Source organism: Poecilia reticulata, chromosome 9 (genome assembly GCF_904066995.2).
Source record: "Poecilia reticulata chromosome 9, P_reticulata-male-v2, whole genome shotgun sequence".
Taxonomy (NCBI): Eukaryota; Metazoa; Chordata; class Actinopteri; order Cyprinodontiformes; family Poeciliidae; genus Poecilia; species Poecilia reticulata.
In genome coordinates this window covers 28,540,738-28,612,826 of record NC_088838.1, presented here as the reverse complement: position 1 = coordinate 28,612,826, position 72,089 = coordinate 28,540,738, and the positions used below count along the sequence as shown (strand labels likewise).

At 38.6% G+C, this 72,089-nt stretch overlaps 2 long non-coding RNA genes across 3 annotated transcripts; both read right to left on the bottom strand.

The window, feature by feature from the left end:
- Positions 1-42,791: 42,791 nt before the first annotated feature.
- Positions 42,792-45,232, bottom strand: LOC145552962 (uncharacterized). Of its 2 annotated transcripts, XR_014089108.1 has the most exons (4): positions 44,188-45,232; positions 43,743-43,887; positions 43,070-43,572; positions 42,792-42,985 (listed from the first exon to the last, which is right to left on the bottom strand). It is a non-coding gene; the product is annotated as an uncharacterized LOC145552962 (long non-coding RNA). The 2 variants fall into 2 exon arrangements; XR_014089107.1 differs by having other exon boundaries at positions 43,743-45,232.
- A 10,425-nt stretch (positions 45,233-55,657) lies between these two features.
- Positions 55,658-70,836, bottom strand: LOC145552849 (uncharacterized). Its single transcript, XR_014088971.1, has 3 exons — positions 65,436-70,836; positions 63,884-63,963; positions 55,658-59,263 (listed from the first exon to the last, which is right to left on the bottom strand). It is a non-coding gene; the product is annotated as an uncharacterized LOC145552849 (long non-coding RNA).
- Between the last annotated feature and the right edge of the window lie 1,253 nt (positions 70,837-72,089).

Here is a 72,089-nt window from a genome sequence, read left to right as displayed (position 1 = left end):
CATAATATTTGGATCCTGGTGTCTCCATTTTGGAAAGTGTCTGTTAAAATAGCAAACAATTGCCAAACTTTTTTTTTTTCCACTTTTCTGCCAACCAAGTTAAGATGTAAACTGTAAATCAGCAAAGACAAATGTAGCTTTAATACACCATACAGTTTCACTGACTGCAAACTGGTCACGGAAAGTTCTGATCTCAGATGCATATTTTGCAGACTTTTGAGTAAAGAGATATAAAAACTGAATACCTGCATGACCCTGGGAACAAAAAAATAGGAGAGCGGTTTATTATATAGCACCTCTGGTTAGATCTGTGTGGAAAAACAAGGTAGTGAGGTGGAATGAGCTACACAAAGGCCAGAGTGTAGCACGGCTGGTTGATGGGTTATAGAGCGAAGTAAAAGGCCTCGAGACTTAGGCTGAATGACCAAAGCTGACAGGTGATGGGAGCAAAGTTAGTAAGACCAGCTACACAAGGAATAACTGTCAGCAAAGTGAGCCCTAATGCAGTAAAAGATAGGACGATCTGCCACAGAATGTCTTGAGAGCTGGAGCAGACATCCAGCAGGAAAGAAGCAGATGAACCACAGGTGCTTGCCTGACTGAAGTGGAGCCAGTGGGGAGATGGGAGTGCCAGGCCTCCAAACATATGCAGCCAAGACAGATAGGGGACCAAAGAAGGAGCATGAAAAACAGAAAATATGAAACACTGTGACAACAAGAAGTTACAGCCGTGGCCAAGACACTAGGCCAGATTTCATTTCATTTTATTATTTCATTCAGGTTTCAAGGATTGGGAGCGACCAAAGGAAGCCTTTAATGATTCAAGTCTAACAAAAACATAGCTAAGTGATTGGATTTTGTGACTTGTTTTTAAGTTTGAAGGAAACGTTCTTGATTTGTTGCTCTTTTGTTTTGACAGAGTAGAGCAATTATAGGTGTTGTCGTGCTGGTCGAGGACGAGCGGTTATGTAAGCCCTCACAAATATCCACCACTTAGAAATGGTATTTTTGGCGGCATTTCTTAAAAGAAGAACAGTGAAAGACAAATAATTTGTATAAACAGTGAGAATAGTGCAACTAAGCAACAATTAAAAATACTGGATTAATTAAATGGTGACAGTAGGTTTAATTTGTTCCAACATATTTTCCAAAATATGATGCTTTGCAAAAATATTGTTCAGCTGTAATTAGCTAACAAAAACAATTTCCATATACATCCAAGAACACAAAACTTTCAAGCCAGACCCTTTTTGACCGATGGCTGTTTTTATCCTTTGACTTCTCACTATATCAGATTTTAGCCAGCAACAAGCAAACTGTTTGTGTGGTAACCCCTTAATAAGGTTAAACGTAAAATCTTGCATAGAAGTAAAAGCTGAGAGATTTCTCCCCCCCTGGCTTTCTCTATTTCTATGCCCTGTATGAGTTGAGAAAGTTGCACCTTTTATTTCAAATAAACCTTTCATTTTGAAAGGAATGAATTGCAAGTGACACAAGTAATATCACCTCTGACTCCTGCTTAGATGAATAGGGACATGGTGTGCAGTTGTTGTTTCCTTTGCCCTCAACTCAGAAGCTTGTTTTTCTTTGCAAAGCTTTTTAGTGTAAAAACATGATTCTTTTGATCAAATATCGAGCTGGCCACACAACTTAAACTCATATAGAATGTGCCCTGATCGCACTAAGATGTATGTCTTTAAGACTGGAAAAAACAACAAAATGCCTTCATCTGTAGCTTAGGTATTTCAGTTTGTATGGAACCTTGTTATGTCCAGAGCCAATACAGTCATATCATGGTTTAATATCATAGTTTATATCTCAAAAATGTTGCTTCAGTCACAGATTACCCTTGCGATTGATATAGTTAAAACTATTGCAGAACTTAACAAGTAACTACAAGGAATTAGACCAATAAAACTTTTACATATTGAAAATATAAAATGACATAGTCAATCTTCCCATTGGTCTTGATGGAATATAACCGATTTTAAAATATCTATTTTTTAAAACAAGACCTTTTTAAAAGAAACATAAAAATTCTGGCTCTTCCGTGTCTGAGTAATTATAGCGTCACACAATGTGTTCAATAAATACTCTTTAACAGGAGCGTGTTGGATAAATATCTACTGGCAAGACAGATCAATTATAGAGTGAGTCAAAGAATCAGTTCAGGCAAAGTAAACAGATGTTGAGGCAGATTTCGTCTCACTGAAACAGTTTAAAGGACACTTCATCAAACTTACCCCAGTCCTCTGCAGTCCAGCCCCGTTGCTTTCTGCAGAATCTAGATCTGTCACTGGTGTTTTTTTCTTGTTTTGTCATTTCTCTTGTCACCAGGTCACCACAGAGATTCCTACCAACTCACAATGCATCAAGGAACACTCACAGCTGTCTGGTGCAATTCCTGAGCCAACTCTGCACCAGTGGAAACCCAGTCCCATCACCGATTCCTTATTAGGACAGAGTCCTGGCAGTAGTTGGACAACATCAAGCAAGCTGAAAATGTCTTCATAGCAGTTAGATTGTTCTCCTTTAAATAGATCATTTCAGTGCAATCTTACTGCCAAAGCAAATATGACATCTCAGTCATTTAGTTTTCATGGACTGTTTACTGTTTACCAGTAAAATAACTGGGATTAACTAAAATTCAAGAACAGATGAAAAGCAAAATCAGTCACTTCTTTGAGCTTGAAACCCATTTCGAAACCTGGGTCAAGCCAGAGGGAGAGCTGTCCACAGTGGTGGACAGTGCAAATGTGGTTTTTTTGTGGAATTGAAATACTTTTTGTAATTTTCAATTAGCACCTGTTAATTTTAATCAGAAGAGGAAGAATTAAAATCTTTTGACTCGTTTTATTCTCTCTTCTGCCCGGATTCCTTGATGCCATCATTGTATCAACTGAGCCATAAAGACAAGACAAAGGTTTTCCGTCCAAACATAACATTTATTAGACAAACAACTAATGAAACTGACAAAACTCAATAAAATCACAAACCAGCATCCAATTCAATATTTACCTCACTCCACAGACATCTGCACACCAAGACAAACTTACGGGGAACCATTTCACGGACGCACCGTTCCCCAGAGACAGCATCACGGGTAACCCCGGAGCGATCTGAAGTTAAGGTTCCGGGTCCTATACTTTTAAAGAGAGGGTGTGTTTCCCTTCTCTGCTGTATTCAAATTAGGGGAGTGTCCTTAGCTAAGTTCATTTAAATCTAGTTGACTATGTTCCAGTAAAAACATGTTTTTAATATCAAAGAAGTGTTATTTTCTTTTGAATGGAGACAGATGTTTTTTATGACCCTGTTCCGAGAAGAAACTCCACTCTGTTGGCAGGACCAGATTGTTTTACACCAGCTGTTAAATCTTATCAAAGTGGTCAAAAGGTTAAACTCACAGAGTCACGACCCCCTGTGAATGCCTGCTCAGTCCACAGAGAGACTAGATGTGTTCTAAATTATAGAGAACTACAAGCTAAGTTATTTTAATTCAGCTTAGTGTATTATGTTTCAAAAGAACTATCCTACATAAGAGATTACACTAATTAAACCATGGATATAATTTGGAATGAATTTTCTTATTTAAAACAGTATTAATTTGATCTAATATTGAACATATGATTGCGACAGCCTGGCGACCTGTCCAGGGTGTATGTACCCCGCCTCTCGCCCGGAACGTTAGCTGGAGATAGGCACCAGCACCTCCCGACCCCACTGAGGGACAAGGGTGTAAGAAAATGGATGGATGAACATATGATTAAGTTTTTACAACTAGCACATTTTTAATTTATTTTCTTAACACACCCTAGACTGATTAAAAGATACCACTGTCTAAAGCTGAAGCAGTAATAGCGTTTGCAAAAGTAAGATTTCTGTCGGTCAGTCTTAAAACGTTTGGCCATGGCAGCAGATCAGATACAATGACTAGTGGGAGCAGCAGTGCATCTTTCCCCACTAATAGGAAATAAGTAAGATTCACTATTCAGAAAAGTGACACATCTGTACTGTGTATAGAAATACAAAAAAACATGTTGCAGCCCTTTTAGGCAAACAGTTCTGATGAGTAAACTCTGTCCTTCAGTGTTTTGACCAACCAAAATTAGCTCATGTTAGTTTTGTACAAATATTGATGGACCCTGGGCTGTTCAAAGAATGCTCTGCGTCCATGTAAATCCTGTTTAAATGCCAGTGATGACAAATCAATGTACTTTTTGCAGAAGCTTTTTAGTGTAAAAAAAAGCTTCAGTGTCTTGAACAAACAAGCTTCAACCGATTTGATAATGTAAACCTTCAGTACGTCATTCTCATCATTCACTTTGCCTCTGTTAGTATTTTTACTGATGCGCCACTAAGGCATTGTGTTGCTTCTCTTCTTAATGGGCACATTCTGGTGAATCACAGTTCCAGGGATGGGACTGTACGTTGTTAAGACTAATAAGTCTACACTGGCGGACCAAGAATGTGCTAACACACGGAGCAGAAAATCAGCCAACACAAAACAATCAGACTTTACTTTTTTATTCTTTTTTAGCGCTAAAAAGGGAGATGCTTACCCTCACAGACTAGAAGTGAATGTGACCGAGTCTATACAGCATCTGATCAAAAACGGGAAGATTCGTTGCTTATGATCTGAAACCACGCCCAGTGGTCATCCGATGTTTTGCGTCACCTAAGTTTCTATTTCCTTGGAGATGGGAGTGAGAAGATGGTTCAGTTTCTGTATCTGTTACAAATATAAAGGCCTTTGTGTGTAATGTGTGTAAAAGCATGTAGGTGTATTTGACCTTGATAAGCGTCTCAACAATGTCTCCCAAGTTAAAGTTTCTTATCATGACTGAAACATTAAAATTCCGTTTTAATACAATAAATGATTCAACAACTGCAAGCTGTTGTAGGTGAGCCAACAAGTGAAGAAGAATACCAACAGAGAAGATACAGTGTAGAAAGTATAAAACACAGACATAGGAATCGGGGTTCTTTTATTTATTTTTAATTGAAATGTAATACACAGTGCCTTGCAATAGTTCTCATACTGCTTGAACAATATACCACTTGTTTTTTCACATCACAGGTAAAATCTTCAACTTATTTTATACAACATGAAGTAGTGTGTGAGTGTGAAGTAGAAGGAAGATATCAGGTTGAATCTTTTACTGATACAAACAAAAATCTCAGAACGTTTATCCATTTTACTCAGTTCTTTTTAAATATGATACATCCAGATGAAACCATTTGCCTTCAGAAGTCCTTTATTTGGTAACAGAGTCCATCTGCAATACTGTGAAGTAAAAACAAACATCATGCTGAAGCAAAGAAGAGGCCCATGGTAGCTCTAGAGGAGCTGCACAGATCCACAGCTCAGGTGGGAGAATCTGTTGACAGGACAATTATGAGACGTCCTCCTTACAGTTCTGGCCTTTATGTGGGAGTAGTGAGAAGAACACCATCTGTTGAAAGAAAGCCACATGAATCTTTAGAGCGCCATAAGCCATGTAAGAGAGACAAAACAGAGACAGTGCTTTTGTCAGATGACACACGAATACATTTTTCAACAACTTTGTTGTTGTTGTTTGTGACAGAACTGTTCTCATCACACTGAACCCACCACCCCACAGAGAAACTTGGTGATAGTAACATTATGTGAGGATGTTTATTGTTTTTTTTGTTGTTGTTTTTTTAACATGAGCAGAGAATCTGGTCAGAGCTGGGGCTTCACCATCCAGAATGACAACAGAATGGTTTACATCTGAGCAGATGAATAAGTAAAGTCCAGATCCAAATCCAACTAGGATACTGCTGCATGGCTTGAAACTTGCCTCATTGTTCTTATATTCTCTTTGCATAATCTAAACTTGAGTTATTTTACACCAAAGAATTGGAAGAAATGTCAGTGTCCAGATGTCAAAGCAGATAAATAAAGCAAATAACTTGTAGTTATGATTTCAGTAAAAGGTAGTTCTACAAAGTTATTTGTAGGCACCACACAATCTTCATGCTTTTCATCATGCAGCTCATAACTGCTGTTGGTTTATCACATACATTTATAATGAAGTAATTCAGATTTTGTGCTTGCTCAGTGGGTGCCAATATTTTTAGAACACACTGTTGATTATTTTTCTAGGAAGCACTGTTTGGAGTCATCATCTACAGCAGTGGTCCCCAACCCCCGGTCCGTGGACCGGTACCGGTCCGTGGACCAATTGGTACCGGGCCGCGCAATAAATAATGAATTATTTCCGTTTTATGTATTATTTGAGTCTGGAGGATCTTTTATTTTGAAAATCCTTTAACCAGATTCTCTCGGTTACTTGTGCGCCAACACTGAGGCCACAAGCAGCAAAATGAGTAAGAAACAGATCAGATGTCTTTGGAAAGTTTCTTTGCAAAGCGGAAAAGGCCCAGAGAAGAGACAGGAGAATGGATTTATCCCGGATTGGGAGGTGAGTCCCACGTTACAAGTCGCTCTGCATAACATGCGGCGACCGGCTGCTAATGAGGCAATGAAGCTGACAAATAATGACAAATATCACTTTTTATTATGTTTTGTTCAGAGGGAGATAAGCAAAGGGTCAACAACGGACACCTTGTTTCCCTTTGCGTCTTCTCTATCATGCATATGTAACCCTTCACGCCCTGGGAATTGTTTATAGGGCTTACAGTTCAAAATGTGACACTGAAAACTGTTACTCTTCCCTTTACTCCCTTTTACCTCTGTTTCCTGCCGGGAACAGCAGTAGTTTCAGAAAATGCTTCAGTAGCAAGAAGAAAAAACCCACACAACTTCATGCAGCTGCACTCTTTTAACACTAACTCCCCTTCTGTGGAATGTCAAAGTCTGAGGCAGAGAATACAAAGCTGCATGTCAGCCGCTCTGAAAACACAAAATTATGCATTTGATCCGTTTTTGTCATGAGATCCATGGAAAGATTTGTATCAGAACAACACAAGGCACAAATGCATTTTTTTTTTTTTTTATAATTCTTTGGTGACTGGTTAAATATTTATCAACTACACACACAGTCTCTGTTTGCTTTCCTGACCAAGACGTTTGGAGATGAAGACAAACAGAAGACAAATGAGAACAAGAAAGCATTTTATTTGTGGTTTCTTTTCACTTTATTTCCCCCATAAATTAGCTTAATACTTTGCAAGAAAAATTTGTACCACAGACTAAAACCCCTTTCTGATGTTTCCAACAGCATCAGAATAATGTTGAGATTATTTTTCTTAGCGGCAAATTAAGTAATCAGGAGCTAATTTCTATCCTCAATCAGAGGTCACTTCTCTGAGTGGGTGAATAGACAGCAGCTTCCACCAGTGGAATCCAAATGATTAGTAGACAAATTAATCATTGTTAAAGTAGGCAGCGATAAACAAAGCAAGTGATCACAAGTCTTAACAGCTCTTCTCTGGAGGTCATTTCTCTTGTGTGATCTGGGAAAAAACACAGCAAATGCACCATCTATTTATTTAAGCTTTTATTAGAGGCATTTTAAGGAATTTTATGTTATCAGTGATCATTTGTGGGAGACAAAGGCTATATTAGTATATTCTATTGTATGAATAGGGTCTGTATATGCGATGCTTTAACAGTGGATATTAAATGTTTTGCACTTTTTCAGGCAGTGTTTACTGAGTGTCACAGTTTCTGTCATCCAAACAATATCTGTATTTCTACTACAGGTTAAGTGTGTTTCTACTACCACAAGCTAAGTTGATTTCTGCTTTTGACTGTACAGTGTTGTGAAAAAATATTTACCTCCTTAAAATATTATTCCTCTATTTCTGCATGTTTGTCATGTCTTAAAGGTCAGATCAAAACCCCTTTCAATGTCAGACTAACAGGTAAGAGAAAAAGTATTTCCTTTGTCAGCGACGGTACAATATTTTTTCCCAAATGGAGTTAACCTTGTGTTGGAGTAACTTATCAAAGCTGTCCTCTCTGTTTCCACTGTGCTTCTCCTGCCTTGCCTTGTGTTCGTCTTACACATATCAAACTTCTGGTCTCTGGACATCAACCTTGCTTCCCCATTTGTTTTATAGTAGCTTTATTACTGACAGATTTTCTTAAGTCTTACTAAGGAATTAAACGAAATAAATGGTGGAAATGGAAAAAAGATGCCACAAATAATCATATGTTTGAATATCATATAAGTTGTCAAGCAGAAGAAGTTTGGCTAGAAAATAGCAACAAATGTCATGTATATTGTCATTAGATCATTAGAATGATCTAATGACAATATACATGTCTGCTACTATGTCACTATATTACACAGATAAAAAAATATATATATATATTTGAGATGTTCGATCAAAATAAGTTTAGGTTTTAACCACTGTGAGGTTTTTTATCTCACTTTTGCAAACTTACTGTGACATTACATGTCATATTTGCCCCACATATTATCTATAATAAATTCAAACAGCCCCATAAAGAAACTCAGAGGTAAACACTTCAACTAAAGGTCTTTAAATTCTAAAGAGTGAGATGAGAAGCGAGATTTATATTTCTTAGTTTAATTCAAACAACATTCCAACTCACAGAATACTAAGAATCCAGGTCAAATTTACAAGCACAGCTAATTATGTTATCACCACCCCGTGTAACTGCTTTGGTTTCTCTGCCGCGCTTTACCGGGTCGATGTTATCATCAGTCAGAAAACAACCAGGGTAAGTCTTGTAGTTCTGTCGTTGTGCTGCCTTTGATAAACACTTCTCTTGCTGCAGACCCGCTCCACTGCTCACCCAACTCTGCTACAGACATCCTGTCTGCCTTTCCTCCTGGTTGCCTGTCACAGTTCACAAAGTCTTCTGGAGAATCGCTGCCTGGATTTTCCTCAAAGTCAAAGCTGGAATTCTGCCTTTGACAAGTCTGTGAATAAATCCTCATTAACCTTCTCCCCTGTCCAGTTGTCTGCTTTCGGGTTGACTTTTGGGTGACTTTGTGACAGCGTTATGCTTGTCAGTTGAGTCAGCTTTGTTGCAAGAAAGTTGTGTGTGTTTCGCAGTTTGGGATTTTGCAAGCATTTTCTAAACTCTCAAAATTGTGGAGCTCAGATGTAGGCCACCCGGAATACATTCCCTCCTTCAAACTTTTCAAAATGATTTGTTTTTGTTAGACATGGAATCACTTAAAGAGGGTTTAGAGCTTTATATTATGTTTTCTCATCAAAGTCATATTTGGAGTTTTGCTTTGATTCTTCCATGCATTCATATTATTTTTCTAATAAGTTGCAAACGTAACACTAGCAAATAATCAAACAGCATCTAAGCATGGCTCTCACCAATACCTTTCCTTCTGAGAGGACAGAAAAGAGAGTCAACAACTTAAGCACTTGATTTTTACATTCAACAAAGTCCCACTACCACAAGATTACTCCATTATATTGATGCATTTGGTTGTATTAGGTTAGTGTCTGACTTGTTCAGCTTTATTTACCTTTATCATACCTAGTGCGCTAATCTTTGGTTTGTTAGATTAATAGAATTCCTCCTGTTAAAAGTCATTTAAATAAACAGACTGCTGTATGTGTGGAAATGTCACACAGAGAGGAACAAATTAACCTGCTGAGCAAACTTGATCCTGGCTTTGTTTAACTTCTCCTCTCAAAGGCAGTGCAAGCACATTTGAACACATTTCATTTTTACACGTTTCACAACTACGAATTTGAAAATGTTGGATAAAAAAAGTGTGACAGTCACACATCTTTATTTTATGCATTATTCCTAAGACTGGTTAAGAATTGTCCTGTTTTCTCCTTCCTAATGACAGAAAATGAAATGCATGAATAAACAAGCATCTCCTGAGGATCCAGCACCTGCAGACGGATCCATTAAAGACTCTCCTGTACTTTGGTCAAAGCTGAGCAGACATTCATTTGCACACACACCTTTCACACATACTGCAAACCACCTGGGAAAAACCCTCATACCTTTATTCATTAATTCATCAATCAGTCAATCAGTTGAGTTTATTTTATAGCACATTTCAGCAACAAGACAGTTCAAAGTGCTTTAAGTTGTAGAAGCACAAAAATATAAAGTCATAAAAGACCAACACAATCAATAATTGAGAAGTAAAGTAACCGTATAAAGTAATGAAATGGTCACAGAGTGAATGCTACACTTTTCTACAGAGAGTCTCCTGTGAGGAGAATGGCTTTATAATTTCCACAAAGGCATGTTCTAACAATGTGACAATCTTTGCAGATATTTTGTGAAATCATACTAATTTTCACAATTCTGCATTTTGTCTGATAGACAAAAATTAGATAATAGAAACTGACTAGGTGAAGCGAAATATCAACATTTAGTGCATTTGTTTTCAGAAAACACGCTCAAAACCTTCGGGCCAAACGCACAACACATCAGAAAGAGTTCTGTACAAAACAGCTCAACCAGGGCCAGGTGTCGAAACAGGGAGGAGGACGCCACCCTGCAAACAAATCAGTAAATCAAGACATATTCTAAATCTTTTACTGAATGAGACTTTAAAGTACCTTGTCTTGTACAAACTGCATTTAATCAGCACAACCATTTGCCAATAAAACTAGGAAATTCCTCTGAATTACCCCTTTAGATCAAGTGGAATTTAATGACAGTTGTCGATGAGAGCCTGTGGCTTACAACACAGCGTGCGTTTTTAAAGATATATAATGGTGTCTTACTCTCAATGAGAGAGAACAGCAAAAGAAAACAATGCCAGGCATTTACCCAAGGTTAGTTAAAACAGAACAACACTCCGGTTAGTCAACAGACCGGAAAAAGTCAAGCACCCCTAACCAAGCTGAATGTCTTTATCACAAACTCCCAGCAGCTCAGGATGCAAACGTAGCACAGTAATAGCATACACTAGAGAGAGAGTCTTAATAAAGGAACACAAATTATATAGAGAGATTGCAGACTGAGAAACCAATCATTTATACTGACATGCAAAATGCAAACATACAGCGCCCTCCTATCCTACTCCTGCTGTGTTCCTTCAACCTGAAAACAAATGAACTTGTTTGTCACTCAGGCTGTTTTTAATATCACAGTGAAATAATTATAAGGCAATTATGAAACTCCAGTTTGTTGCCAGAACATTTATCAGTCAGTCAAGGTGTGATCTGTGATCTGTAAATTTTGTTTTGCTTCAAAAGAAATAATATTTTTTTAAACACATTTTAAAAGGGCTAATGACTTATGATAGGTATTTTCCTAGAACCTACATAAAAGAACCACAGACAACGTATATGAATTTTTGACTAAGCTTTTGCAAAAGGAGAAAAACTCTGTGAACGGCTCGGAGGAGCCGTTCACAGAGCATTCTGAATTTCTTTGGGTACAGCTTGTCTTTTATTATCAAACTTCAAAGAGGAAGGATAGGCAAGATAGACAGCAGAGGAAAAACAACAGAGGTCGTAAAACATTTTACCCAAACACAGCAAAGGTCGTAAAACAATTTAACATCTTACCTACGATCTGAGCCCGGTTCAAATCTCGGTCAAACTGTTTCACATGTAGATGAACAGGCAGCTGTGACCTCCAGGTCAGTTCATACAGACTAAAGAAGAGAACACTTTAAACTGACTAACGTTAGACTGAATATGAACTAAAGTAACAACAAAATGATAATATCAAAAAATCTCTATCAACTTAAATACATTTCTAAATAACAGGAATTTTGCAGATTAGTCATACATAACTACATGAAGGGTGAATACTTTAAACTAAATAGGTTATCAATTAATACATTAAATTAAAAATAATTATGAAACACCCATTTTGATCATTTTTTTAAAATACTAATAATTTTTGGATGAGTATCAGCAACCAACAATTTTCTGCCTTGTATTCAAAATAAATCTTTAGTAAATATTTGTGGACTTTGTCACGTTTGGACACTGCTGTCAGGCTGAGGAGATGTTACTTTAAACTTTTCCTTTAGATCTCATTGGTGGTGCTCTGAGGTTCACCAGCTGGAAAAGACTGAATGTCCTGACCCTCTCGCCAAGAGCTGAATATGCAGTGAAATCTTGTTTTTTCTTATGAATAAAAATCATATTCTTATGCTAACATGCATTTCGTAGGTCAGTAAGTTGTTATGTTTTGCCCGAGAGCCATTGAAAGACACTTTTTTTTTTTTTTTGCTTGTTGCATCTTGTGAATTATTTAAGTCTGATTCAGTAGACATGCTTAGAAATGGGGTCTAAGTTAACAGAAATGTTTTTAGAAATATTTTCTTTGCACTTTCTTTTCTAAAGCATGCACTGACATGTCAAAAAAAAATTTTTTTATTATTATTATTATTTGCATTTGCACAAATGTTGTGCATACTGAAGGTTTGAATCACATTCCTTGCAGCTTTTAGACACATTCTACAGATAATGAACTTTGTGTCCTTTAATGACCGTGATTGGAGTCAGTGTGAATGAGTAAAATATTGGTATCCCATTGTCTTTTAAGTTTTCATTGCACAAAATGCTGGAGAGAGTTAAAGAGTAATAACGTCTTGTGTATCACAAACACCTGAACATTAATTATATATTTGTGATCTCCAGCGATGTGTTTGTTTATTGCTCAGTGTTTGTCAAAAACAAGCATATGAACAAGAGTCATTAACTTGCTTGTTGTTATGGTAGTAATCTGACCCCACAACTCCATGCTTTGATGCAGTTCTGTAATGATAATGTCCTTTTCCAGCCTTGTCAGTCACAGTTCTAAATGTTTTTAAATTATTATTGTCAAGACTGTAAATATGGGAAAACTTAGACGAGACAATATTTTCCTTTGATGTCTAGTTAAGTGACAAGTTTGAATCTTTCAATGACAAAATAGCAACATTTTAGTGTCTCTAATGAACAAATTAAGTATATGTATAATTAGCTTATACACATAAAATTGTTATGAGTTTCTATTTAAGAAAATTGAAAGTTTTATTTTTCAAATCTAGATAGATTTCTAGGACACTAACCTGCCTCCAAAGGCTCACAGCTTCATGATTTTCTTCTTCTTTGTCTGCACTATGCAGACAGAGACTGATGTCATGCATTAAACAACATAGAAGCAAGCATGGGTGTTCAATAATTTGGATTTTTCTGACTTTTCTTAAAGAAATATTTATTATGTCATATGAAATCCAATTTATAGTGAAATTCAATAACTGGAGTTTTGATCCGTGTCCAAACTTTTCACTTCTGTCGATGACTTTTCTTATTAATACAGTTTGAACACAAAGATACAATCCATATATTCATCCATCCACAAAGTCAAAAAATGTTTGTGCACACATAGTCGTGGTAAGAAGAAAGTACACTTTCAGTCAGTTCTTGGTTTTTAATATCTACACAGTTTAGAGCCTTATTTTGAAAGGTTTTCATCTGACAATCTGTGATTGTTGTTTGGGTAATATCAAGTGTTGGGTTACATCTCTTCATCCTTTAAAGTATCTATGTACCGCTTTTTAAAGTTCTGCTGCTTTTGGTATGTTTTTTTTTAAGTCTTTCCAAACTGGGCTTGAAATAGTCACATGGAAATAATAAGAACTGACTTGTTTCTGCAGATGGCAGCTCAGTCGCCTTCCTAATTGAAGATTGGTAAAGGTTTCTTATAATGTGATCTGAGGAGGAACAACTGAGCTGGAAAGAAAGCAACACAGCTGATGATAGAGCGGGAATCAACAAGGCCCGGAGACTAAGAAAACATTTATTTAAGCAATCGTAGGCACTCAATTACACTTGATCAATAGCCAGGTACAAACACTCCTCCTGCTTCAGACTTCACAGAGCCATCAAACCTAAGATTGCAAAGAGAACCAAACTTGTTTGGACTTTATCATTGAATGACCCCTGCCAGCCCCTGTTTGTCGACGTGAAATAAACTGTTGAATGCCAGTTAGTGAACCACTGGAGAAGAAAACGTGTGTACATGTGTGAACACAAGGTAGAAAATGTGATCTTGTCCTGATAATAAAAAATCTGACTCATGACACCACCATTCATTTGTGAGCTTGGCGTTTGATGGGCTTTGAGTTGATGTGACTCATCTTGCTGGAGACGGGGGTTCAGCACGGTGGAAATAAAAAGTCAATAAGCCAAGTTGTTAAGACCAGAGACAGGATTCAGTGAAGGTTGTGTGTCTGTGGGTGAAAAACCGCTTATTTGTGTTGCAGTATGATAAACATTTGCATCATCTGAAACAATAAATCCGGACTTGTGGGAGATCATCACCTTCCTAAAGTAATGGCTTAAAATATTTTTTTTACAAAAAATAATTTATTTTTATTTTTTATTTTGCCTCTATCAACATTTGGTTTAAAAAAAAAAGAAGTAGTGATTTTTTTAGCCAAAATCATACATTTTGGCAAAAACAATTACTCAGTTCAAGAAGGTGATAATATGCAAAAGAGATACATAACTCTAATGTAAGAGTTAAAACAGCTTCATAGCAAAATGTGAATGATTAAATATGTCATGCATTTAGCTGCTATTTTTTTCTGTTTTCAGTGAAAAAAAAATCAAACCCATTACCCAATATTAGCCTTTTATAATAATCCTCTTATTCACCAGTGATTTAGTAACAAAGAACTTATAATTATGTTAAAAACAGCACAAGATAAGCTTAAGAGAGTAACCAATGTAGTACACAGGAAATTATGGATAATGATGGTCATGCGTGACTTTTTTCAAGATGCCTGCTGAGCTTTGATGAATTCAAAATAATTATTCCCTCCTGGAAATAGCAGATTACATCATTTGAGTGATTTTTTCCTATGGTGAAACTGTCATTATTTTATTATGTGTATCAACATAGACAACACTAAAATCGGTTCATGTTGTTTGTGCGTATATGTTGAAATAAAGAAAAATCATAACAAAAAAAGAAAAAAAAATGTATGGACACATTACTGAATCGATCACCTGAGAAATGACATGAAGAAAAAAACAAATTTCCTTTAAAAATGTTCATGTTTTAAACTTTAAACTCTTAAAGATAAAGACTCCTCTTCCAATTTGATGATTTGGAGGTTTTAGCTACTTTATGTCAGTCATTCATTGTGAAACCAGGATATACAGTGGTGGTATATTTGGACTGGTGGTTCTTTTATTAATATTCTAGGAGATGTGTGCTGTGCTATGTAGTTGTTGTTCAGTGTGTGTTCCGTCTCTTTTCTGCTCATTTCTGGGCTCAGCTCCAGCCTCTCCATAATCCTGAATAGGATTAAACGGGTACAGAATATGGATGGATGGTTGAATTAAATCTTGTGTGCTGTGCTGAATATGCAAATCTATACATACAATGGAAGTACACCCATTGTGTTTTGACAATGGGATGTGTTTTAATATCACAATGTCAGAAAATAGGCAATTTAAATCAAGCCCACTCTTCTTCCTCCTACAGTATCTGAAGGATCTTCTACATTTTGAATTAGAGTGGCCATGATATCGATGTTGGTTCTAACTTGGGTTTCCGAGTCCATTAGTTTAGTCATAGCTTCTCTTATTGCCTTGAAACATTTGCATAAGTAAATTTGTTTTCTCGGTTTATTTAATGGAAATGTCACAGGTAATCTTATGCATGTTGGGTTTTGTAGCAGTCTGTCTTATAAAGGGGAATTTAACAGAAATAAAAAAAACGTAACAGCAGGACTGGCTGCATAATTTATGTTTTTACTCAATAAGAATATGTATATTGAATCACTGAATTTTACTGATTACTGAAGTTTAACTTAAAACATGAAAAGTTGTTCAAAGAACTACATCGAGAAAGTGTCTCACTGTCTGGACCCGCATTCAGCTAAGATGCTGTGTCCCAACTTCAGATGTGCTTCATGCTCAAAAACCTTCCAATTTCTGATGTAGCATTTTTTTTATCATCTCTGTTCTAAGAGTGACAAAATAACAATAGCGGAAGAAATCTGTAAGGAGTGAAACACTTTTTCCACAATCTACTATGTAGAAGAATCCATCCATCCATCCATCCATCCATCCATCCATCCATCCATCCATCCATCCATCCATCCATCCATCCATCCATCCATCCATCCATCCATCCATCCATCCATCCATCCATCCATCCATCCATCCATCCATCCATCCATCCATCCATCCATCCATCCATTTTCTTTACACCCTTGTCCCTTAGTGGGGTCAGGAGGGTTGCTGGTGCCCATCTCCAGCTAACGTTCCGGGCGAGAGGCGGGGTCACCCTGGACAGGTCGCCAGTCTGTTGCAGGGCAACACAGAGACAGACAGGACACACAACCATGCACACACACACACACTTAGGGGCAATTTGGAGAGACCAATTAACCTGACAGTCATGTTTTTGGACTGTGGGAGGAAACCGGAGAACCCGGAGAAAACCCACGCATGCACAGGGAGAACATGCAAACTCCATGCAGAAAGAAAGGGGCCGGGAATCGAACCTAGAACCTTCTTGCTGCAAGGCATGTAGAAGAATTATTTTATTTTATTTTTTTATGTAAAAATGAAACCGACCGGTTTCTCAGATTGACCTTTTTCTTATTACTTGTTTACTATTTAAGAACATTCACATGGGGCACAGTAGAATATAGAAAAAACTAATGACAAATGGTTAAGGACATGTCATCCTCACAAAATTACAAAATACTTTCATTTTGTCCAAGAGTAGTTGTTCTCTGAACATGTAAACATAAGTTGTTATGTTTTAGTCCAAGAGCAACTGAGATGGAAGCCATTTTCACATTCACTGCATTCTGAGAACCACTTCACTCTGGTTCAGTGGACATCGTTGGAAGAAGGGTCGAGGTTAACTGAAATGTTTTGTGAAGTGTTTTCTTTGGTCAATGTTTATTTTTTAAAGCATTAATGCCACTTATTGCATTCGGGCATTATTGTTAGAGTTCCAGAACGTTGATTCCAATTTTCTCAAGGTATTAGAAACATGCTTTAAAAAAACAACAACACCACATTCTGTGTTTTAATAACAGTGTTGGGAGTCTTTACATAAGTAAAATCTTTGAATCCTATTTTGCTCTCATAACAAAATAAGACTGTGGATAAAACACAGTAGCTTTGTGCTGAACTCACTGTTTTGCTGTGGAACCACAGACATTACTCAACTTTTTGAAGAAAGCAATGCTTCATGTAAAATTGCTTCTCACATTTCTTACCAAGAATACATCTCTAATAGTCAGGATCATTTTCCACATTAGATAATGACTGATTGTATGATGATTGGTCAAAAACAAAAGAGTACGACAACTTCCAAGGGTCGATGTCGGAGGGATGAGACTTTGTATGACACTGCATGACCTGAAACTTTACTAATCACAATAAATCTTCTCATGTTCATTTTTCAAGCAAACCGTAGGTGACTCTACTATAGTAGATCGCACAAATGTAATAATGCCAGGCTGCTCTCTCTGCCAGAAACAAAAAACATGATGAATTATTTCCTAACTTTTAACACTTAGGACATTTTTCTTCTCATTTCCCAAAAAAGCGAAACTGTTGGAAGGGAAAAATGTGTCTCATCTTGACATGTCCCCATAGTTTTTATGTCAAATCTCGTTCTTCACACTAGCTGGGCCATGTCAACGAAGCATTTTTCTTCTCAACGAGTCGTTTTTCTTTATCCCTGGATTCCCTGATACTGAACACGTTTTTATCTTCAGCTTTCTGACAATTGAGGTTTTGAGTCAAACCTGAAAGGTATCTAAAAATGTTCTAAATGTCATCCACCTCAATACAAACTCGAGTTCCATCTGAAAAAAGTCATTTATGATGGTCTCATCTGATTTAACTGACTAAAGTCTAGCATTTTGAGATGAATTCACTTTTCAGACAGTGTAGGTGTGATTTTTAGCATCTCCCTGGAAAATACCAGACACTTTAACTGCCCAAAGAAAAGCAGCTGTTTGAATTGAATTGTTGTTGTTTTAGAAATGTTTTAGCCTCCATTTGTAGTCAGACAAGTTCAAATTTGTCTGAAGAAATACAAATGTCAAAGTTCGCTCATTACTTTATCTGAAACTTTTAAAAATATATATATGTGGCTGTAGTTCCCTTAAAGATGGTGCTGACAGACACGCCATATTACATGTTTTGGTGAAATTTTATTTAATTTTGGAAGTTATTCTAAAAATTGTTGCATTCCTGAGAATTCATTTTACATGTAAACACTACATGTAAAATGTAGTGTTTTACATTTTAAATGTAGTATATGTGTTTATGTGACATATTGTGTTTATGTCACTTAAACACAATATGGGTTGAATAATTACTAGGAACTAAGACATGCACACAATATTTGATTTGAGCCAAGTTCATCTCATCACTAAGTCAGCAGACATCATTCCTCCTCAATCATCATGTAGGGACAGTGAACCCTCAGAAACACAGAGAAACATTTAACCTCTGAGCTAGTATAAAATCTATGGGGTGAAGAAAACTATACATATTAGTAGAGAATGTAATAGGAGAGAGACAGGGTTTAACCCAGAACCACTGCACCACCTGTATCATGTGGGAGATTGGAGAGTAGTAAGAGAAAGTAGCAGAACCATGGAAAAAATAGATAGTGTGTCCTCCAGCAAATTAAGCCTATAGTAGGATAACTAAAGGACAGACTTGGAATAACTTCAGCAAATCAAATTCTAATCTTCATCAGAAAAGTGCACTCTTATGTACTGAACACAAAAAGATAAGTTTTCCAACTCAAATAGCTGATATAAAAATATCATGTTTTTTATAAATAGAATTATTTTGTAAACAGCTTACCCAATATGATTTTTTCCATCCATCAACCTATTAGGTACATGCTAAGTTTTAACAGAGGAGACTATCAAGACATAATTAACTACAGGTTTTAACCACTGATCTTAAATTATGTTGTGCTTAAGTGTTTTTTTCAGTGGAACATGTGTTTTGTAGTTATTTTGTCACTACCCTGCTGGGTTGAGAGCAGCTGTTTGTGTGTGTGTGTGGGCGTGTGTGTGCGTGTGTGTGTGTGTGTGCGTGTGTGTGTGTGCGTGAGTGTGTGTGTGTGTTTGTGTGTCAGGCTCTGCTGCAGGGTGTGGCCAACAAGTGCAGTACTCTCCAGCTGTTTCCCATCAAGTTCAATCAGAAAGAGTTTATGAGGAGGAGAAGTGGAGAAAGAGCCAATCAGTCCATTTTGTTTCTCCAGTGCCTGCTCAAGATTGTGGGCACCACATTTATCTCAGTTGTTTTGAAGGAACTCTTGAAACCAAATCAATAAATGAACATAAACAATATGTACTATGATGATGTGGAGCAATTTCTACTATGGCTTACTGGAAACTGGAGAATTGTGCCTTTCCTTGCATGCTGTGATTGATTCAACCATTAAGGTGTAGATGCAAGTTTACTCAATTAAAGCAGCTTCAGAAAAATGGTGAAAAAAATCTAATACTTCTGTAAATTACAGAATAGTGTTCATGGTTAGTGTAGTAATTTATTTAGAAGTTCTTAACCACATAGCTTTGCTCTTTCATTGTGACAGAGAATGAGTGATACACACTTAGCACAGTTGTTACAGCTACTGCACTTTAACTTCTGCACATGAAACATATTTTTCTCATTACTTCCATCACCCGCATAAGTTCTTCATGTATAATCGATACTTAAGGAAAATTAAAAATAAAAACAACTCTCTGGGGGGAAAAAAAAATGCGATCAGACAAATACATGTTCAACTGTTTGTCATATCATTGTTTCTTATCCCCACAAACATTTTCTGACTTGAGGTTTCAAATGTTAGGGATATATGGTAATAAAGATATTATTCCAGCTCACTTACACTCATGGTATCCAGTTCCATTGAATCATATTGTACCATGAATACGCTATTGTCCTCACCACTCCAGGCTGCATTTTGGTGTGCTCTACTCACACTCAAACAAATGAGGGAAAGGTGGCTTTTTGGTGAACTAAATAGCTCTTATACCATTTTGCACTGCAGTCACTTCCACTTGGACAATACAAGTGAAGATGTCATGTGTTTACATTCGACAGTGCAATTAATGTATTGCTTATTTATCAATTTGTTCATTTGAACATGTTAAAACCCAGTCCTAAACATTATCCATCTACTCACCATCCTGTGTTCACAATATGAAATCATGCTGCAGACACAGCAACAGTATCCTGCCTGTTCTGTTCATCTTCACAGGCCAGACAGTATGCATAGGTCCTGCAGTGAGTCCTGGGTGTGCCCGGGGGTCTCTTTTTCTAGTGGAACATGCCTGTAGAACCTCCATGGGACTGAGTAGGCATCCCGATGCTACCCAGCTGACTCCTTTATATTCATAAGAACAGCAGCTCTACTTTGATCCTCACCCAGATGATGGATCCTCATCCTATCTCTAAGACAGAGACCATCTACACTGTAGCAGATGATCATTTCAATCTCTTATTTCTGAGGCCAGGTTCTTCTGGTCACCACCTATATAGCTCATAATTAGAGGTTATGTTACAGAGGTAACAGCTTCTGGAGGGAAACCCATGCATTTTCTTTTTTTTTTTTTTTTTACATAGCAAAATTTCCCAGCTCCTCCTGAGGGACTCCAAGATATTCCCAGGACATGGCCATGATATATATAGTCGTTCCAGCAAGTCTGATCCCAGTGGGACATCCCCTTACAATCTTCACAAAAAAAAAAGCGGTCAGGGGGCTTCCTTGTCAGATGTTTGAGGTACATCAGCTGACTCTTTCCTATGTGGATGAGCAGTGGATCTAGTTCAAGCTGTTCCAAGATGACTGAACTTCTCACCTCATTTCTGAGGCTGAATCTTAAGGGTATGAATATAGATAGAGGGAACAGAAAAAATGAAACTCTTAAATCCAGCTCCTAAATGCAATTTCTTGCATGGAAAAAAAATGAAAATGTGAGGAAGGTTTATCTGGGGTTTTACAGACACATAAAACTATGAAAATGTAAAAAAAAAAACATAGTCTAATCATAGTCTACTTTATGGAAAATGCTGCATGTTTACTATTTCTTGTAAACATGCAGCATACTGGGATATGTCAGTAGATTGTTTTTTTAATTGTTAGCAATTTACATATATCCAAGATACCCAATCCTAAAGATGATCATTTATTTTTTTCTGTTATTGACTCACATGGATCAAATTTAAATCCAATTTAAAGCTGGAGTATTTTGCAGTTTCAACTTTTTTAGATTCATGTAATGTTATAATGTTGTTCCCTTATACTTACACATATCCAATTGTGTTACTTTGATTTATTCATCCATGTCTGAAATATCCTTGATTCTCCTGTTGAAAAATGGCTGCTTACACACAATGCACCGTCTATTTACCCAAAGCTCAGCCTCGGAGCTTCAGTCTGCAGCCCAGTTCCTGCTCCACAGAGCCCCCCTCCACCATGCCTTCCTCACACTGCTCATCCAGACTAGCAGCAGCAGCAATCATCAAACGGCTGCTGGAATTGCAAGTTGACTGAGCTCCTAAAAATATTTGTAAACAGCGTCAAGGGAAGGCATGGAAAGAATTGTTGTGATGACATGCTGAAGGGTGGGACATGGTAGGAGGTTCTTAAAGAGACGGAGGCCAATTTCTAGTGGTCAGATATGGTTTTGATGTGAAGTGACACTTTTTAAAAGTTATTTTTGATATACACAACATTTTCATAAAAACTGAAGGTAATATCGTTACTTGACTGTGCCATAAAATGGCACAATGTGCCGGGAAAATACACAATACCTTCCCCTTTAAGAGACGACTGTTTAAGCCAACGTTCAGGTCGATAGCTGCGGCTCCACAGAAAGGACTGCCCTATAATACCCCGGAGGGTTTTCCTCCGTCAACATGGTAGGCTTTGTGTTGCTGCAGCGTGAGGCATGCAGTAGTTGTGACATCTCTCCTGCTCCGTACATCCTCTGGGGTGACGGAGAAAACGTCAATCAATAATCTGACAATTGTGTGTCCATGGTTGGATGTCCACATGCAAAACAGTGAATTCACTGAGTTGTTCCACCATTCTTCTTTCTTCTCTGACTCTGTTGGCAGTTTTTAAATGCATCTTAGTTCCTTTCACAAACCCTTTTGTTCTGAGCCCTCATTACCAGCCGATCGATTGCAGTGGCGGCTGGCCATTAGAGGGCGCTTGGGCGCCGCCCCCTTTAAATTGTTTAGATAATAAATAATTTAATTCTTAACTGCAAAATACTTAGAAATGTATTTATTCATACTGTGTGTCCAATAGACATGTTAGAATTTATTAAAATAGTAAATACATAATTCTATTTAATTGCTCACATTGTGCACACTTCCTGTGTGCAGGGCGCCGTTCTAATGAGAGTGTATGTAGGCGCGTCAACTGCGTCAACTTTTGGCAAGCAGGTGATCTGAGGCTGACTTTTAATTGGTTATTTAAGGTTTTCCACAGGGCGCAGTGCTCTGCGTCCCGGACACACCCATTCTGTTGTGTCATTACTGATAGAGTGTCAGTACTGGCTAGTTTTTTAAAAAACATTGTGTGATTGGACAATCCCCGATTCGACTCATTAGCGCAGCTGCAGTTCATTAGGTCGATTCACGTTTACGTTTGCAAAGTGGAGTAGTTTCAAAATGAGAGAAAATTCTGTTTTGTCTTTACAAAAAGGCTTTTACAAAGCGTTCACTTGAAGAAAAAAACAGGATAAAGGAGCTTGGACCGGATCGTCCCATTTTACAAATTCAGCAGCAGGCAAGTGATCGTGGACGATCCTACACGCGGGCTTTTTCCAGCTCTTCTTATGACAAGCGGAGTTGGCTAGCTGGGTGTGATGTCGGACACTGAGTGTAGAAGACCATGAAAGGATTCCTGCAGAGGTGAGTTGTTGTGGAAAATCACTGTTACACTGGTTTATAAGTGTTATTTAATATATTAGGAAGATGTGCGTTGTAGTTAGAAATACCTTTAGTTGTGTCTATGCTGTGTAGGTATGTTGATGTAATGTTTGTCAGCAAGATATTTTATTATTTAAGTTGTACTGAAGTTTATGGGGAATAAAACATTTGGTTACTGAATTTTGTATAATCTTGTCCCACAAAAATGCTGTAACACATTTCATAACACAGCCTTAAAAATGGCAGCAAATGTTATTAAAATCAGTAAGTTTATAAATAAAATGTGTTCCTTCTTTCTATGACTTAATAGAAAGGACAAAATAACATTTCATATTTAGAATGAAAAATGTGATTATAAAATTATAATCGTCATGTTTGTCCTTCTCTCTTAAGGTCTGTGATATACTGGGACACACCAGGGAGCGCTTTTCTTTCACAAACCACCTTGTTAGTGCCACACTCCTGCAGGGGGACAGATTTGAACAATACAACACAGGATTTCCTGAAGATGCACTGAGCAACACCTTAAAAGCCGATCCAGTGCTCAAGCGAGGTAAGCTGAAGACGGAGCTTACTCTCATCTACAGCAAGGAAGAGTTCAAAGCCTGTTGTGGTGCTGTGGGCCTACTCCAGCTGTTTATGGAAAACAATCTAGAAGAAGTATTTTCGGAAACTGTCACGCTCTTGAAGATCCTCATCACCACACCCATGACCACAGCAGAAGCTGAAAGGTGCTTTTCAACTCTGAAAAGAATCAAGACTTTTCTGAGAAACTCAGGACAGGCTGAATGCATTGGCCATGTTGTCAATGGAGAAAAGACTAGTCACAGAGATGACTGACTTTAACAAGAATGTAATTGAGAAATTTGCAGGGCAGAAGGAAAGGAGGGCAAAATTCATGTTCAAATAGTGCTATTTTTTAAGATTTGTTTTGTTTGTTTTTCATTTGTTTGTTTGTGTGCGCCCCCTCAGTTTTTTTAGCACCAGCCGCCACTGATCGATTGCCTCTCCTGCCTCTCTTCTCCGTCCACTCCATGCTTTTATGTCGCAGAGCTGTTTGTGCACATAGATACTCATTTCCAGTATTGCTTCATGTGTAAGGATAGAAATGCTTCAATGCTTCTCCTTAGTATTCCAAAATGCACAACTAAGGCAACTCATACAGAGAGTATCTCAGAGTATGTGTGGGAGTGAGAGGATGCTTCAAAGGAACAGCCGGCGCCGCCAAAAACAAGCAGGTAAAAGCAGACACAAAGAACTTTCAGCCTTCAGTCGCAAAGAAAAAAAATGCTGTTAAGTCTCATTGCACCTCACTCTGTGCGCTTGTTTGCACAAAACCAAACCTCAAGAAATACATTTTCTAAATATGCCACAATTGTTTCCACACAGTGCTAAGCCCAGGCTGAGGAGTGAATTTGGTTATCCCTCACTTAGACAACAAGTAAAGGAATCCGGTCCTCCTTCACCCTCCCAGTTTCCCATTTGAAGATGGAATGGGAGGATGTGTCAATGAAAAATATGACAAGTATAGAAGAGCACAAAGGACCTAAGCCATTCTTTCAAAACCAGGGAGCATTTGCTCAGTGGGCGTTAGAAGAGATGCATGGTGAATACCTGATTAGACCGACGAAGGAGGTTCAATCAGTTCCTCCAAGAAAGAAGAAAAGGAGGTAATGGTGGGAAGTTAAGTGTCTTTTTCTCTGAAAGACTCCCTCCAACCTATCTCTCTTCCTTCTTACTATGTCTCTTTTTCTCAATCTCTCCATTCCTTTCTACCATTTATCTATCATCTTCTAACTTTGCAACCCCACACTTTGCCTCCTTCTCTGAACTCCCCTGTTGCTCCATCACTCTCTGTATTTTTTTATCTCTGCTTGTCACAGTCCCAAGGGGGGCACTTTAGCTAAACAAGGGATTTGAAGATCAGAGGCCAATCTTCTGTGAGAGGTAAACACAGAAGACTTCAGCTGTCCTCAAAACAGTCACAATGCCTTAGGATGATGGTATTGACTGGGCATATTCAGTTAACTGCTTTTTCAAAGGGATTACTGCTGATATGAGTCACTGACATCTCTTAATTGAAAACCAGCATGAGGGAAAATGACAGGGCAACAGCTGCATGTGAATTCACACGTCTGTGCTCCAGTTCAATGTTTTTTGGATTTACTCATTCAAGTCATGAATCTTGAGCATTGTAATTGAAAGCCAAAATGATAGAGGAGGGAGAAAGAGGATGCCAGGCTTCACAAATGAAACTACAAAATATTGTGCGATAGTTATAAATGAAAATATTTTTGAAAGTCATACTGTAATAGCTATAATTTAGTACCAACTCATGCAGAAACAATTTGAGACATATGACCGCAGGCTAAAGGGTTCTTTTCTGAGCAGCTGACACAGTTTATGCTTCAAGTACATTTTGGATATGATGAAGACAAAAGGGAATATGAGTTTTTTTCAGTTTCAACTGTCACAAAACGACTCTGTGACTTGTAAAGCGATAAAATGTTAAAGGTAGTAAAGGCCACACTTTGGCACTGCGCGTTCCACACAACTGTATTTCCTTTAACTTCATTTTTTTGCATATTTACAATACCTTTAGAGAATCAGCAATTTCCAGTCTGAAAATACATTTTGTAAAGCAAAACAGGCATATTGCTTTGACTTGTTTTCCCATCAACTTTACATACGTCCACATGTTTCAAAGACAGTTACAGATTAACAACAAAGGGCAACAAACATAAATTTCACAGCTTCATTTAGTAGATCTGCTCCGACATCCCCAGTGATCCAAGATAACGGCCAAGCAGCACGCAGTCCTCCGCTGCAGTTACGTAAGACTGCTCCAATGTAAAAGGTTTGCCGCTGGTAAAGTAACTGCAACCACCAAAGCTGATGTCGCAGCAGCGGCGCACACAAGAAGCAGCGTGACGCAAAAGACGCTTGATGCATGCGCACAGCATGCATCACCTACTGAAATGTATGTGTTCACCTGAGGCTCATCCAGTGATGAAAATGCCATCTTTTAGTTTGATGTGAGATTTTTATTTTTTTTTCTTTTCAAAGAAGAAAAATTGTGATGGCAAGATTTATGTTTTTTCTGTGAAAAGTGAAACTCTTTCCTTGTGAAGTGCAGTGATGAGGTGAAACATATTGATTTTTTTTTCTTATTAAAGGAGACAGCTGGCATGAAGAGAGAAAGACAGCTTTGAGAAAGATGTTTAATCTCAGGGAAAATGTAAATTGATTCAAAGGGGCCCACAGCTCGGCATCAAAAGGGGAGTGTATAATCAAGATGGCGTGTGGTATCGTGAGCGGTTATAATTTTATTCAGTTACCAGTAGGAAAAACAACAGCATCACACAGGATACACTGAAATAACCACTCTGGGGGCTTCACAATGCATATGTCTCTACTTGCTTTCAGCAGTTATCTCAACAGCCCTCGTGAACAAATTACAATGTCCTCCCACACTTACCTCAAATCCACGGAGGTCCCACAAACCGTTCACCTGAGGTTCAGCGGGAATGGGAAGAGGTGTTGGCAGGCTCCAGATGAGACTTTGAGGTGGATTGGGTTAAAAGGGAGATGTGAGAAGCATGACGGATTTGAAGGCGGCAAACCATCGGGGCAAGTGTTAATTGGATACATTACTGTGCTGTTTTTCCCACCCTCACGAGTGTTGAAGCAGGGAAGCCAGTGCCACAGGATAAGCAGTGACGATGCAATGCCTGCGAACCACGGTGGGGCGTTGATTATGCATTATCTGATCCTGAGGGAGACAGCAGCTGCAGCAGGAAGAGGCTGTATTTAACAACACAAAATGACTGTGTTCTTGGACCTTTTCTGATGGAGGCTGGTGGCTGTGAGTGCGTGCGCGGTTACTTGTGCAAATTCACACGTTTCCTCCAACCCTGAGGGTTCAGCCCTGAGACAGAAAGGCAGTTTTGGGGATGATTTATTCTGATTGCTGATGGTGAAGTGAACCTTCTGCTCCTGCACTGATCTTCGCAGTCCTCCAGCAACTAATTTTTTATCAGTTACCATTTCAAATCTTCATTCCCTTCCATGCAGCAGCAACCAGTAATAACAAACACTCGCAGTCATAACGTCTCTCCCAAAGCAGCCATTTTTTCCAGTTTAACCGCTGCACTGTCTCCGCCTGGATGTTTATGATACTTTCTGCTGCACTTACGCAAAACATAATCAAAATCGCAAGAGCTGTGAGGATGAAGGCGGGACTTGCTGTTTGCTAAAATGGAGAGAATGGGGATTCAAGCTTTCATTTTTCACTGTTAATCGGAGAGAGAGTTTGTGCAACACACAAAGCCGCAACCAAATCCCATCAGAAGCCATAGCTGCCACATGTCATCCTTCAGACTGGCAGGAAATGGATGTGCTTCATTTTGCTGCCCATAATATCTGCAGGGGAAGCCACTCAACTCCCCAGAGGGTGTGTGCTGCTGTATTAAAACTGTCCATCGTTTGGTTGGTCACGTCTCACACTTTTTCAGGCGACCTACCAGGGGTCTGAGAGCTGAGGGAGACGAGGCTGATGCTGAAGAGCTGAATGTCTCTAAACCCATATATTGCTTCATGCGTTAAAGTTTAAGTCGGCTGTCTACTACAGAGAGCTACAAAAATTTGGTGACATGGAAAAGAGGAAGCAGTGGATTGAAGTCAAAATGTCAGAAGATGGGAATATTTTGTTGCCTTTCTTAAACGAAGCCAGACGTTTTTTCCTCCCTCACAGAGTGTGAGCTTAAAATTCATAATTTACATGAAAATTATGAGGATACAGCAGAACCAAAGCCCTGTAGTGGAGGCAGCTTACTTTCTTCAAAGGGGTGTCTGTGCAAATGCATCAGATTTGAACCTTTTTAACCTACAAGAACTGTCTGGTTGACTTGCCAGACATTTGAGATTTCACCGACCACAAGAAGTGGTGTCCTGGAAACTCCAAAATATTAATGTTTTCTATGACCTTCACAAAAGTTATATTGTATTTAGAAGAAATTGATCTAAATGCCCATCAGGATACATGAAGGTTTACATTTTAACACTGTTTAAAATGTAAACTTTGAAGTATTTTTTCCTTTAAATATGTTGATTACATGTTAAATGTTGCATGAGACACTTTTTCCATTTTTAATATTTTATTTTTTATTTTGATATCTCCAGTTACAAGAATGTGGTTCAAAGATAATGATAGAATCCAATGTCCATTTCCAATGAAAGGTGACATTTCACAAAACCCATTTCAGATTGATTTATCAGCGTCTTTACTGGTTCGGTCACTGAGACGTTGTAAAAAAACAGAACCAGCCAGATGACCCATCAGACATCCTTTCAAACTGCATGAAAAAAATAACTTTCTTTAAGCTTTGGTTGCGATAAATGTTTTTGTTTACATTGAATGCTTTGCTGATTGTATGACTTAATGAAAAATTTGTTTAGTTTGTTCCCTGCACATCAAATATGTGTCATTGTGACTGGGTGACTTTAAAGTGAAATAAATCCTTATTATGTGCAACACAGAGCTGAAATCAAAGTGAGGAACCAACAACACATCTGCTGAGTCAAAACTGACAGTTCTTCAGTCTCAGTGACTTTCCAGTCTCAGTAACACAGTTTTCTTTCTTTTCTTGAAAGAAAAGACTGTGGGAACCTCGAAGCTGCAGTGACCCATTTGGACTTATGAAAGAGGCAACCGCCCAGTTTCAGACCATAGTAGTCCCTCTCTCCTGTTCTTCTAGTTTTGGTGGTGAAAGGTGATGTAATGAATGTAATTCAGATTTTTGAATGTCTTCCTTTTTTCCCCTTTATTCCCTAGTTATGCTGATCACAACAATTTGAGCCTTAAACTTCATTTTCTCAGCATCCAGACAGATCAATAAATTGTTGACAAAAGTTTGTTGCGCATTCAACTGCGTAGACATAATTTTCCATTTTTGCCTAGTTTGCAGAGATTTTTCAGAGTGATCATTAATGAACGTACTCTTGAGAAACAGAAATGGTTTGATTCGTCTTTAAATCTCTGAGAGATCTCTCAGACGTAAGGGCAGAAGTCATATTTGAGACTGAGTTTTGAAATACTATATGCATGATTTATTCACATCAAAACAGTTTTATGTACATGAATAAATTATGTACATGCAACAAAACTGAGATCATAAAAGACGGTGTTATGATCTCAAATGTTAACCTGTGTAACATGGATACACCACAGCCTTTTTATGACAAACAAATATAGGGATTCTGACAGAAAGGAGTAGGTTGTTCTCTTGCACTAACGCACATTAAAAAAATGTAAAACAGGTTTGATATCCCTCAGTGAAGAAATAAAAGCAGGGATGAAAGCATAAAGTCAGTTTAGATATTGCACAGAAGCAAACGCAGCAGAGGAGCTTGGGTGTGAGTTTCAAGCATGATGGAGCCTGGAACACATAAAAAGAGTCCATCCAACCAGGCATTCATATTCAGCTTGAAACAAAATGACGCAACATCGTTTGCATGTTTACATCTGTGTATTCATGGAGTAGTGCAAGTAAATAAGGGCACAAAAATAACAAGCACAATGTTTAAATATTAACTGGTTAATATTTAGTACACCAGAACCAGAAACAATTAAGAAGCATCCCAAAATATGAAATGTTTCTAAACTCAACAAATCATCCAGAATTAACTTTGTCCTTTGTTTTGTTTTGTTTTTTTCTTCTTTTTTCCCACTTTGTCCTTGTTGTTGAAAATAAATATATATATTTATGTTTTTGTTTCATCAATGTTTCCCTAAGAGTAATGGAAAGCATCTGATGCTCATCTATAACTCTCACAGCTGCCCTAAAAATGTCATCGTAGCACTGCAGCATCTCCCTAAGGCCCAGTATCCTTCCCGCCGCAGCACCAGTGAGGGGCCCATCTTGGCCATGGCTGCTCTCTTGCCTTTCAACTTACGCTGGAAGCTTGACGCCCTCTTACACAGTTTCTTTTCAAGCAAAAAAAAAATACTAAAAATAAAACAAAATAAACAACAAACACACCAAAGTGCAACACATATGATCAGACTGGGTTTAAACAACGGCCTGAAAATGATGCAACTTCTCTCTTTGATTTGATGTCGCCTTTGTTGTGGATGCCTCAACTCTGTAACGTGATTGGCATGTAGGCAGAGAAAAGGAGGACAGAAGTTGCAATAAAGATTTTGGCATCAGTGAAACAACTTTTGTTCAGACCTCAAAGACATCCAGACTGAAATTTATCCTTTAAATGCTGTCTTTTAGACAAAGTATGTCAGAGGAAAATGGAAGTTTTGCAGTGGCCGTCACTGCAGTCATGAGAGTCACTTACTAAATCTTTCATGTTTAACGGGAAATGTCGTAATGAGGGTATTGCTGATCAATTATACTTAACTATTAACTTGTCTTTAATTCCATTACCTTTTTTTCCTCTTTTTTTCTAACAGTTCCAGATCATAACCTGAACTGCCACACTGTAGAGTTTTCGAGCCTGATGAATGACCTGTTTAAAATCCTATGAGCCAATGAGCAATTTGATTTAAATTTACACTTTAACTTAGCCACTTGGAAATCTTACATTTTATAGGTATTTATAGATGTATTTCAGGATCGTTCTCCTGCTGCATAACAAAGTAAGCTGGAGTTGAAGGAAGGCGGACTCCCATTGTTCAGTTCCTGAAGACATAAAGCAGATCCAGACAATACCACCAATACGTTTGACTAAGTACAATGTTCTTCTTTTGATATGCTGTGCTAGTTTTATGCCAAACATAAAGGGACATTCACCGTCTAGATAGTTCCACACAACATTTTTCCAAAAGTCCAGGGGATCGTTAAGTTTTGGAAACGTGAGATAACATGGCAGCAAGACGTGGGTTTGCAAAACTGCATGCGAAGGAAGAGAAGTTAAGATATTTGGCAGCTATGCCTTTGTGAAAACCAAATATGATATGTTTAAACAGAATGGTTGAAATAGAAAAGAGTGAATGTGTTGCAATGGCCCAATCAAAGTCCAAAATTTAGTCTGAAGTGCAGCGGTGGAACCTTAAGGAAACTGCATGATGAAATATCTGAAAATTTCAATGAACAGAGTAACATTGTTCAGGTAAGAAATGTTTGAACACTGATGGAAGAGGCAAGTAAAGTACTACTTCAAGTAATTCCTGATGGCAGGGTAGGGTTAGGGTTTCCTAACCCTTTTTCTATAAACTTTTGAATAATGAGGTAGAATAAGGGTAGAGTGCCTTCTCCGGGTCAGGGGGGTCGTCCTGCCTCAAGTGGAGGAGTTTAAGTATATGGGGATCTTGTTCACGAATGAGGGAAGAAGGGAGCGGGAGATTGACAGGCGGATTGGGGCAGCGTCTGCCGTAAAGCGGGCGCTGTACCGGTCCGTCATGGTGAAGATAGAGCTGAGCCAAAAAGCGAAGCTCTCAATTTACCGGTCGATCTACGTTCCCACTCTCATCTATGGTCATGAGCTTTGGGTCATGACCGAAAGAACGAGATCACGGATACAAGCGGCTGAAATGGGTTTCCTCTGCAGGGTGGCTGGGCTCTCCCTTAGAGATAGGGTGAGAAGCTCGGTCATCCGGGAGGAACTCAGAGTAGAGCCGCTGCTCCTCCACGTCGAGAGGAGCCAGTTGAGGTGGTTCGGGCATCTGGTCAGGATGCCTCCTGGACGCCTCCCTGGTGAGGTGTTCCGGGCACGTCCCACCGGGAGGAGGCCTCGGAGAAGACCCAGGACACGCTGGAGGGACTATGTTTCTCGGCTGGCCTGGGAACGCCTTGGGATTCCTCCGGAGGAGCTGGAAGAAGTGGCTGGGGAGAGGGAAGTCTGGGCCTCCCTGCTGAAGCTGCTGCCCCCGCGACCCGACCCCAGATAAGCGGAAGAAGATGGATGGATGGATGGATGGATGGATGGATGGATGGATGGATGGATGGATGGATGGCTGGCTGGCTGGCTGGCTGGCTGGCTGGCTGGCTGGCTGGCTGGCTGGCTGGCTGGCTGGCTGGCTGGCTGGCTGGCTGGCTGGCTGGCTGGAGGGAGGGAGGGATGGATGGATGGATGGATGGATGGATGGATGGATGGATGTGCACATAGCTTTTTAAGCATTATTTTTCCCATAACTTAGAATCCATAACCTTTCACTAAAAGTAATTTCCATTTCCCAGTTTGTCGGCAGAGCCACTGTTCCAGCATCTCCAGCTTCTCCTCTTTTTCTGAACACTTGTCCTCCTCTGCACAAATGTGAGGAAACCATCTAATTCCACTTGACACCAAGATAAATTAAGTGTTCAGAGATTTAGTTTTCAGACACATGTAGCGATGCCGGATTTTTTTCTCTTTTTTTCACGTTTGAGAAGAAAGTGCCTCATAAACAACATAAACAGTTCCCCTGAGGTGATAATATGTATTTTTAGCAGGAACAAAGCCTGTTGTTCCCAGAATAGGTTTTTGTGATGGACATACCCTAATGAGATCCCAGCCCGGTTGAAAGGCTGTGTATTTCTATCTGAACAGTATGTGTGCGTTGGTCTCCAGCACAGACTCAGTAGGATTCCAATTTATCCCCCCCAGCTGGGAGTCATTGTTCGATCAGCTCCATGAGGAATGCGTCAAGCCTGACTGGTTCTGAACTTTAATAAGTTATGCAGGAATAAAGTTGCAGCACGCCCAGGGTTCTAGGTGTGTCATAAACAATGACTCTTTGAATAAACAAGCAGGCTGTTTTAATTCCAATATCAAGCAGGACAGCTAGAATAAAGCACAGAAGCAGATGAGAGCTGGAAGAACCGCAGAGGACAGGGGGAGAAGTGCAGCTGCAAAATCACCTCTGCGGCCCTGATTTGTCTTCCAGCCCATCTCTGTGGCTCCCTCAGGAGAAGCTTTGCTGCAGTCAGTGTTTGTTCTTGCTTTGTTCTTTCTCCTTTTTTCTGCCTTTCTCTATTTTCCTTTACCTTCTTTTTCTCATTTTCCCCCTGCTGCTTGTCTGTCTCCCGGACCGCTATATAATTTTAATCATCTCTTGTAGCCTATGCATTACACATAGTGTTGAAAATTTTACATTGACTTCCCTATGTGCTCCTTAATCATACACACTGTGTATCATAGCCTGTTAACTCCTGTTCTCCTCTCCTTCCTCGTGATTCTGAGCATCAGAGATAGATGCTAGAATAGACAGAGCTTTAATTTCAGGCAGAAATGTGTGTTCACTCACCAACATAAACACTTTTCTAATTAGATATTTGAAAATAGAAGCACAAGAAAGTGGTAATTCCCAATTTCTTTCTATATGAATCATTAGCTATCTAATTTGCTAATATTAGTTTATGTAGCTGCATGCTGGTCCCATGAAAAATGAATATCTTCAGAAGTTTTCTTAACTTGGCCAAACCCATGGAGTTTCTCCACCATGTCGGTCACTTCAAGCTTCACCAGAATCATGACTTTTTTTTTTTTTCCATTGAAAGCTGAAGAAATAATCTTGCAAACGTAGCCAATACTACTTGAACTTGTTTACATTTTATCTCACAAATACAGATTTCTGTATATTTTCTTGGTATTTGATCTGATACATTAAATATATTGAGCATACTGACTTGGATACATGCACATCGCATTTCCTGATTTTGAGAAATGTGAAAAACTTTCAAGAGGCATGAAGATATTTGCAAGTCATTGTACTCATTTAAAGTGTTTTTTTTTCTATTCATCTGTGGCCTATTTGAGATCGGCTACAGGTTGCAAAATATACTCTTGGTTGTGCTTACAGAAAATAACAAATACAACGTTCTTGTTTCTTAAATGTATAAAGAGCAGAGTGAGCTTATCAGTGTGACCCTGTAGATGAAGTACAAGCACTTTGAAGGTTGGTCTTGTTTAAGTCCATTGAGTCGCCACCAATAAAGAAAAATGCAGACAATATAAAGAGATAGATCAGGCTCACAAGACTTGTGGCTCCCCTGAGAATTCCCAGATAGCTGAGGAGAATCCTGTAAAGATCCTGGCAAATTGCTCTTTCAGCTTGCCTGGAGGAATGTGCTGCTCCAAAAATAAAAAACGGCTTTCTTAGCACTCATTGAGAATAAATGATTCAGAGGCTATGCGGCATAATGAGCCTCACTACAGGGGGCTGCAAAAAATGTTTTGACTATGATGTTAACCTGTCCTAATAGATCGTGTTGCAAGCGGGCCCTGCAACCACAGGAGTGAGATGAGTGGAGCTTAGTGCAAACTTTGCTTGAGGGAAGTAACACTCCAGCAGTCAGCTATGTTGCGCTGTCATCTTAGTTTGCTGTGATGTAAAGTGAAGACAGGGCTCTTTCAGGGAGAGTGTGTTCGTTCCTCTAACTAAGGGTCAAATAACCTCTGACACTAATGACCATGTAACCAAATCACTACAAAGGAGATGATGCAAGTCCCAATCATTCTTTGTGTGCATCCAAAGTCAAGTTTAATCAAAACTTTCTCAAATGGTGGACCAGCAATTCTTTTGCTGACTCAACTGAAACCTTTTTGTGAGACAAACAAAAACAAACTTTATCAAACAAATACAGAACTGTGTAGCTTTTGTTTCTGAATTAGTAGCAAAATGTAAACTCCTTGAAAAACAAGCTCAACAAATTCAGATTTTAAAATTCTCTGATGTTGAGTAAAGGTGTAGAATTTTAAATCATATTACAGTAACACACCCAGGCCCAGCACCAATGGAGCATTTAATATATGTTTGTATTAATTCTACGAATATGTGACTTCTACACTTAAAATCCATCTAAGTGCAATATGCTGCATGAAGTGTTCAGGTAAGAGTTACAAGTAAATATCATATTTCTACAAATTAAGCTTCTTTTTACTAGATTCCTTGGGAATGTTAAATGCATTTTAATGCATTTTCCTCTTGCATAGAAGGCCCTGAATAACAAAGGGCCATTGAAGGTTAAATTCTATTGACCTATGTTTAATAAAGGGTTAATATGGTACTAATTCACAATGAATTAGTACCATATTGTGGTGGAAAATTATTACAAGTTAACTGAGTCAGTCATGGTTTTCCTCTTACAGAGGAAGTGGTTCTATTTTCATTTTGAGAACAAGTCCCTCAATTTTAAACAGGAAAGGCTGTTAGGTTGAACATACAGTACCTCTAAGCCTTGTGCCATGGATCACAATGCAAAGCAGATGCAATGCACTCTCTTTCAGGGGTTAGCGATTTGGCAGATGGGTCGAGGCTTCATCTGCAGTAGTAAGGGCATTGTGCCAGTCTGATATAAGCACTGAGCTGAGGGGAGAAGGTGCCAAATTATTTATCCATCTACATTCCAGTCTCACCTGTGATTATGAGATATGCATCATAATTAAGAGAATGTGGTTATTGGATGCAAAGAGCTGAAATGAGAATCCACTGGAGGGGGGCTGGGTTTTGCTCTAGGGACACGAGAAGCTCAGCTTAGGTGGTTCAGGTGTCTGATTATGGTGCCTACATGGTCAACTCCCTCTGGAGATTTTTCAAGCACTTCCCATTGAGAGGCGACTCAGGCAGACCTGAAAGTTGCTGGAGCGATTGAAAATTCCCATCTGGCCTTAAAACAGCCTCAGGAAAAGTGAGTGTCGCTAAGTAGAGGGATGGCAGGGTTTTCTGTCCTGGAGCTGGAGCTCATCCAACCTAAGATAAGAAGATGTAAATGAATTGATGAACAGATGTAAAAGGACTAAAAAAAAAAAAAGAAGTAAGCTAATAATGCCAAACTTTAAAGAAATGCAAATTGAGATCAGATGAAAATTGGAAAGTAAATGCTTGTATTTTACATGTTATTACTTCAGTTTTTAATACTTTTTACTTAAACAACTGGTCAAGACAATATAATGAAATTAGGCTTTTAAAAGTCCAAATACTAAAACCTGACGTGGAAAGCCCATGTTAGATCTATATGCAGAATGCCCTGCAGGAGAGATGATGGACAATGCCGCACACTGCATTATGCTCTGATTAGGTTACCCGCTGACCACAGGAGGTGGTTAAGTTTTTGCCGGACTTTTGCATCGTCTACCTCAGCAACATATTTATTTAAATAAGCTAGCACCCTTAAGCAGCACGCAGCACTCAGCAGCAAACACCAGAAGCAGAAGACTCATAATGAAAGTAAAACATTGACTGGTAATACCTACAAATTGTTCCTGATCTCACTTTTCCCTTGGCAACTAAACCTCCTCACTATCCCACTCATCAGGACTAATGTCATGAACTAGTCAGACAGGAAGGCAGGGCGACAGTTTTGTGTAACAGTCTAATTACATCTGGCTCAGTCTTGTGTGGAATTGGTAAATATCTCCAAAAAGTGATGAGGTTTGTTATATTTACAGTAGAGTTGAATAGCGTTCCACCTTTATTTTGCCAGTGTTTGAAGAAGAAATTTGCAATTATTAATCACAGTAAAAGTTGGAGATGCAACTGTAGGAGTTTTGTCATTTTCTCTGCATAATAATTTCAAGGGAATAAACACCTATAAGCAATAATGATGCCTTATGACACATAATGTTCATGTGTCATGCTCGTTCATTTGTCATCCATGTAAACAATTTACTATGAAGGAAGAAAGACTGGCAAAACAAAAGAATGTCTTGTAAAGGAACATTTTAGGCTGAAAACAGTCAATACTTTTCTTTTTTTATAAGCCTTAATTTTTATTGATTTCGGCAAAGACAGACAAACAAGCAGAACAGAGAGCCTGGGTATCTGACAATATTTTACATTCAAACATTCATTAATTATTCAACTGTATTTACAGTAGTGTGTGTGTGTGCATGTATGTGCACAGTGGCGCAAAAAGTGGGTATGCAGGGTATGGATCTATGTTTTTGCATCCACCTGAATAATGTGTAGTTGCGCCACTGTATGTGCGTGTGTGCGTGTGTGTGTGTGTGTGTGTGTGTGTGTGTGTGTGTGTGTGTGTGTGTGTGTGTGTGTGCGTGTGTCACTTTGGAATAAGTTCCATTTTCCCCACTGTTTGTCACACCTTTCAATCTAGGATTGTTTGTAATTGTTTCCATTATTGAAATTTCCTCCACAATCCTGATTCAATCTTCTTGATTAGGTGGGTCCAGCTTCAACCAGCTTTTTGTTATTGCCTTTTTTTTGAGACTAGGATTGTCTTTGTCAGAAACATTTCTTCTTTCCTCACATCTGTTATATTCCTCACAGTCAATACATTTCATTGTTATACCTGTATTGTGCAATAAAGAAAATTGACTGAACTACATTTTCCTTATTAATAAATAAAACCGTTTTTCAGAAATATTTTTTTCATCTCCAACTTGTTTTAAATGAGCCAGGCATACATGAAACTGTTTTTTTTTTTCTTTACTGTATTTTCCGCACTATAAGGCGCACCTAATAACCTTCAATTTCCTCAAAAGCCGACAGTGCGTCTTATAATTCGGTGCACCTTATATATGGACCAATATTGAGCCACAACAGGTCTAGCAACTATGGTAAGCAGCCTCCGACTTCCTTTTCCCCGTAGAAGAAGAAGCGCGCGGTGCATGCTGGGATAGTTGTCAGAACGCTGGTTTGTTAATAAAGTTTGACTCACCTACCCATAGACGTGAATACCGACCGTCTAGAATCAGGTCGTCTGCAGGTCATTTAGCACCACGTTCTCCACCAACATGCTGTGCGCGAATGGAGACGGGTCACCATCCGGCCACGCCCCGGCCCAGTCAGGTCGACCTGAGTCATTCTTAATGTCAACAAAGTGGCTTTAGATATCCATCCGAGGTGCTTCGACTAGGGTTGCCAAGGGACCAGCCCCTATATATTTAAAGCCTTGTGGGCGGGAGAAGAGAGACAGAGACTGCGGCGGCAGCGTGACGGTTGGTCTGTGTTACCCAGAAAGCAGTTGGGCACAATTTTGCAACACCAAAACCGTGAGTGAAACAACGACTGGGGCAGCCTACTCGGGGACAAGTATACAAGCATACGTACGGGACGGGTGGCAACCGTAGCGTCCATTCTATGCGCCCTATAATGCGGTGCGCCTTATATATGAAAAAAAGTTTCAAAATAGGCCATTTATTGAAGGTGCGCCTTATAGTGCGGGAAATACAGTAATTTATTTGTAATTGAGTTTTAAAGATGTTCACAACTGAGTTTTTTCACTACACATTTTAACTGCATTTTAATTGCACTTTATTCTATAGTTTCATTTGTATTGGTATACTTAAAAAATAGAAGCTCTCTGCATATTCTTTTTTTTTGTTTGTTTATTATTTAAGAAGGCAAATAATATTTAGCCCTTTTAAATTTTTGTTAAACATTGTTGTGTTGTTCAAGATGACCAATTGGTCAAACTAACAAAGAAAAATCCACTGGGAGTATTGAAAACACTGTAACTTTCTCAATATAACACTTCTTAGCTTCCTACCACCTCTCAAAAGCTGTTTCCACTCTGACAGCAATTATCAGACACAGTGGTGTTGCATCTGCAAGTTGCACATGACTCAACACCCAGGGGTGTCCAGGTTGCTTGAGGATTAGTTTTCCAGTTTTTAGGAGTAAAACTAGACATACAAATTGATATGTTCTGAAAACATTGCTTTGTTCTGACATTTCCGCTGAATTTAGTTAATCCAGTGATGGTCTTGCTAAAACATGGTTTCACTGTGTGTGTGGAGCCAGCTGTGGGAGTGTGTGTGTTTGTTGTCAGAGAGAGAGAGAAAAACCACAGGTGAGAAGGCCGAGAATGAAAGGGATCTGGGCTGATAATGGATTGAGAAAGAAACTTTGACTCCCCAGAGAGTCTGGGCACAATGGCCGTTTATACTTAGACTCACACAAACAGACAGACACACCGCTAGCCTTACTCACTGCCTATATATTGACCACTGGAAGGAAGTCATTAAAATGGCAATCAGTGTTTCTTAATTACTAGGCATGGCTTAATGATATTCAGTCTAAAGTTCCTAAGGGACTTTTATTAAATGTTAGGTTTTTCTTTTCATTTTTTCAGTCCTTTATGAGGGCATAGTGTTAAAGACCTGCAGTTATATTTTTATTCTGTCTAAAAAGAATAAAAAAACAACAGAGTTAATGAAAACTCCAAGGCACATGAAAACCCAGACCGTGTTAAGTGAAAATGCAATCAACAATACCACCTAACTTTAATTTAAATGAGGGTTACTTTAATTTCCTCTGAACAAAATTAGCATCCACTATGGTTTGTGCTTTTAACAAGATACTAGACAAGCTTTGAAATGAGCTTCCTCTGAATGCTAAAGCTTCATATGAGGAAAAATAAATTGTCAATTCATGCTGTGTGAGTATTCTTGAAGAAGGTTGGGGGAATTAGTCTTGATCTAACTTGCAATTCAATGAGCTGGTTTGATTGAATATGACCTGAGGGATACATGCATAATTAGCAGACATGTCTTAAATATGGAGATTCTGCAGTGTCGACTGTCTCTGTTTTACTACAGCTGCTAATAAACAATATTTTCCTCCTATGGCCACAAAGAGGCATATCTGGGCTCAGGGACAGCTTGTGCCAACACTCAAGGACATGTTCACATATAGAAATTGTGTTTATGTCTCTATATCACATTTTCACACTGCACCAACAGGATGTATGCCCATCCACACAGTGCTTACATCCTGATTAGTGGCGGCAGTTTCTGGGGGAGCCAGCGAAGACATCTAGAAGGTTTTGTTTGGAATAAATGTTCTTCTCCAGGACCAGAGGTTAAAAACCCATTCAGATAGTCACAAATACTCAGAGTGAGTGATATTAACTGACAGAAGAGATTTAGGGAACTGCTGTCTGGAGCTTCAAGGACGTGAGAGGGAGGAGTGACCTCAGTGGTCTAAGAATTAACATTTTAGGTGCAAATCTTGTGTAGTAATGCCATGTGACTCAGATAATTCATTTGTAAATAGGAGGCTAATTACAACTATAAATTATATAAAAGCGAACACTATTGCACTTTTTTTTCTTCTTCATGCTGTTAAGGATCAGAGAGAATCCTAAATATTTAATAGACTGGTATTAATAATCTATAACATTAATCAAATAATAAACTGGGGCACCACCTGAGTATCAGAGTTTATCCCATAGATATCTTCATCAGAGAAAAAAAAAACATCTTGGCTGTTTGCTAAATCATACAGAGTTCAGATGAGCAAGATAACTGATCTTTCTAATTAGCAAATATGCTTTGAATTAACTGGAATTTCATAGACATATTTTAGCTAAATAATCATAAATATTTAAGTGAATAGACTAATATCTGCTCCATTGGAACATTAGATAAGCAACATACTGTATAAAGCTGTTGCCACACTTGTTTTTATCTTGCAACCAATTTTGCCATGTATCTAAAAACATGTGAGATCAAGGATCTAGAGATGAAGCACATTTTGTGAAACATCCAATCCTATAACAAATATGGCTTGGCATGTGTATTGTCAAAATACCTTGTTATTTACAGTTATACCTTAAGTTATTGCAAATTAAGTTTAATGGGGACAAACAATTGCTGATGTGTTTGTAAGTTCAAATCAGATAGTTAAATGGCATTAATATGGCAATTACACTACAAGAGCAGACATGTGGAACTCTGATCTGATCATGTTGATGACTAAAGATTCATTGCATGTTATTTTTAAATGTTTAGTCACAAGATTGCATTAAAGATGACACAAAAAGATAGCAACTGTCCAGACTGTTTGAGGTATAAACAAAAGCAAAGTTCACAAGTTTAAGTGTTAAGCACAGGCTTTACCACCATCAGCACATTTTATAACAACACATTCTCACTCACCAATGAGCTTCACCAGGCTGCAGTCTCTCATCCGTGTTGCTTGACAGCAATAGATATTTATACCCAACAGGAGTTTCTGCAGGACAGCGTGAATATGCTGCTTCAACTTACAATAATACATAACGTTTTGACAACGGGTCAACTTACCTCTTGAATTTGTTTCTAAAGATATAAAAACACATCCAGCTACAGCCTCCAATAAACCTTCAATGAAGTACGGTAATGCTAGCATTTTTTTGTTTTGCCTTTTTAAAACAAAACATTTGATAAATGTCTGCAGGTAGATTTTACACAAATTTTCTCCTGCATCAGAGACTTACCACTTTTTCATAAAACTTAATGGATGGTGTTTAGGTTGAGCCAGGGGCTGCTCCACCTGCTACACTGGAGCTGTCTGTGCATACGCATACATTACATTATACTGTCAGACATTTAGTCCCTGCAGCTATTCTATCTTTCTGTCTGTAAACATCTATGTAATGAGTGTAAAAAGGTTCAGATCTAAGCAAAAAACATCCCAGATTTGATCAACAAAATGGCCTCTTGAAAGTATAGTGTCATTTTGAAATCATGCACAAGATTGTCTTTTTTTATTTTTGGCAGAAGAAAAGAGACAACAGATCTGCATTGCCTAACATGAGCTGAGTTTCATCCAGGATTCCTCATAGAAATTATTTCAAAATTTTGTGTGGGACCTTGAGATTGGGCAATTCCTGAAGTACCAACCATATGGTGTGCATGAGTTCAGGTTTTTGGATTCTCCAAAATTCCCATGACAACCTGGCTTAGCTATCCCATTAGGACATTATGTATGCCACAGTATCAGATGAATAAAAAGGCGATTCTGAAATGGTATCTGCTTAAAACCTTGCCGTCAAGCCATATAATCATAAATCACTGAAACACAAGGGAACAGAGTGATTCATGCATTTGCAAACAAGTAAAGTAAAAGCAGCTAAAGAAAAAGGAGAGCTGATCCTAAATTCTCTGAGTCAAACATTGGTGTTAATCCTGATCTAAAAAAAATACGTGTTATATTGAAACCCATGGTAATGTTGCTTCTCCAATTTATTGTAACTTATTGTCATTTGGGATTAACCCAAGTTTATTAGTAGAAAAGATATAACAAAAAAGCATCCCAGGCACAATTAATAACACATTTAGATGTAATATATGTAATATTTCCTTCCACAATATTTACAGCTTTCTAACACTTGAAGTTCATAGGACTTCATTTGCTCTGCCCCCTCAGAGCTTCTCCAGAATCCCTCTCTGACCACCTGCTCTCTGTCCCAGTGTTCCTCTTGTCCTCTCCTTTCGCAGACCTCCAGCTCTCTTTAATTAGCTGGCTGAAACAGCTCTCCTGTCAGGCTCCTGGGAAGTCCAGGGAGACATTGTCTATGGGCCAGCTGCCATTTAGTTCTGTGGGCAGCTGATGTTTTACTGGAACATACAAAGGCCTTCCTCTACATGGCAGCAAACACTTAACAAAACGTTCTGAGGAACACTTTCAGACGTGCATGGCTGTAGCATCCTGGGCACACAGAATAATCTCTTCTGTTAGCATTGAGCTTCAAACACAGTGAGGACACGTCTCTGACTCTTGGCTACAAGGCTTCCCAGGTGAAAAAAAGTATACTTTAGTGTACTTAAACTGTACTATTTTCGAACAACTAATTTTGTGCTTAGTATACTTTAGTAGTATTTAAATAGTATTAAATTACAGCTAATAGTATATTTTAGTATATTATACATACTTTTTTGGAACAACTTCAAGTGTACTTAAAGTATACTTTTTAAATATATTTCAGAGCTTTATTATTATATGTTGATATAATTATTATATTTTGAGTGTAATAATTATGTCTCAGAATTATATTAAAATATATATTTAATATACTTCAAATATATTTTAAATATACTATTAATATATTAGTAATGTATTTAAATTACACTTAATTTTTATTTTTGATTTCCTGCTATTGATAAACTACAATTTTAATTACTCGTGAAAGTCTTTATTCCTACATACCTATTTTGTACATGACATGCAGTACTTACATTGTTTTAGGCTACAATTACATGGAAAGATTAATTACACAAGATGCCCAAGGTAATTCAAATATTTTGTTTTATTACCGACATTTTAAAATTGTCCAATTTTACTCACAACTTTATGAACCTTACATAAATTATCAGTTTACACATCAAAAGTGAACACATGAACATGAAAATTTAAGTGTGACAATAAAACATGACAGTAAGGATCAACGACAGAACATTCCCGTTCACTGCACCTTACAGAATCCTACAAAAAAGAACAATAGAGCAATTAAACAGAGAAAGCATTTGTATTTAAAGAGAACAGAAAAATGGCAAATAAAAAACTTACAATTTTAAGACGTTGTGGACTCGCCATGTATGTGACATCATAAGAACTGATGATGATTGGGATCCATCCATCCATTTTCTTGCACCTTTGTCCCTCAGTGGGGTCGGGAGGGTTGCTGGTGCCCATCTCCAGCTAACATTTCGGGCGAGAGGCGGTGTACACCCTGGACAGGTCGCCAGTCTGTCGCAGGGCAACACAGAGACACACAGGACAAACAACCATGCACACACACACTCACACCTAGGGGCAATTTGGAGAGGCCAATTAACCTGGCAGTCATGTTTTTGGACTGTGGGAGGAAACCGGAGTACCCGGAGAAAACCCACGCATGCACAGGGAGAACATGCCTTAAGGATACAAACTACCTTAAAATCTTACCATCCATGATCTGAACATGTTGATCCTTGCAGGGTGGTGAGGGGGGCTGGTGGTGCCCATCTCCAGCAGTCATCAGATGAGAGGCAGGGTTCACCCTGGACAGGTCACCAGTCCATCACAGGGCTCTGAAAGTCAACAACAAATAAAAAAAATGTTAGATTAACAAGAAGAGAAAATTCTTTCCAGTTACATTGAAATCAAATCAAATCATGTTTATTAAGCAATTAGTGTTGGTAACACAGCAGTTTTTGTTGTTGAAAATATAGCTAGCTCCTCATTGAAAAAACAAACTTACATCATGAAGACGATGTGGAGGTTCATCCTCAGAGCTGGTTGTTGATCTGGTGGAGTCAGAGCTTCTTCTGAGACAGTAAAGTCTTTAGGTTTTCTAACATCCAATTTCTCTGGCTTCCTCTTTCATCTTCATTTGCTTAGTTAGACTGCAAACATGTTGAAGATAAAATCATTGATGAACAAGTTAGAACAACAACCACCTCACAATATCAAAGTCTCTTTCTCTTATGGAGCTTAATTAAAACCAGGTTAGTTTATGAATTAAAGTATAAGTCGCAACAAACAACCTTCATGCAGTTATAACATGAGGCTGAATGATTACTATAGTAATAATCATACCAGTCACAATAAAATTGATAAAATAATTATTTAAGAAACCAACGTAAGTTATATATCTTTACTGCACTGTTTATAATTAAATGAAGATAATTAATAAGCAAACTTACCACCAGCTGACAACACCTAGCAGCCTTCATCGTCATATATTGGATACATGTTTATATGTATGTATATACATACATATATATAGATATATATGTTTTTCAGCCGACGAGTTCTAGCTTCAGAGATTCAGCAGCTGAGATTGAGTCCAAAATCCGATATGAGATTCATCCGTGCTGCAGTGAATTTGTCTCTCTTTATAGATATCTCCCTCTTCTTCCTCACATCGTGTCTTTATGAAACTTTCAAAACAAAAACGGAAGATTTGGGATGTATCTTACTAGTGAAAGAATTACATATGAATAATAGTCTTTGCCACCTGTGTAAACTTTGCTGGTGAATGTTATAACACATAAGTTTTATAATATGTGTTACATTGTTTCATTTCTAATGTAGGCTATTGTGTCAGATAATCTAAGTCAATGTTAGAGAATAATCTTTTTTTTTTTTGATTTACAGAATATCAGTTAGCCTTCATAGCGGGCTGAACCCGTATTATACCACGCACTGTAGCTAATATTAGCTGGTATCTCGCCAGTGGATATAAATACAGTAAAGTAATATTCCACTCACAATATATACACATTAATATGTCCGTCTTACTTGTGAAATGTTGTCTGTGGAGCCCTCACATCAATAATCCATAGATCCGAACAACAATATCCCTCAGTACTGAGGCATCTTCTGCTGTTTTGATTGAGCAAAGTAGGAGGGACGACCGTTCCAAGATGGCTGCCGTATTTCCTGCGCCGGAGCAGCCAATGCGGGGTCTACTCTTATATTATGTATTTGGTCTGTTATCTTCCCTGCTTCAAGTTTTTTCTTCGCTTTGTGGGGTTTTTTTTAAATAAATGAAAATGTGCAATACCGCCACCATCTGGTCTGGAGTATGAACTGGAGCTAATGCCATTGATTATAAGGTTTTACATCACACATCTGAAAATTGATTGGATACTTTCTTAAAAATTACATCATGATTATCATTTTTTTATTGTATGCAATTTTAATAAATAGTAAAAGATTATTAAGGCACTTAAAAATTCATACATATTCATTCATAATTTGTTCACTTAAAGTATACTTTTATTTAACATATTAAAAGTGTATTTTGGTACAATTATTTTTAAGTGTGTTTATAGTTCTAATTTCAAAATTGGTATTTGGTAAAGTGTATTTTTAGTATACTTCAGATAGGTATACTTATAGGTAGTTCACTTAATATTTAGTATACTTAAAGTGTACTTTCACAAATTTAAGTATGTTTGAAGTATACTAAAGTATACCTTTTTTCCACCTGGGTTAGGAGTGTGAGACTTAGATTTGAGACCACCTCTACTCTATAATCTACTCTCTGTCCTAGAGGGAGAATGCAATTGTGTGGCACAAGATCTTGCAATATTAAAACATTACAATATTTGAAGATGTCCCTAAGACGTTTAAATCCTTTGTGTGGCATAATTTTTCTGGTATAATACGGGTAAAAGAAATTGGGACAGGAATGAACATTTTGCAAGCCTAGTAAGAAAACCCGTCAGAACGATGTGGCAAGCTAATGCAGCTGAAGTAAATATTCTATTTCAAACTCATTGTTAGTCTTATGAAAAATGCAGTCAAAACCTGAAATGGATTATTCCACAAGGCTTAACACTCTGTACTATTTGGAAAAAAACAAGGAATTATTTAAATGCGTCTGTGCTTGTTTTGGCCTTTAGAGACTTTTAGAAGTTGGCCATTATAATTCAGCTCTAGACAAAAGGATTATTTCACATTCTTTTTTTTTATTTGATCATATGATCATCTGAGGCTGCACAGTGGTGCAGTTGGTAGCACTGTTGCCTTGCAACAAGAAGGTCTTGGGTTCAATTCCTGCCCTGGGGTCTTTCTGCATGGAGTTTGCATGTTCTCCCTGTGCCTGGGTGCGTTCTCTCCAGGTACTAGTGAAATGTTTCACTATGTCTTTTTTTATTTTATTATATTCTATTTTTTATTTTTTGAAATTTTCTGTTTTATTTGCAATAAAAACAAGAACTCCCATCAGTTGTACTGTAAACACATGAACCATCAGCATGGAAATTTGGTAAAAGGACTTAATGTATGTTGTCTCTGGAAGTATAGAGCCACATTCGTCAAATCACAGTCACTAACAAACATACATTCAAACAACACTATCCAGATTGATAGGCAACTTGGGATTAAGTGCATTGCCTACCTATGCGACAGGAGGAAACTAGCATCTACTCTTCTCACTGAGCCGTCGCTCAAAAAATTAGCTGCACTTTTTTTATTACAGAAATCAGATAATGGTGAGGGGAAATGCTTTGACATTTAAATGTCATTAATCTTGTAATTTATTAACTGTATTGGGAACAAATCCATGACCTCTATCAAGGAATCTAAAGTAAACTTGTTTTTCATGTTTCATGCAGTAGTCCTGAGAATAACACAGAGGATCATAAATCAACATTGACCAGCAAAATGTTGGTTTGTTTTGCTGGTCAATGTATCTTTAAACAAGATAGCCGTTTGGTTGTTTTCAGTGTCGCACATGCACATATAGAAATTACTATTTATCGGTGTAAATATACCACTGCAAAAGAATGGATGGGTCTGAATTTCCATTTAATGTATTCAGACTACTTATTATTTGCCAAAATGACAAAACACGTAAGACATATAGCATAATGGAAAATACCATTTAAAGCTGAAGACTCAGAATATTACTTTTTACATTAAACAATATCAGAGTTTTACCAAAGAATCCAAGGGAACTGAAGAGCAAAAAGGTTCTCAGGTAAGATTCAACTTTGGAATCTTAAAATCATGAAGCTTGCCCTCCACATTACAATCATTAATATCTCATGTATTACATTTCATTACATGAAGCAGTACATCTGCTTGAAGGGAAGTTTCACCTAATAGGCATCAGTTTACCTTTCTGCTTTTCTGTCTGCCCCTTTTTTGAGTGGAGTTACCTAATACCTTTGTCTCAGCTTGTTTACTTTCTTTTGTTCAGTTGCTCTGGATTAGAATAAGCACCAGCCAATCCTGTCTGGTCCCGGCATGAGGTCATTTTCACAAAAACCTCAGCATTTGAACTCCTCCAGAGACGAATACATGAATGTCAATGCACCTTGCTATATAAAAGCTAGCAGTCAGGTTTGTTATCTTGCACATTAGGCAAGGTCAAGGTGTTGTCTCATGAGAGGTGCAGAAACCTAAACTTCATAAACTCAAACAATAATGCTAATAGGACTGGAGTTCACACAAAAAGAATGGGCTCTTTTGAAAAAAAAAAACCTGATAAGCTGCTATCAAAAAGTTACTGAATTATTTATCACTTCTGCTCAGCTGTCAATTTGTTCCTTCCTTTGGGTTCCTGTAAATGCAATCTGTTTGATCCGCAAATGCATTTTATATAAATGGGGCCACAATATAAGAAGAAAGGGATTATGCCTTTTTGTTTGAGTTTTGTGTAAGATACCCCAAAGCCCCTCAGCAAGTAAAATCCTCTCCCAAAAAGCAATTGGCAAACAACATGGAGTATCCGGAATTTAATTATGCCTAATTGTATCTGTTTCAGTGTGGTCCCATCAATCATTCTGAGCCGTTTCAGTCTCTTATGCATAATTAAATAGATGGAATCGTGATTCTTTGATAATGATGAGAGGGTGGGTGAAGAAAGAAAGGAGTTGTTGCTTATATAAGATCCCGCCACTTCTACACTCAAACATATCAAGGCAGCCCCAGCTTTGAGTGAGGGAGTGATTGATGTTGTTGTGTTGGATCACTCACTATCATCAACGGGAGTCAGGATGATGCAACCACTAAGAAAGAACAACGTTTCAGCCTTCGGCCTAAAGACTGGAACACCACCGACAAACAAATGTCACGCGGTCAAACCTCCAGACTGATCTCTGCAAACCTGTCTCACAGCCTCTGCTCCCGACGCATCTCGGTGTCATCTCTGTCGGCCTGTGAATGATGTTCTCTCTGGCTGAGCCCCCCCCTTCTTCCACCACATAACCACAAGATTAGTTCCACCTCCTCTCACCCCCTGGAGTGTTTCTCTGAAGAGCTTAAGCTGCTTTATCTCGCCTCTGTTTTTATTTACCAGGAGATATTTGTGAACGGTGGGGTGTGCTGACCTGTCAGCCCGTGTTATTGAATCCTGCAGGTGCTCCTATCAGAAATCTCCACCAGGTTTTCTTTGTCAATGATGGATCAACAACAAATGGCTGCTGAAGTGGAACTGAAAAAAAGAGAAGATCCGTGACAAATAATGCTTTTATCCCTCTTGGTTTTAAAGTTTCTCAAAGGCTGGACATGCTGTTTCTAAGTGAGACTAATACCTTTAACTGCACTCAAGCCTGCTGAGCGTAATCTGCTGAACATACTCGTTATATTCTTATTTATTTATTTTTCATGTAATGGTGGTGAGAAAGTAGAGAAATGGGAATTATTATTATTTAGCAAGAAGGATGTTTAACTTTACTTGCGTTTGTACAGGTCCTTCTCAAAAAATTAGCATATTGTGATAAAGTTCATTATTTTCCATAATGTAATGATAAAAATTAAACTGTCATATACTTTAGATTCATTGGACATCGGGGGCAGTTCCCCTGGATTGGGCCTTTTTGACCTGTGGGACTCCAGAAGCAGCTGATGGGTACCGGCGGGCGAAGCGGCATGTGGCTCGGGTGGTCGCTGAGGCAAAAACTCGGGCGTGGGAGGAGTTTGGAGAGGCCATGGAGACAGACTTCCGTACGGCTTCGAGGCGATTCTGGTCCACCATCCGGCGTCTCAGGAGGGGGAAGCAGTGCAGCACCAACACGGTTTATAGTGGGGATGGTGTGCTGCTGACCTCAACTCGGGACGTTGTGGGCCGGTGGGCGGAATACTTTGAAGACCTCCTCAATCCCACCAACATGTCTTCTGTTGAGGAAGCTCAGCCTGGGGACTCTGGGTTGGGCTCTCCAGTCTCTGGGGATGAGGTGGCCGAGGTGGTCAAAAAGCTCCTCGGTGGCAGGGCCCCGGGGGTGGATGAGATCCGCCCGGAGTTCCTTAAGGCTCTGGATGTTGTAGGGTTGTGTTGGCTCACGCGACTCTGCAATATTGCATGGACATCGGGGGCAGTTTCCCTGGATTGGCAGACTGGGGTGGTGGTCCCCCTGTTTAAAAAGGGGGACCGGATGGTGTGCTCCAACTACAGGGGGGTCACACTCTTAAACCTCCCTGGTAAGGTCTATTCAGGGGTCCTGGAGAGGAGGGTCCATTGGATAGTCGAACCTCGGATTCAGGAAGAGCAGTGTGGTTTTCGTCCTGGTCGTGGAACACTGGACCAGCTCTACACCCTCAGCGGGGTCCTGGAGGGTGCATGGGAGTTCGCCCAACCAGTCTACATGTGTTTTGTGGACTTGGAGAAGGCGTTTGACCGTGTCCCCATGGGGGCTTTTTGGGGGGTTCTCCGGGAGTATGGGGTACCGGGCCCTTTGATACGGGCTGTCAGGTCCCTGTATGACCGGTGTCAGAGTCTGGTCCGCATTGCCAGCAGTAAGTCGGGCTCGTTTCCGGTGAGAGTTGGACTCCGCCAAGGCTGCCCTTTGTCACCGATTCTGTTCATTACTTTTATGAACAGAATTTCTAGGCGCAGCCGAGGTGTTGAGGGGATCCGTTTTGGTAGCCTTAGGATCGCATCTCTGCTTTTTGCAGATGATGTGGTCCTGTTGGCTTCATCAGATCGTGATCTGCAGCTCTCACTGGAGCGGTTCGTGGCCAAGTGTGAAGCTTCCGGGATGAGGCTCAGTGCCTCCAAATCCGAGGCCATGGTCTTGAGCTGGGTCAGGGGGGTCGTCCTGCCTCAAGTGGAGGAGTTTAAGTATCTGGGGATCTTGTTCACGAATGAGGGAAGAAGTGAGCAGGAGATCGACAGGTGGATTGGGGCAGCGTCTGCCGTGAAGCGGGCGCTTTACCGGTCCGTCGTGGTGAAGAGAGAGCTGAGTCAAAAAGCGAAGCTCTCGATTTACCGGTCGATCTACGTTCCCACCCTCATCCATGGTCATGACCTTTGGGTCATAACCGAAAGAACGAGATCACGGATACAAGTGGCCGAAATGTGTTTCCTCCGCATGGTGGTTGGGCTCTCCCTTAGAGATAGGGTGAGAAGCTCGGTCATCCGGGAGGGACTCAGAGTAGAGCCGCTGCTCCTCCACATCGAGAGGAGCCAGTGGAGGTGGCTCGGGCATCTGGTCAGGATGCCTCCTGGACGCCTCCCTGGTGAGGTGTTCCGGGCACGTCCCACCGGGAGGAGGCCTCGGGGAAGACCCAGGACACGCTGGAGGGACTATGTCTCTCGGCTGGCCTGGGAATGCCTTGGGGTTCCCCTGGAGGAGCTGGAAGAAGTGACTGGGGAGAGGGAAGACTGGGCCTCCCTGCTGAAGCTGCTGCCCCCGTGACCCGACCCCAGATAAGCGGAAGAAAATGGATGGATGGATGGATGGATGGATGGATGGATGGATGGATGGATGGATGGATGGATGGATGGATGGATGGATGGATGGATGGATGGATGGATGGATGGATGGATGGATGCCCACCAACTGAAATATTGCAGGTCTTTTATTGTTTTAATACTGATTTTGGCATACAGCTCATGAAAACTCAAAATCCATTTCTCACAAAATTTGCATATTTCATCTGACCAATAAAAAGAAAAGTGTTTTAATACCAAAAAAGTCAACCTTCAAATAGTTATGTTCAGTTATGCACTCAATACTTGGTCGGGAATCCTTTTGCAGAAATGACTGCTTCAATGCAGCGTGGCATGGAGGCAATCAGCCTGTGGCACTGCTGAGGTGTTATGGAGGCCCAGGATGCTTTGATGGCGGCCTTTATCAAAATATGCAAATTTTTTGAGAAGGACCTGTATAAGATACAGGCTAATGCATGTTAAAATACATTATGAATAATTCAGCACGTTCCCATCCACGCTGTAGCAGTGACTATGTAATGTACTCTACTGTCCAGACAGTGAATTTTTCAAAATCCAGTAAATGTTCTTTATTGTTTAGCAAATTTATGATTTGAAAGAGGTGTATTTTATGTTTTGCAGGCATATTATCAAGTAATCAAGTCATCAGTTGTTCTAAAAATGCAGCATATGACACATGACTTAAAAGAAATTTGACTTCACAACTGGACATTTTGAAATTTGCCTCCGTTTCTTTAAGAAGCTCCTACTCCTTCAGACGCACTTTGTGGAAATAGACGGCACTTTGTTTGAGCAAACATTTAGGAGCCACCAAATGGTTGCCATGGGAGATTCAAGGGCTCCTCAAACATGTATGAAAGAACAAAGCAACTGCCCCCTTTATAGCCTTTCAATCTCACAGTAAAATTTAAAATGATGTGCTAAATCTGGCAAAGTCTAAGTTTGAATGACAATTTACTTCCTACATGAGACAAGAATGCAGATCTGTTCCAAGATATTTTTTTGGTCTATCTTTTGGTGCTGGTGTACGTTTTCAGAATGAAATGATACATAATGTGCACATTATGTCCAGTTATTTATCGACTTGTTTGTTTGATTCAAAGTACAGTTTGAAAATAACATCCTTCTGTGCTACCACCGTTTCCATAAGGTGCTGTTTTTGTCCTAAATGTTAATGTGTGTGTGCAGGTTCCCTTCCCTGATTGGTGGATCCAGAAGACAAAACATACAAAGTATGCAGGCATAAAGACGCTGCCTCTAACTGTCCCTCATTCTCTGCTCAACAAGCACCTTCACCTGCATCGTACTTCTGTGAACACCTGTAAATATTCAATATTCATATCTAATGAAAAAGAAGCTTTTAGGGTGAAATCATCTTTATGTGTCAACATCTCATATAAATGATCATCTTTTAAATAAATCATTGATGACTTGTTAAACATGTATTGTGGCTGTTTGAGGTCTGATGAGGATGCATGACCTTTATGTTATGGTCTGACCTCCTCTAGACAAGACATAACAGCAGGTATAACAACACCTTTTATTAAATCCACATTTCCAAATGTTTTAAATTGCCTTGATGTAATATCCCAATTTTAAATGTTGCGTTATTAAGACCTGTAGGTGGAAAATCACCATAATTAACAGAAATAAAGGATGGCAAATGTCAGTCTGTGTGAATGCAATCTATGTAATGTTTCTCACTTAGTAAATTGGAATTTACTGGAATAAATTAACTTTTTAATGATATTCTAATTTGTTGAATGAGTCAAAGCCATACAGAGTAAATACCTTAATATAGGCATACCTTCCTTTGAAAGCTGGTGGTAATTATGATTTTAAATCTGTTTTAAAAATGTCACATGGAAAAACATTTTATTCTGAAGCCACGATATATATATATATATATACATATACATATATAGGAGGGGGGGGGAGTAAAGGGGTACGGCAGGGTACTGCGTACCCTTAAAAGATTTAGCGGGGGTACGCAGCAGAGGTGTGACCAAGTCACTGTGTTGCAAGTCTCAAGTAAGTCTCAAGTCTCTGTCCTCAAGTCAAGACAGGCAAAAGTCGAGTCAAGTCTCAAGTCAGGAACCTTTAATTTCAAGTCATTTCGAGTCGTTTTTATTTTACTTTTTTTTATAATTTGCAATTATACATAAAATTCAAATAATAGACCATTTGTTCTTTTTAAAATCTGTATTTATCTCAAATGATAGAATATGTGCAGCTGAACACAAAGTATAAAAAACATTTTTAAATTGTACCTCTTTATTGCGCAGTTCTGTTAAACTTGATATTCAATAAAAGACGAAAATGCTGACATTTCCACAGCACAATACAAAGAACCATAAAAGCAGTTTTTTCCTCTTTTCTCTGACCTAGTCACTGAGTGAACATGTATTTTTATGTGTCCATGTTTGAGTAACACAAGAAACAAAACAAATATATCAACTGAACAATTAACAGAAATCTGCAATTGAGGATACTGTATTTCAGTTAACTATTCTGCATTACATTTGCAAAAGACCAAACTGGCCAAAGGTCTGTCATTTGTGCACGATGAGGACTTAAATGATGCCACCATAGCTGAAGACGTGCTCCACTGGAGCACTGCAAGCAGGCACTGCCAAAACTCTGGTGGCCACATTAAACAGTGAAGGAAGAGTGTGCATGTACATTGCCCAGAACAAGAGGGCGTTCTGTCCATCAGCAATATGGAGGTAATGACTTAGCTCTAGTGCTGGACTTGTCTGGTCATCCTTCTTCTGCCTCTTGCAATAAGCAGCAAACAGTCCTCCATCTTCACAGTCCTTTTGATCTTTATCACCAGGAGTCACGTGTTGCTCCGACTTTGCAGGATCTGCAGCATTTTCCAGGATCAGATCTGAGAAAACATCCAAGTAGCAGCGGCAAAAGAGCCTGTATTAGAATTTTAGACAATAAATAAATACAGAAAAAGAACACCAAATACAGTCTTTACCTTTAACTTTTTGTGTCACTTCTGTCTTCATGTCCTGACTGCCCAACACATGTTGTTCCACCCACAACAGAGAAAACGCTGGATCCAAAGCAGCTGCTTTGAGGTACACTGGATCTGAAAAGGGTGCAGTGATCCCTTCTTCTGCTCTCGCCATTTGCACACTGATAAAAATTCCAAGAAATCTTTTGTTCAAAGATGCCTGGAGACTGCTGACCAGACCATTCAGGAAACAGACTTGCGGCTTCAGTTTCTCAAGGTGGTGATTGAGGAACAGCACGGATGGGACAACAGCACTGATCGTGACTATTTTCTCACCTTGTGTCAAATCAGTTGCTTCTTCAAACGGTCTCAAGATGTCCACCATCTCCTTCAACAAGTTCCACTCTCGTATTGTGAATAACAACTTGTTGTGCCCGGCCTTTTCAAGAATAGCACAGAGTTTTAGATGTTCACATTGAAGAACCGCCTTCACTTGAGTCACTGTTGAATTCCATCTTGTGATTACAGAAGCAGGGATGCTTTTCCGTTCACCAAATTCAGCTTCAAACACATATTTCAGTGTTGTGCTTGTGTGCAGTAGTGAGCTGAGCTTAGATAGCTTTGAAAGAGCAGGAGATGCCACTTTGGTCTCTGTCAGGCACCAGCTGAAGTGTGTGAGCAAAACATTGCAGGCGATGTTTCTTTCCCAAAGAAGCACCGACTGTTTTCAGATCTTCCAAGGGTAAGTCATGGCAGAGCTCTGGGTCATCAAGATGATGATCATCAGGTTCCTCGCTTTGCTCAGTAGGAAAGCATACAGTGAATGCTTTTCACATATTGGCAGCATTGTCACTTATAATGTAATCTAGCTTATCTTTGATGTATTCATCGCATACAGCTTCAAACTTTTCACAGATTCTTTCACCTGTGTGCGAGCCTTTGAAGCGCTCAAAGGCCAACAGTTTTGATTTTACCTCGAGCCTCTCAATTTCTTTTTGTATCCAGTGCACAGTGATGCCAAGGAAACCCCTCATCTTTCGGTCTGACCAAATGTCCACTGTCACTGAAACATGATCAGTCTGGCTCAGCAGGGTTTTTAACATCAAATGTTTCTCAGCGGCAAGATCTTCTATTTTTGATGGCATTGTTCTGCGACATATTGGGCTGTATTTGCTGTCGACTTCTGTCAGAAAGTTTCGAAAACTCTTGTTTTCCACAATAGACAGGGGCAGATTGCAACCAATAATTAAGTCACGTAGTAAGGCATTTGTAATGGCTTTCTGCTGTGGATGATTCATACTGTACTGCCCAGCACGAGTGTCCAGAAATTGTGATATGGAAGGCTATTGAGGTTAATTTGTGATCCTCTTATTCATCTGGTATTTTTCAAATCTATCTGAAGTAAACAGATGTCAGAAAATAAATTACAGCCATTCATGAATTACATTTGACTTCAGTTTACTCCTTCTAATCATAAATAAACATTAAAACTACAACAATCATAGTTTTCAAAAAATGAAATAAGTATATAAGAAGTTATCACAAGTAAACTCAGGAAGGTCTGGTGCATTTATTTTTCTGCTTTTATTTCTAAGCATGTTAGTTTCCGTCCTCTGTAAATATGGGCCAGATATTCTAAACACAAAATTTATTTGGGACAGTCACTGTATTTGGTCTGTTTTAACAAATAAACCACATGAAAAAATCAAAATCATTGCAAATAAAGTGGAGTGGTTTTGAATTTGGATGTGATGGTAAAATAAATATCTGTCAGGCCAAGTGGGTTGAATCTACAGCCAATTTCACATCTCAATATTGATAAAAACATGTTGTGTGAATCAAGCTGGTCAGAATCACTAAACACTAAATAATGAGCTCATTATTTTATGCCTTACTCAGTAAACTGTCCCACTTAGTGTTATATTCAGGGTCAGTGAGATTGTACAATTTTTATTTTTACAGAAATTTTTTAAAGATGGCCAAAAAAAAAACTGGATTTTTTTTTTCTTAGTATTTCCAGCAAAGCTATACTACTTGGAAATGGGTTCTGTGCGACATGTGACAGTCACGCTGGTCAGTGCATTAAGTCAAAAACAGTTGACTTAATGCACTGACTGCAGTAAACAATATATTGTCAATATAATTTCCCAACGTAGATGTCTTCAAATACACCAACCATCCTTAGATGATACTAGACCGGCTCATCATCATGATGGGACAGAGAGACTCTGTTCCCTGAGTTCAGGTCCAGAATCTGCCGGACTACACATGCTAACACGAAGTTAGCTAAAGTCAACTATCTTACAGCAAAAGAAAAGTGCCACCTACCATCTTTGTGAAGCTTCAAATGCCGGACAAAGTTGAACGTCGTGGCATCTCCATCCGATATTCTCTTCTTGCATATTTTGCAAGTTGCAGTTCGTTTTTTATTTGAAAGTTCATAACCTACGTAGGCAAAAGAAATTATTCGCGGAAGCATATTTGAGCGGTTATTTGTCTTTCGTTCCCTGAGCTCTGCAGCGTGGCCGCGTTTTTTTTAAATGTCCAAATCCTGTTAATTTGATTGGCTGAGCTGCAGCTACGCACACATACATACATGAGGAGAGAGGAGAAACAGAGGGACGGTCTGCGCATATTGATACGGAATGAGTGAAATTAATTAATGACGCCACTTTATAAATAATGTGTTTTAAATTTTAAGACTTTGAGTAAAAAATATCAAGCCTTTTCAAGTAAACAGCTTCAAGTCGAGTCAAGTCCCAAGTCAGTGGCATAAAAGTCAAAGTCAAGTCCGAGTCTTTGAGCATTTTTTCCAGTCAAGTCTCAAGTCGTGATTTTAACGACTCGAGTCCAAGTCATGACTCGAGTCCCCACCTCTGGTACGCAGTAACCTGCAACAGAGAGGAGCGGCGGTCAGCTGTAAAAAAAATTAACGGGTTCACTGTGCAGCCGTGAGTTCACCCACTAATCAGCCGTTACTGATTAGTTTTTCAAGAACAATCTAAAACACGACTTAATCAGTTAATAAATACCTTTTTTCCTCATTTAATATCGTTTCTGAACTGTTCGTGCTTTACTAGAGCAGGGCTGCAACGCGTCGATCGCGGAAGGTTTCGAGTTGATCTCGGCATTAGGTGACAAACTGAACGCCGCCAGGACGCTGAGAGCAGCACGTCCTCCTCTGACTGACTTAAAACGTTCGTAACTTTATTAAGGAACAACAAAAAAAATCAACAAAACGTGTTCAAATCAATGACCCAACAACAATAATAATCTCAGTAATAATTATTGTTTCAACAAGGTGATGCGCAATTATGTGCGTTTCGCTTCCATTACCAAAATAACGAGCAGATCAGGAGTTTAAAATTAATGAATCAACCACCGCTGTGTTCATGAGAGGCTTATTAATGATCGCAAAATAGATATCAAGCCTGCGAACCTGATATCGTGAATGTTATGGACACAGGATCAATAGAACCAGTTTAAAAGCTAAAAGGAATGGTTATGTACCAGACATGGAAAACTGGGATGCACTCCATGCCATGATGTTCAGGATTTAGGTCTCATAGCATCTCAAGGTGTCAACATTGCAGCCAGTGGGCTGAAGGAGGAAATACAGCTTTATTTTGTAGCAATACAAGAGCTACCAGCTTTTATCGCTTTGCAAAAAAAAATTAATCAGCACAGAAACTCCAAAGCACACAAATATATATACACTGCTCAAAAAAATAGAGGCAACACTCAAATAACACATCCTAGATCTGAATGAATGAAATATAATTGCCAATAATTTCCATCTGTTTTCTATTCCATTTGCACAACAGCAGGTGAAATTGATTGTCAGTCAGTGTTGCTTCCTTAGTGGACAGTTTGATTTCACAGAAGTTTGATTTACTTGGAGTTATATTGTGTTGTTTAAGTGTTCCCTTTATTTTTTTGAGCAGTGTATATATATAATCTATATTTATTTTTATTTTTGTCATAATACCCTTATTCTTCTTTATCCATATTTCATGACCCTTTGTGGGGGTCAGAATAGACGGACCTGTATGTCAGGACGTTTACTTTTTGATATTCAGGCCAAATGTTTTTATCCATCTTCCCCTACCATTACCAAAACACCAAAGTAGTTGAGCTCCTGTCTTTGACTCATGTCCTGGATGGAGCAGTTTGTCTTTTTACAGTCAAGAACCATAAAACTTAATAAACCGAATATAAATAAGATTTATACATCAACGATTTTCTTCTGTCATTAAAAGACAGTCTTTTATGGTGAGTAATCGTTTATGGGGGGGTTGATATAAAAAAAAGCACATTTATTAATATTTTGGATGTCTCTCGATAAGTCCTGCTCTTCTGTCTTCCTTTTGTCCTCCTTTGAACTTCACTTTATCACTACATTTGCAAAGTTTCAAACATCTGGGCTTTTCATCATCTGAAAATAAGGCAAGCTGTCATTTTTTCTTTCATTTTCCCTCAGAATAAAATGCAAATCTGCTAAACTGCTGCCACTTACATTATTTTATCAAACCTTTTCTTCCTATTACATGTCATCTTTTCTTCTAGAGTAATATGAAATTCACTATTGCAATTATAGCTGTTTTACTTGTCAGTGAACTGCCAGGCAGGTTCTGAGAAGCAATGGCACTTGCTACTGTTACTGTTAGATTTCAAGTTAGAGGGAGAAAGTATTCTTTAAGATGAATTAGCAGCCATTACTCTCATGTTTCATGTATAGGAAGGAAATGATCTGCTCCAGAAACTGATGGCCAATGTGATATTTCAAAAGGTTACGCTGCATCTTGCTCAGCAATTGTTTTCCATAGATTTATATTTGTTTAAAGGCGGGTTGTGGTTGTCAGCGATAACAAATGCACTGACAAACAGCCGGGCAGTGTGCCATTTGGAATTCATTTAGCAAGACAAGGTAGAGATAAAGGCACCACCCTGGCTGTCTGCAAGCGACTCTCCGTAAATCAGAGAACAGCTTGGATGAATTACACAGTTGAGGAACTCTCTCTAGAGAAGGACAACAGCAGTGTATCTATTTACAAGCAGCTGGCCCACAGCACAGGTCAGCACAACCAACTTCTCTGTCCGTACTTTTAAAAAAAATTGATGCACCAGCTCACTCGAGCAAAGCGTTAAAGCTAAATCATAGGTTACATTTTTTTATATCGGGTTGCTATATATAACAGCAAAGGGAAGACTTTAATACATTTGTTATTTTACTCAATACACAGTGAACAATGATGTTACTATGCCCTCACTGTTAAGGTTGGGACTCCATAGATGAAAGTGGAATTAGATGTATTCTAAAATTATTGCTAAAAATGTATTATAACATAATTCTTCACAAGAAGAAATGGCAACGTGTTTTTAACTGCTATAGAGGAGGACAAAAAAAAATCTAAATAACCCAGTTAAAAAGAAAGAGATCTTGATTCTCTGTTGAGCAGCTGTTCTCAGGCTCAGATGTAAGTAAAGAAGATCTGATCAGGGAAACTTGGCAAAGAGCAGCTGCTCCTCTGCACTGAAAGGCATCAGCAGACCAGGATTTCACTTGGCTACCAGTCAAACTGAGGAGCCTCCGGGGTGGACCGTTTGGGATGGGAGCACCTTTGGATTCCTGTCAAGAGAAGAGAGTGTTTCTGGGTAAAGGAATGGGTTTCCCTCCTGGAGATGTTATATCCTACATGGCAGTCCTGAGCAATAAGTAAACGCTGCAACTTTTTACGACTCTGGAGGCAGAGGGGCATTGAGAGAGGCTGAATTCGTACAAACATTTCACAAATACACTGGCTGAATACATGCTAAAAAGGGAACTTTACCAAATCCCTTTCATATGCAAGGTAGTAGGACTACAGCACAGCTAGCTGCTACCAGATTTTAGAAAAGTAACTATATTTGTTTGTTCATTCATTCATTCATTTCATGATCCAATGGTCACTATATATCCAGATTGTTACTATAGTGACTTTGAACGATGGTTTTCAGTAATTTAGCCTGCTTAGGACCTTGCAATAATATTGGCAAGGTCAATATTTTAGCAGTAATGTTGACCTTGCCATAATATTGACTCTGTTTGACAGCCCCTACTCCAGGGGGCTGCATGACATGAGCTAGGCCATTAGTGCAAGGGCAAGAAGTGCCAATTCACACATTCAGAATGCTGGTAACTCTGCAATTTAACAGCAATAAACTAGCAAAACTAAAAAACCCACAAAATCTGCTGGTTTGTGGTCACATTTTCTATCATATAAATGTAATAAAAAGGCAATATCACATCTAATATCTTGCCGATATTACTCTACTACTTATTAGAAGAATTTAGTATGATGTAATTCAAAGGAGGTTTTTACTATTAGGTAGTACAAGTTTTATTTCTACTATTTTACTGGTGAATCAGACTGACAGGTAATCTTGCATGTTCTAGATTTTTTTAGAACAAGGTTAGGTGTACGGCCTATATGCAGATGTGAAGATACACCATGTTTTTGCAGCAGGCAGTCATTTTAGAAAGGAGGGCTGAAGTAGGCTTTGTGGACAGCAAAGTAATGGCTTCCGCAGCAATGACTGATACGCTGAAGGCTTTCTGAAGATAGCAAAGCTACAAATGGCTAAAGCAATATCACTCTATTAAAGACGTTATGCATCAGGAGCATGTTATGCACCGTGTGAATTACAGGGAAACGGTGTTTTGGCATTCCATATGCCTCTGACACCCCAAAAGGAGGTGAAATAACAAGTTGGGGGAACAAATCATTTTTAGGTCGCATGTTATATTTGATTGTTTTGTTTTTTTTTTCTTATAAAGATTATTGACTGCCTCATTCTATGAACTGCTGGGCTGGATATAACCCACTGTTATATTTATAGCAGACATTATGCCAAAACCAGGATTTCTGGAAAATTTCAACACATCAGTTTACTGAAGTGCATGCATGCATTTCATCGGTCTGCTTTTATTTTAGATAAATAATTGGAGCTCCAGATAGTGACACTAATGTTTGCACCCAGATGCAGAAAAAAATCGTATGTTTTTCTACAGCCGCCAAGGAACACTCATCTTCCTGCAGTCTGCAAGAGATAACAGTAGAGATGAATACAATAAAATGGAATAGCGCGTGTTGATGCTTGTTGTGTCATTATGCCCTTTTTTAATCAGCTGAAACTGTTGGTCTTAAAAAATAAGATAAAAGCAGAAAGAAAACCAAACAAAAGCTAATATGCTGCTGCTTTTGTGGAAAAAAAAATTGATTTGCATTTAACTTATGCCAGCTTTATTTTACACTTGCATTATGAATTATTTGTACTTTCTCCATATGAATTCTGAATTAATTTAAACAGAACTAATTGAGGGTGGGAGTGTTGCTCAGACTTATTGTTAGAAATAATAAATTTATTGGACACCAGAAAGAGTTGTGATATTTCATGAAGATAAAGCAAGAACAAAAGGCTAATTCTGTCGGTTTCTATCCATACACTACGTGTCTAAACACTTCATTTAAATAACTTGGGAAAAATGAGTTCAGAATGAAATACTCTGAGGGGCAAATCAAAAGGTCATCAGGCAGCACACTGCACACAGTTTCAATAAAGAATCAGTGAACACTGAGCAATACTGAGCATGACTGAGGTAGCCCTCCAGATATCTGGCAGGCTCCAGCTCTGAGTGTCTGAGCCAACGTGGTCCAAGGCAAATTTTCTGTATGAATGATGTGAACTCTCGTGGAGCATGAGAAAAACGATTTCAACTTTATCGCCCGAAACAGAGCAGGCATAATTTGATTTTAACTCAGAGAGCTCAGGGGAACATTGTCAATATGTTAAAGAGAAATAAATTACTTTAATCTTTATGGCCATCATTTCACCATCATTGGCTCATGTAATAGGCGTCCTGCATAGTTACCAGTATGATTTTGAAATTTAATCAATGATTTATTTATTTTTTTGTTTGTTTATTCATTTCTCTTTAGGGAAACTTGTAGCATCACAATCCTGGTTAGAGCTTTCCATTCAGGCACCATATGCGTAAATGCCCACCATATTTCTTTTCATGGTGGACTGATGATACAGCAACACTTTATTGTGAATCTAGTCAAAATAATACATGCAGTCTCAAATATATACTGTACATATAATTGGAATTGTGAAACAGGGACAATTTCCAGCTGGTGTTATACCACGAGGATTTCACAACAAGAACATGTCTGTGGCCAAGTAAAACATAAAATAAACACCAAAAACAAAGTTCTGTGACCTCTATGCTTCTTCCAATAACTGTGTGATGAAGCATAGATTCACAATCTGTCAGCAAGAAAGCAGTTACAAGTAGGAATACAGAAAGACATGGCTGATTTAAATTTCCCCTGACAAAGTGTCTATATTATGCATGCAGAGTCCAATATTTAATAATGCTAGGAAAGGCTGAAATATGTGAAAGCTATAGTGCGGCTTGTAATATTGTAGAGATTAATTATTTCAATAATTTGCACAATCTTTTGGGGAAGGATAAAACACTTTTTATGCAAAGATATACGTTACGACCCTTGCAATTATCTTTTCCTCTCTAATGTTATGACTCAACATCATATGACTGTTTAAAGAGGCTGGTTCAGGTCGACACCGAGGTGCAATCGGCTTCATGTCTTGTCAATACTTTATTGATAAGTTGGTGGGGAATAATTTAGCTCTAGTGGTTTAGTTTTTCTCGCTGATTCTAATTTGTGTCATTGATAATTACTCCAAAGTTTCCAGGCACAAAATGTTCAATTTGCTTGGTGGAAACCTTGTGATTGGTTTGATGAGAAAACATCTGTGATTATAAAGAAATTGATCCGGCTCAGGCGGAACTTGGCTCCTGACTCAGATGTACAACAAAGAACAAATATCTTGCTCTAAATGTGTGAATATAGTCAAATTACTTTTTTCTCCTTTTTGCAGTATTTTATACTTAAAACACAAAGTCCCTCAAATCAAAACATCTTCAACCAGCATATGTATTGAGACAAATATTTGAGCTGATTAACTTTCTTTTGCAATAACCTGTCTAAAACGAGCTACAGAAATCCTAAATAACCAACAAAGTCATTTGAGGTTAAAGATGTGTTCATTTAAAACATTTGTTTTTTAAAATTGTGCTATTTTTACTTAACTATATTTAAAACTTAAAACCCTTGAACTTGAAAGAAACTTCAAAACATATTGTTTCAAATTCATACTTGATAGTTTGAATTGTTGTCTGTCTATTGCTTTGGTACTCGGATAGTTTTGGATTATAAAAATGTTTCTAACTGGGGATTCACCCTGGTGTATCGGTCTGAGATAAGAAATATCACTTCATTTTATCCACTCTTTGTAACATTACAGCCTTATTCTAAATGATATCAAATAATTTTTTTACTCACAATTCTAAATACTCCTTTATGAGAATGTGGAAAAAATCTTTGGAGTGTTTTGCAAATGTATGCACTGACTGAGCCTTGATCTGAACGGAGAATAGCAGCTGGGGGGCATCGCTGCACACCTGTCCTCAGTTCCCCTCAACAGGCTGCGGATTTAAGGTTCTGCAGGTTGATTACACTTTACCTGATGAGCAACCTTGTTGGTAGAGTTACACTCCCTGTGTTTTCATTTCCATTATTATTCCCCAAGTTTCCTATAAGTTTTTTTTTTTTAGTGGGGCCCAAGTTAAAGTTGCCACACCTATCCTGGATTGGATTGACAAACCTTCATATGATTGACCTCCTTCAGAACTTTATTCACTCCTTTATCATACACTGGAATTTCACCGACCCGTCATCATTTGCCTGCTCTCCCACCCTCTGTTCACCTGCTTTTTGGAATACTCGCCTTCTCTATCTCTTGCAGAACCACATCTGGAATACAAATCTTCATTGAGATCTCCATCCATACTCCACCACCAGGATCATCATTCCTCCTTCAATTCTGTTCTTCCACCCCAAGCCGGCATGCCATCCTCATTCCCCTCTTCTTTATTTATTCTTCATCATTATTATTCCTTACTCTGTCAAACTGCTCCTCTCCTTTTTCAGAAAATGCAGAACAGACTCAGAAACTTACAGCTGAAGTGGAGTCGTCAAGAACATTACTTGCATTTTGCCTGAGAAAATAGCATGAAATCAAACTCATTTTTATTCAGTACATTTTCCAGACAGCATGTCTTGCTTATGGGAATTCCTTACATTTTTGTCTTTTCCCTGTTATACACTTTGATGCTTCTGACCTTAAGATGTCGGTGGTGAACATCAGAAGGAAGGTCTCAAACCTTCACAGTCCTGCCATCACCCTGTCAGATCCAGAACCCTACAACGAATCAAAGGTAGATTTGACTTGATAGGCCAAGGTTTCATCATCGTTCCTGCCAAAACTCTGTCAAAGAAATGTTTTTATCAAATGAAAATTTAAAAAATGATCAGTAATGCCAAGTCTTAAAAGTATTTTCTAACCAGCACAACCGGCATCCTGTACTGTTGTTGACAGCTGTATGAGCCGTCATATTGATTCCACATGGAAGCCATGTATTGCTTATTGAAAGTTTCAATATGTATCAAATAAAAAAAGTTATATAAATAACATAAATTAGAAAACTGCCCATTTCTTTTCAAATAAATCTTGTTGTGGTTCCTTTTGGTTTTGCTGAAAACAATGATAAAAAGCTCTCAAATGATGGATTTAAAAAAATTTGAATACAACATAAACACTAGATATAAATTCAGACTTGATGCAAATGACATCCAAGAGGAAAAAAATAGTAACGGTTTTATCCTCACTCTGGTATGAAACTTTGTTTTTGTTGATGCTGCTGTTGATGAATTGAGCTTTGAAATTGAATTACGAAACTGGTTTCTGCACAGTCCATTCTGATCCTCATGACAGTATTTCAAAAACACCCTAATAGTATAAAATCACAACTGGATATTGTTCTTGTTCTGACAGCTGGATGGTGGGAAAATGATTGATCCATTGTGTGTGACAAATTTGCATCTTGGCTGCTTGAAGAACAGAAGCAGTTTGAGGTTGAAAAGAATAAGGCTGTTTTTGATCTTGCAATATTTTCTATGTTCAATTGTAAATTAACACCTCTGAGAATATTTTGAATTAAATATATGCTAATATGAAGCATAACCAGTTATTTTAGCATGACCAAGAATTGTTTGGTACTGTTCAGATACAAAAGAACCATAATATGCTTTTCTATGTAAATCACAGTTTGCCTCATTTGTTTTTTTTGCCCAATCTAAGTTGAATTACATTGTTTTTATGTCTGTACTTCTCTTAATGATTCATCCTATTATATACCCAAAAATAACTCTGAAACATGACACTCAGGTTGATTTGTTGAAAAAAAAGTATAGTTTTGCTCTTTTACAACAAAAGCAATGTACCACATCTAACATTATCACACACTGAATTCAGAAGCTTTATGAACGGCACACAATCAATACAAAATGTGGGTAAGTCCAAAGACACATAAATCTCCTACCCATCAGAAAATAACGTTGCACAAAAATGGCTTTTATTTCTTTAAGTTTTGACCACTACATTTTTTCAGGGTGCATGCATACAGAGTAAGATAAGAAACAGTTTGACAACAGCTTTAGTAATTAGTAGATGTAAAGAACAAAATAAGAAACAGTTTATGTAGTTTAGACTATAAGCCAAAGATGACAGGAAAAGAGCCTGTAAGCTATCTGAATCAGAAACTACAACTGTAATACAATAGCGGCATCAAGAACTGCTCATGGTGTGTGGCCATATTCTCATTCATTACTTACATTGTTGACAAACCAAAGAGGGCCCATACTTCCCTTTGAATAGTGTACAGCTGCAGTGGGTCTCTGCCCTTTTTCCTTGTCTGGAGACAGGCCTACTGCAGGTGTTATGTTTCACCCTGATTGGTGCCCTGGTGCTTTAATGCTGCCATGCAGCAGAAAAGAGGCTTTTCCTTCTTCCTCCTCAGAACCCCATTTGGTTTGGTTTGTATCTTATGGTTGGGTTTGGTTAGGTTTTTTTGTGCATTTGCTTATTTCTGGTTATCTATGGGTTTTTTCATTCATCTAATTTGGTTTCTCATTTCAGGTATTCCTTTTTCAGGTTTTATTTATTTAGTATAATTTAATAACTTCAATTTTCATTTAATCAGAAAATCCTTGTGTGGTCTCCTTTAATGTTACCCCACCAAATGAGCCTGGGGGACGTAACAATAGACATTCAAATAACCAATATAAAAGTTGCTCAGGTGCAACTAGCGTAGCTTTTTTTCTCAACTATGTGGCATCCTCACAACATGCCACCCTGAGTGGTGAGCCACAACAACCATATTAAAAACCACTGAGCAATGTCTACATTTTCTTGGTAAGCGGAGCTTACAAGCCTGTTAAAAAAATAATCAATTGTGTGTTATTTTTTTTACAGATAAAAACAAAAATACTGATCTACTGTTTTTATGGGTTTTGTCCATTATTTAATGTGTCATAAAAAAACAAAACACTCAAAATAGAGAACAGAGAGGCTCTCTGACTACACAGTCAGGAAAGGCATTTGAGGATCATTTTCAAAAGTGCAACAGATGTTCTGATCGCTCACAGGAGAAACATTTAACAATAAAACTACTTTTGGACAAACTGCATGCATCAGTCAAAGAAAATAGCTTTCAGTTTCTTGAATTTTCTTTTACTTACAAATGTTTCATCAATGTTTCCTGGGCTCCACTGTTGCAAGTAAATGAGCAGTTATGACTTGTAGGCTTTTTGATTTAACATTTTTACTGTACTTGTAAAAACGTAAAAGTGTAACAAAGTTCTATGGAATAGGGCCCCCTCCCTGCCCGTTCTAGTACTTTTATTTGGTGTTTGACCCAAGTGACTAAAAAAAAACATAGTTGACTCAGATTTTCCTTTCTGCCTGTTGGGGTCAGCTCTAATTAAAAGTCGATTTTACTTGAGATAGAGGAAGCCTGGACTTGAACTTTCTGATTAAACATCCGTATTTCCACTTTAGGAACTTAGCTAGCTGCATTTGTTACGATAACAAGAGTAATTCCTTTATCCTGCAGGTTAAACTGGGACAATGATGTTCCACGTGTTAGAGAAATCATTTATTATCTTTATTTCTGTAAGGTAAAAAAAAAACAGGAGACTGAGTTATGAAATGCCTTGTTCAGATCTATCAGAGATAACAGCTGCTGAAGCTGAAAGGGCTTGTTCTACTGTGAAAGACTGAACAATTGAACAATTTCAAAGCAACTGATGAACTCTGCAACCTTTGCTAGTGAGAGAAAATTCTGAGATTATTTGCTATTCAGAAACCCAGACATCTTTGCAGCACATGAACCCGAGCACTTCTCTCCTCCAGTCGAATTCTCTCCTCTGCAACTTGGAGTATCACAAATTTAAATCACGGACAAAGTGCCAAAGCTGGCATTGTGTTTATATTTACGAGACTTGTCTCACTAATACACCCATATAATAGTTGGTTGAGGCTCTTTGCTTGAATTACTGCATCAATGTGCTGTGGCATGGAGGGGATTGGCCCATGGCACTGCTCAGGTGTTAGCGTCTTTTTTCACAGTTTTATTTGAAAATAAAAGTTTTATAAACTGCATATGAATGTAGACCAGTTGAAAAACATCCTATTACCAGCTTTACATCCCCAAATTTGGACTTTGAGATTGCGCAGTCGAACTGAATTGTAATTTCAAGCAATTGGGCTCTTTAGAGGCTATCAACGGTCAAGCCTAACAAGTTTACTGTAAATGGACCTTACCACAGGGCCCACCTTTCATTGGCTAATGCCCATTTTACGTCACAGCCCAGCTATCACGTGGGTTACCGGCTCACAAAGTCATGCTAATGTACATCGTGGACTACCAGACCGACAGAAAGTTTTTGCGTCAGGACTCGGAAAAAAAATGGTTCTCCACCGTCAGTGGGGTATCTGTACAGGCGATGTCAGGTATCCTGATCGTGTTTGTGGAACTAAAATTCACAGATTTCCAAAATCTGAAACGAAAAGCCTTGCTTGGATTAAAGCTTGTGCACGACCGCATTTGCAGCTAGGATCAATAAGAACAAAGGATTGTCTGCTGGTGTAAGTATTATTGCTTTGCTTTCTTTGTGTTTAGTGAGTGAAAAAAAATAGTAAATAATAAACACATCCATTATGAAAACTTTTTAGCCAAGTACAGCATAATGGCAGTACCGATACAACTTCTACATCCTGAAGCCTGTCTGTTACAGCCTTACGTTAGCTGAACAGATCAATATGCAATGTGCACCGTATCTGACATACATTAAAGATTTTATTTCACCTGAAAAGGCTTTTTACTAAACTGTAATCGTGTTAGCCACGCTAGCTTTTACTAAACTGTAATCGTGTTAGCCTCTGATTGCCGTGTATAAGTCCTATGCACATTCGAACCCTCAAAACCATGAATTTCCGACTTACCCAGCCTTGCAAGAACGATAGGCATCAGTGATCTTGTCCACAGCTATATTTATGCTGAGGGTCTAAGGATCTGCTGTTTTCCTCATCGACCGGTAGCATTTAGCTGCAACTCGCACAATGTTAGAGGCATTGCGTGGCTAAAACATCTTGATGTCGTCCAAAAAAGATGACATGAACTTGCTGGTTCCATTGTCGTGGCTGATATTTTGTGAAAATCCGGCAGAAATGCTAAACTAATCAACTCAGAAATACTCTTCAGAGAGTCAGTCGAAACGAAAAATCCCATAGAAGCTAAGCTCTGCGAGGAGGTTAATGTGAGACATGAAGTCATGTGGGACTTTCGAGGGGCGTTTCTGGGCGGAGCTTGGTAAGGTCCATAGGATAATGCATGTATGATTTAGAACAGTCTTTCTTCCAGCAGAAAGAAAGACTTATAACTGCTCTAACTGCTCCTTCCAACAGGTGACTTCCTGTTAGAAGAGGGTGGGGCTAAAGTGATGTCACCACGCTCCAGCTAATCAGATAGGCTGCGTTCGAACATGTGACCCCGATACTCAACAGCGATTGGCTGTTGAGTAGTCTTGTGAGAATTAGTAATAGTACATTTGAACTATCGCGATATTTGATAGATAAGTGGATACAGACTTGAAAGTCCACAGAATGGAAGTTAAAATTTACACCTGAGTTACATAAAGCTAAGCTAAACCTAAAGGAAAATACATGTTAGGATATGCAAATTAGAGCTGGGGTAAGGGATGACACACTCTTTGGGGCATAGCTCAGAGAAACAAAGGGAATGGGAAACTTGTGGGATGCCATTTTGACTGTTAGCTCTTAAAGGTAGCAGATCATAATGGACCAGCTGTATTTTGGTATAAATAAATGGAATTCATGAATTCAACTCATTGACATCTTTAGCCTCATACATCAAGAACTCAGAGTGGAGAACGAATGATTTTTCAACAGTCAATGCAGCTAAAAAACAGTTACCTTTTCAATGTAGTTTTAATTAATCAACATTAAATTGAGAATTTAAAAAAGGAAAGTAGGACCAATGTGAAAAAAAAAAATTCTGATGACTTAAATGTGCTCATGAAAAATATCAAAACCTTTTAAAATGAGGTTGGTGAAAAAGTCAGTTTCCATCAACAGGGGAATCTCTGAAGGTTACCTGGACTATTTTATGTAGGCCAGGAAAAGTGGTCGGATTTATTTCCAAAGCTGAGTGGCAGATACAGTACGACGCTTCATCGCACTCAGAGCACTTTACTGTGGGACCTGGCATGTGGCCTTGATTTAGGTGAATGAGCACATCCAATTTATATTCAAGCAATCAGCAATCGCTCACAGAGACACATGCAGCCTCACAGTTGGACTGACTGTTTCTGTTGCCAGCAGTGCTCATTCTGCTGCTCAGGCAAGTGAGAGAAAAAAAAAAGAGACAGAGATTCCCCCAGACACAGAGTGGGTCTACACCTACACCTGGCTGTTCTCTCCATACCAGCAGTCAGAGATTCACTGATCCTAGAAGCAGCTGTGTGCTGCTCTGCTCTGCTCTGTCAGAGAGGCCTGGAGTGACAGGCCCCCAGACACCAGACCTCCTCCAGGCTCCGCGAGCCCCGGTGTGCTGGCGGTGTCGACCAGGTGCAGAGTGTTCCAGCAAGGGACTTCAAAGGAGCAGGACAGAGGCAGTAGCAAAAAAAAAAAAAGCAGTGGGATGCACATGGAAGGTAGACTGAAGAGATAAAGGTAGGGGAAAAAAACACCACCAGTTTGTGAAGTTGCATTTTAAATTTGAATAACCACCAAATATTTGCCTCGATATTTCACATCACAGTGACTATTTTTGAAGTTGTGCACAAAACTAGAGACACATTGAATGGACAGTAAGTTTTCAGTTTGATCAGACAGAGATATGTCCTATTTCCATGCCAGCAAAATTTACATATTATGTGAGACATGTGCACAGCAGCACACATAGACACACACACTGAGCAGTATGTTGTTTGAGTATGTTGGGGATTGTTCTGACATTTTGGTTAATTTGCACGTCTGAACTGTGTGCACACAGAGAGAGGCAGCACAACAGAGCAGCTGCACTCGTTTCAAAAATATTCACAGTAAAACCTCCCAAATCAATAACTCACAGGCAAGATGTTCAAACACAAACAATGCCTGCTTTCCAACTGCTGTAACGTTATACAACCTCATTTAAAGCAGACATGTTCTGAGCCAGACAAAGAACATTGGACTGAATGTGCAGCTGGCTAACTTTATTTTATAAATGTTAAGGTGAAAAAAATCCTTTCAAAGGGGGATTTAGAGGGAGATCAAAGGACAATGCATTATGTAAAGGCAGCATTCAATGTGAAAAACCGGTGGACACAGATATTGACTTGATCAGATGAGCAGTAGGGGGAAATACTTAAGTCTTCAAGAATATCCTGGTTTGATTATTTGCTAATGTGTAAAACACACCATGTTTTCCATGTATGCTTATTATTTGTTATAATTAGCTGTAAATTAATAATCAAGGCCCTTGCATTTTCTGAATCAGAAACCATAGACAAGTAAGAGCTTTGTGAATTAATTTAATGTTTGTCACTATATACATGCACAATGAGACTAAAAGCTAAGAAGGCATACCCCTAAAACAGTGGAAACACTGTAAGATAAATATAAACTTACATATTGTGATATTAGAAAAGATATATAGATATATATGTGTGTGAATACTGCGACAGACTGGCGACCTGTCCAGGGTGTACCCCGCCTCTCGCCCGAAACGTTGGCTGGAGATGGGCACCAGCACCCTTCCCGACCCCACTGAGGGAAAAAGGGTGCAAGAAAATGGATGGATGGATGGATGTGTGTGAATACCTTTTCTTGCAAAGACAACATTCATAAATATTTGTTTTTTTTAGCAGGCTTCTAATTTTCATCCATTGTACTCAACTTGTCCTGGGTCCAAAGTGCTCAAGTTCAGTGAGGGAGATCTCAAGACATTAGAGGTTCCTGTAGTTAATTCTGGGGCTGCCATGATGTTACCGCCTAGTATGACCAACAAAAAACACTTTTAAAGGGAAATGTCCAGGAGGAATCTTGCACAAAGCCAGAAAATCCCATTTTCTTTTGAAAAGAAAGGTTTCTATCTTGTAACCCTACATCATCCTACATCACCAAAATCATCCATTTTAACAAGTACAACTACAATTTTATTTCTAATGTAAATGTTCATAATAAAACAAGAATTAGACATAAATATTGGCATGCCAACTCAATTGGTTTAAAATTATTCTCCAGGCAGCTTGTCTTGGGGCTCTGTGGGTTTTTTGTCAATCAAAATGTGTTTATATTTGTATATTCAATATGTTGAGCAAATAAATTATTCAAAATTTTCCATTTGACTGATTTAGCTTTCCTACATTGTGTTTTGTTCTGTTATAGTCCAGTACATGAATGAGCTGAATTCAATTAACCAGCTTGAAACTAAATTGCATTGTGTGTCTATGCTGCATTTTGCTGTTAGAGAGCTAGAAAAAAAATCTAACTGGCTATATCAAGTTTTAACATGCCACTAAACTTTTGTTGCAATTTTATTGTTTTTAGTCATCACAGATTAAAAAAAATACAATTAAGAAAATGCTGCCTTTTGTATTTCACACGAAAGAAAACAAGAGTTCATGACGAAAAACAACCTTTATGTTGCCTTGAAGGGATTTATTCCTGTAAACTTGTCTACACAAACATTGCAGGCTTCACAGATAAAAATAGCCTTTACTGTTTTTATGCATTGCTTAACAGCAGGGGTGCCCAACTCCAGTCCTCAGGAGCTACCATCCTGCAACTTTTGGATGTGTCTCTATTCCGACATTGCTGAATCAAATGAACTGCTCGTTACCAGGCCTCTCCAGAGCTGAATGACGCGCCGATGAGGGAATTCAGCCATTTGATTCAGATGCTCTGGAGAAGGCAGAATGGGA